The 72,089-nt window shown below is 41.8% G+C and overlaps 2 protein-coding genes across 7 annotated transcripts in view; both read left to right on the top strand.

Annotated features, from left to right (window-relative positions):
- The window catches only part of TMEM273 (transmembrane protein 273), a 20,619-nt gene extending 7,753 nt beyond the window's left edge, over positions 1-12,866 (top strand). For both annotated transcript variants that reach the window (XM_040563261.1, XM_040563260.1), the window contains 2 exons: positions 9,776-9,802; positions 10,459-12,866. In XM_040563261.1, the coding sequence (XP_040419195.1) occupies positions 9,776-9,802; positions 10,459-10,478 (47 nt within the window). In that variant the 3' untranslated portion in view covers positions 10,479-12,866. The remainder of the gene's footprint in view (positions 1-9,775; positions 9,803-10,458) is intronic.
- A 19,763-nt stretch (positions 12,867-32,629) lies between these two features.
- On the top strand, positions 32,630-66,443 carry VSTM4 (V-set and transmembrane domain containing 4). 5 transcript variants are annotated; one of them, XM_040563256.1, is made up of 8 exons: positions 32,630-32,784; positions 38,058-38,456; positions 44,571-44,639; positions 46,160-46,267; positions 49,387-49,420; positions 54,839-54,945; positions 55,778-55,839; positions 63,140-63,245. In XM_040563256.1, exons 1-8 carry the CDS (start codon positions 32,730-32,732, stop codon positions 63,179-63,181), a joined length of 876 nt encoding a protein of 291 aa, XP_040419190.1. In that variant the 5' UTR covers positions 32,630-32,729; the 3' UTR covers positions 63,182-63,245. The 5 variants fall into 5 exon arrangements, with proteins under 5 accessions (XP_040419190.1, XP_040419191.1, XP_040419189.1 ...); XM_040563257.1 differs by having other exon boundaries at positions 63,008-63,245; XM_040563255.1 differs by lacking the exon at positions 63,140-63,245 and adding an exon at positions 56,063-61,199.
- Positions 66,444-72,089: the final 5,646 nt, after the last annotated feature.

Below are 72,089 nucleotides of genomic sequence, written 5' to 3'. Positions count from 1 at the left end.
TCTTTCTTTACATATTATACTTACCCACAACTGTGATTTGAATGATAATATAATGTACATTTAGGTCTCTAGAGGACCATGACACCCAGTACATCTAGTGGAGCTGCATGGAAAAGGAAATTCCACGTAACAGGGGTTTGACATTTAAGAACTAGGAAAGAAATCCCAGCAAACTGAGATTCATTTTCAAAAGAAAATACTTCAAAAGCTTTTGATTCTGCCCTTTTATTTTGCACTATATTTAACAGCAAGCTCAAAAACAAACAAACAACAAAAAAAAAACCTTAGACTTGGATGAAAGCCAAAGGTCTCATTTCAGAGGTGCTGAAGTTAGATTCTCTTTGACATTGGTAGAATTTTTCCATGTTTTCTCTGCAACAGAGCTTTTACTATACTGATATATTTTCACAAGCCCTTTAGATTTCCAGAAAAAAAAATAGAGACAAAAAAGAGGAGTCTGGGGAAAAAAAAGAAAAAAAAAAAAAAGGAGACAAGAGAAAAAAAAAAGCCAGAAAGATATAAACCAGAGCAAATGGCTTCATCAAAAGTTTCCCAGTCACTGTGACTGGACCTCAGTTCCGAGAACTCCCTTCACCCAAAGGCCTTTCAAATCAAGGTCATGAGGTGACCATTCCCACTGGAAAGGATGTATTTTTACCCTCCACTCTCTTTCTCACTACCCAGAACCAGTAAGCTTCTGGCCATTTTAGGTTTTGAGCACCTTATGGGCTCACAGGCTCAAGAGGTAGTGTCAGACTGCTTAGGGGATGACTGCTCCTCATCTGAGGTCGTTCAATAGGGTGGAGATGTAGAGTGGGGGTAGACAATGTTTTGTTTCTCCCTAAGACATTTTATGTGAGTAAAAAAAAAAGAGATTACATGAATTAATCAGCATTCTCATGAACTGAAGGCAACAGCTGTTCTCAGTGACCTAAGAAAAGCCTTTTGGCCTCTTTCAGAGAGGTGGATAGAAGTGCTAATAGGCACGTCCTCATCAGTCATTCCTCACAGAGGCAACACAACATATGCAAACACTCAGTTTAACATGAAGGCAAGGACACTCTTTGCAGAAGGTATTGTAATGTTTTGCCTAACAGAGAAAGGTCCCAGCACGGAGCATCTGTTGTTTGCCCAAGGAGACGCTTCCACAGCCTCACACAGCTAACCGTCACAAAACCCGTTTCCTTTCTCATCACACACTGTGTTCAGTCTCTTCTCTTACAAGACACTCCTTCTTGCTTTCTGTGTATCAGCCTAAAATAAATTAAGACTATCATACAGCCAAAAGACAGAGCATAGAGCACCCAGTGAGCTGTTTCTGGTGCGTTAGGGACAGTAAAGACACAGCAACGAATGGGGAGGGAGAAAGAGCTAAACCAAAACAGAAATCTCAGAGACCAGAGTCAGGAGAAGAGGAGGAAGGGGACAAAGACAAGGAGAGACACGGAAGGCAGTGGATTTACTGCCTGGATCAAATACAGATGGCACTATCTGTAAGGTTCCCAGTTGCATGTTAAAATTGGGGTCTTAAGGCTGGAAGCATGACACAGTACACACAGCACACTTTGTCTTAGAAATGCTGACACCAACTAGTGAGAAAAGCTGTAATTCCACAATATCTGGGGGCAAAACTAGGTATCCTAAAGAAGACCTTTTTTCTGTGTAGTGGAAAACAACTAGAAATCCACCATCTCTTCTTAGTCCATTGTACTTTTCAACGCTACTGTGGCACTGAGTAGTTTATTAACAAATCTTTGTTCTTGTTCAATTCAAGGCATCTATGTACTACCTCTTAGTGGATTTTTAAGGGATTCTATAATACAGATGCTAATCTGAGGAAACAAAATAGTCGTTTACTGGTCTCAAGGAAACCATTGGTTTGTAGTATAAAATAGTCAATACATAATGTGATCCTCAGTAACTAACAAATACATAATTAATTCTTGTTTACCTACTGTAAGGATGGAGTAGTATGACTGATACGACAATGCTGCAAATAATGCAAACACATAAATTAGGCTCTAAAGAATTTACTGAGAGATTATATATGAGAAAGTTATCAAAATTACATATGAAAATCAGATATCCTTGTAATAGCATAAATTTTTAGGAAGGAAGTTGATATGGTGGCTTGTTCTATAAACAAATATATGCTATTCCACATCTCAGATGATGCAAACCCAACCTATTTGTTCTTTGCACTATCATTTTTAAATCCAAGCAACCTACTCGCAGAAATCAAAGGGAAATACAGTATACAAGATCCAATGTCCTATTTCATCTTTCCTCCTAACCTTTAGAGGTTGGCCTTTCCATAGGACTCTCATCCATGTTGGCATCTCTTCTTTGTAGGACCAGACTTTAACCAGAGAACGGTGGGAAATGACATGTTTCAGTTTCCAACATTCATCATTTAAATGGTTGAGGTTGATTGTATATCTCTGGAATGAGATGTATGGGAGGTAGATGTTCTTAACAACAAAAACAAACAAGCAAGCAAAAGTAACCCTCCAACAAAAACATCACAATCCCTCCAACCTGAAAACATCGATGTCCTGAAAACAGCATTGAAATATTACCTGATAAGTACTCATCATGATTAAGTGCTACAGTGTCACAAATACTAAGGAGTTTCCTCAAGAATATCCAAGCTATATGTTCATTTTTATCTGATTTATTTTTCCCCATAGGTCAAAGGGATAGCTTCCCATTTATTCAGGTCAGTGGAGAGACGTGATAATTAGATCTAACCTAATTTTCACTACTTGCTTCACTACCCTGGAGATTCTAATTCATGGCATTTTTAGGACAGTGGCTCATCCCAGAAACCCTTTTGATAATGCAAAGTCCTCTATCAGAAATTACTTAGTCCTAGATTTATTCCAATCAATCATAAAACCATCCTGAATCCCTCAGCTATACAGGCAACCTGAATCCCTCAATGATAATCAGGATATCACCCCTTTAGGACTGGAAAGGAAAGCTGGCATACCATCCACAATCAATTTAATTTTCTACTTCACCACTGATGATTATTAGTGTTTGTTCAGGGAAAAACAAAACAAACTCCACCACCTTAATCCACCTGATAGAGCACTTGCTGAATTCATAATAAGCTAAATTTTGTTTTAAATTTCACACTATTATTCCCATAAGTGCCTCAAGTCATTCAATTTTTCCCTCTAACTGGGATATACTGAGTGGGAGTCTTACAGCCACATACCAGTTGAAAGCCTCCACGCGGAGAATCTCCATTTATGCTAAAGCCCCCATTAGCTGAAACCTAACCTAACCAACACATTGCAAGATCACGTTTTCCACTGAAATAAACATCCTTCTACGTCCCCCTTGATGCTTTCCCAAATCCTTAAAACAGAAGTGTTTCTAGACCCAAATCATACTGTCAGCTCACTGTGAAATAATTAACATTCACCAGTCTATCCAGGTATATAACATTGTGATTTAAACAATCAGTTCATAATGGGATGCCCTTAAACTCAATGGGATATTTACTAACACTTGAGAAGAGAGAGAGCCTTGAGGCAAGCTGCTGTCAGCTAACAAAATAGTAATTTAGATGTCAACTGACTATTATTTAATGTCCTTTTTTTTAAATTAATAGCTCATGTCAGTTTCAAATGCCATCTTGGTGTAAGCTTGGTAAATTATAATGCCTAAAATTTCATGCAAGTTTAATGTATTAATAAAAATGTCTGGGCACATTTAATGCTGGCAATATTTTGAGTTAACTACAGTGTATGGCAGCCAGATTTATTTTGACAGAAGGAGACAAAGAAAGAGGCATACGTAGACAAGGAGAAGGATGGAGAGACAGAGAATGTATACTAAAAATGAAAAGGCATGCATTTTAAGCTTGCTGTAGTAGCAAAAACGAATCTGTTGCCTCAATACGTCCTGGGGAACAACACATACCAAAACTCCTCATGCAGTTCTCTGGGTTCTGCAGGCCCCCATGGAAGTCACTCAGCATAAGATCAAGTTTTAAACGCAACTCCCAAGGCATACTGATATGTGAGAGGACAGAAGGAGCTTGGGAGCTACACAGGCCCAGTGCCAAGTATAGTGCTGATTTTCTTTTGCTATCTGAAGTGATATCTAGATGTTCTCTTGAGTTTTATCACTGAATTTCTTCCAAGTGACTGACTTTTCTTTCCTTTCCTGGACTTGTCTTGTGAAACAAAAGGTAATCTTGTGAGTCAGAGCATTCTTTAAACAAATGGCAGAGGGCTTGGAACTAAACTAGGTACATCTCCTAAGCTCTTTTTGAATGAAAACAACTCAGCTGAGTGTTATAGCCCTTGCATTATTCTCAGCTAGTGGAGCTCTCCCAGTGGGTTGTAGCAGGCCATGCCTACTGACAGGGAAAGCCCTCTTCTTTCCTTATCCTGACCATGGAATATCTGTGCACTCCAGGCATGAGAAATTCACCTTTCTGGTCACATCAGATTTTTGTAACCAAGAGTCATGCAGTGAGCAAGATCTGGACGGTAATATACTTAAAGACAATAATTAAAACTAGCTCCATGAAAGGAAATTCTCCTTTTTTCCCACATCTTCATGAAACAGGATGTTCCTTCACCAGTAGCAGATTTCATAATGGCACATGACAGTGTATTCCCCATGTGCATGAGGGTTAACCACAGTTCCCATGGAAATCCAGGATGCTGGTGTGCAGCCCACAACCACTCGCATCTCCGGCCCAAAGGTGTTTCTATAGAAGACAATGTACAGAACATCGTATTTAATTTTAGCCACCTCAGTTTCACTTCAGTGAGTGGAGACTACAGTGACGGGCCTGCCATCCTTCACTAGACATTCCTGTTTAACAAGAGAAAGACAACTGAAGAGTGCAACAAGTGTTTCATACTAACTGTGTGTAACTCTCCAGGCTGCCAGCAATCTGCAAAGGGCCTTCAGCAGAGGTAACTCTTGAAGCCCCTGTGAAATGATAACCTTTGAGGCTGATACAGAGTTCAAAGTCATGGCTCATTGCTTCCATTTAAACACCCTCTCTGAAACTAAGGAGAAACAGTCATCTCATCTTGAAAGCCTCTGGTCTCCACACTGTCTAACTCTAAAAATATTGCTATGGATTAACAGGAGGTGAAACCATCCACTTGGAAAATATAAATATCAGAGATGGATGGCATGAAAAAATCTAGGTTTGGACAATTAAGTGCAAGTGTGAATGTTGAGGTGCAGTTTCTTACAGAAAGTGTATAGGTTGCAGAACCATCACCACCTGAGTTTGAGTCAAGAAGCTTTTTCCTACCATTTTGTCATGTTTGCACCTATACCCAGCTGCACAGACAGGCAGAAACTGCACACATAACAGAGCTGATCTAACCATTTCAGAGCTTTCAAGCAGGCTGAGAGTCAGAACAAAAAGCCTCCTATTAGGAGCGGAGAGCAGTTCTTAGTTTCCTTTTGATCTAAATAGTCCAGATTGGCCTATAATGCTGTGAACTGCGGAATGCATCTTCTGCCAGACAGGAAGCCAATCAAGTAGACATGAGTCATACCACAGATACTATTAGCTGCAAATCAAAGATACGCTAATCACTGGAGTCTGAGCTCACAAACTTAACTGGAGACCTTGCTCTGATGTTAGGGTACAGAAAGCCTCTGTGAGAAAGCCACAAGGAGGAGACCTTTGGAAGATGGGGTCAAAGTTCACAAATCAAAATTGTTAGGTAAATACACATTTAAGAGAAGAGACCTTGCCCTTGTCCAAATGTGTCATTGAAAGAGCAGTGCTCAAGGAAAAAGGATTAAGACCTAGAACAGAGGCTACACAAGACACTGGGCGCTGAAATGCATCGCAGCAACTCAGATAGTGCATCAGCTATTCACACGTAACACTATACATTCACTCCACAGCCAGGGAGGGATACTGTCTCGGTCGTTCTACTATCCATTGAAATTGTATCTGCTTAAGATGCAAACACATACCACTGCTGTACTATAGGCAAGTTCACAGGAAAAAGTACATGAAATAGCAAGATGCTAAAAATACATCTGCAAAGCAACTCTCTTTTATATAGTTACTGATCAGAGTAACTACGATGTCTTCTCCAGAGAAGATTTTTATACAAAGAGAAGATGAAACAGGGATGGGTACTGGTTGTTTTAAGCCACACTACAGCAACTTTTATTACTTTTCAGTGAAGTAATTTTCTCCTGTGGAAATATGTCAGCTTGGAGGTAGATATTTTCTTTACACTGATCTGACATTTGGAGGACGTTTCCCAGTAGTGAGGTATTTCACTTTTCAGCCTAGTGATGCCTGGTACAAGGCTAGCTCATTCGCAACATTTCATTCAAGCTGTGGCCTTTCTGCTAAGGCTCACATTAAGAAGTTATTATAGGATTTGTTCAGACGTCTTTGTAGATGCTACCAATCAGTGCTGCAGTTCCTCTCTAGAGGAGCTGAGACCACTTCAAAGTAGCTTTCTCATGCATGTTTGTAAACATCTTGTAACAACAGTAGTGACACGTCAGAGGGAAAGGAATTAGCCATAACCTTCATCTACCCCTGTTTTCTCTGAATTGCCAGTAATCCAGGCAGGCCTAACTTCCCTAGAGTCCCTGAGGTACCTGCATCTGTTTTATTTTCCTAAAACAAGCCCCTCTTTTCCTCTGCCAGGAATATTCCTTTTAAACTCTGATACCCAGTGTCTTTTTCTGGAGAAAATCAGTCATTCAGTAGAATCTTTGACACCTCTGGGGTCACCAGTTTGAATGTTTTCTCTCATCCCTCAGCGATATATGCCCTAAACTGTTGTTTCCCTTACCACTCATTTTTTCCTCCAGAAGCCTTTCATTGTCCCAACTAATACATTCTCCAAAGAACCCAATCATCAGGTCAATATATAGTTTTCATAAATAATTAGAGGTTTACAAATAAGGAAAAACAAAGCCAGCAAAGACACAAAAAAGCAACCTCAGCAAAAATGGCTGTCTCAACTTTCTTGCAAACATACATTTTCAGAAACAAACTGTAAATACCTGTTCTGTGTTAAGGCAATGGTCACCAATAAACAGGACAATAAATTGGCTTTTCTACCTTGTTCTGTCACTGTCCTGTCTAGCAGGACTTGTTCTGAACAACCTTGGGCAGGTTACTTTGGCTCAGGTTGCCCTTTCCATAAAATGAAATTAATCTTTATTATTGCACACTTCAAAAGCAAGGACACTAAGCCTTACACTGTGCTGAGAACACTGGGCTTTAAAAAGCAACGCTAAGCCAATCTATAGGTACTCTTCAGGCCCTCAATTCCTTTTAACACCATTTTTGAATGGCAGGTCTACTTCATATATAGATGCATAGACAGAGAGGCAGTGTTATATATACACATACACATAGCCCAGACTGTTTGGGTGAGATTAATTCATTAAGCCCCTTTCCAGGATACTGCACTGATGCCAGCTATGAGCCTGATGGGTAGAGCCACACTTCTGGCTATTTTTTGCTCCTTCCTGGCCACTTTCCACATTCTCTGGGAGAGCATCTGCCCCAGGACGCTTGTGCTCTCATCAGATCTGGGGGCTGCATTTGCAGTTGACCTTTTCACAGCTGCCAAATGGGGAGGAATCCCTATTCCTTCCTCCTCCTCTGCACAACTGTTTGAGGCTAGTCTTGAATAGCTCTAAGTCATTTGATTGTAAGAGTTGGTCCCAAACCTGCTGAGTCAGGAGAATGCTTTCCTGGCAATTCAGACACCTGTCGGAGGCAATTCCTTCCACAGCCATCGTGGTCTCTGCTGTCAAACTCGCTGGTGCCACTGAATCCAGCAAGAACTGAGTAACAGCAAGAACTGAGTAACCCACTCCGAAATTTGATTTACTACACAGGCATTGCAATGCTTGTACTGACACAGGAGAGGTGGAAGAGCAGGGTGGGAGCTGGGAACAGCTACAGTTTAGGTGGCAATGCTGCTTTTCAAGTCTTTGTGAACTCATTACTTTAAGTGAGCTTCCACTGCTCCCTGGAGGAGAGGAAAGTATGAGCTGTTCCCAAAGGATGGTCCCATTCCTAGAGTCAGTCCTGCTCTGCTCCCCAGTCGCTCCCAGTACAGCTGCATGCTCTGGTGAGGCAGCCACATATTTCCTTTCAGGGAACAGGCCTGGCCAAAAACTTCATGGCATAACAAAAATCATTTTCAGAGAGATCTGGCTGTTCAAGGATATCCAGCACAAGGGAAGTGGTGGGATTTTATGGGCAAGGTGCTGGAGAAGGCTGGACCATCCTTCTGTGGTGCAGCTGGCATTGTCGATTGTGGGGAGGCAGCCTAAGAGCATCAGCAAGAAAGCCATTCTCTTTAAGTGACTTACCAATTATATTGGGCTATATGGAGAGGAGCATCAGCCTCTCAAGCAGTGTATTCTCTGCTCTTTTTGTACGTGGAGAATTAGTTACTCAGGGTGAGGCAGTCAGTCTCTTAGGAACGGTGCTGGAAGACAAGGCCTGTCCCAGCAGTTCCCTGCCGCTTTCTCTCTCAAACACAGGCAGGGGATGGGATCAGGTGAGCATCCCCAAACCTAATCAGTTGCTGATTCACTCCAGTTAGCTCAGATCACTCTGCGCTGGCCTCATTCTGCATTAATCTGTTATTGATCTGTTGTCAAAGTCAGAACAAGAGGGGAAAATTGTTAGGTTTTTGTTTGTTTGTTTAAATGACTACAGTTCCAGACAGGCAGAAATTTGTGTAACTTAGTTCACATGCTTAAACCTGGGAGTTTCTTTTTGTGTGTGTGAAGAAACGTTGACAAGTTCAAAAGTACGGTGCACATTGGGTCTTCTGATTGTGTTTTCAGTTCCCTCATCTCTCTGAGAAGAGCTGACACAAACTGTTAGGAGCAAGCTGAAAAATACTGCTGCTGGACCCAAAAGAGCAGCGTCATTACCTGTAATTACTTTGTCTGTGAAGTGCCAGCCTGGTGGAGGCAAAAGAGGGCTGAGACAGCCACCAGAAGCCTCCGGTATGGCCGGTGGGCACCTCTCCTTTTGCCCCAGCCAGACCCCTTCTGTGGACGCCCTGGAAGATCCCCCAGGGCTGTGCGAAGCAGGTAGCAAGAAGGGAGTTCAACCATAAAAGCACCACAGGACGGTGTGGACGCACCCTAGCCCCAAACTGGGGAAAGGAACAAGGGGAAAAAGAACAGAGCTGGAAAAACACAGATTTTCCTCTGATTCCAGCCTATATATGCCCACCATATGCTCTCCAGTGGACTTTATGCCCAGTTCAAGCTAGAAAGATACCAATCAGCCCTTAACTATTTCTTATGGCCATGAACTGTTAGTGCAGTGAATTTCATGTTCACAGAAAAATTCAGCACATCTTTCCAAAAGACACGTGCAAAAAAGTTTCTCTCAGAGAGGGAAGAAGACTGAGACAAATTGCAAGAAGCCAGTCCCTGGCTGACAAATCTCCTGTGAGGTCTTTCTTTAGCAAAGTCATCAGAAAATGCTTAAGTAGTATTGAAGGTGGGGGACCTGAATACCATTTCCCAGTTGAGTCATGAGATCCAAGAGTATAAATAGCTGAGGGCTGCAAGGCAAGATGACATCTTATTTCCAAGCACTGACGCTAGATGGAGTAAAGCTGAATAACAGATTAAGAGCAGTGAAGGAAAGAGAAAGGAGGAAAAGTTCCTGCATTTCACCAGCTCCTAATGTGTTGATGCTTTGCATGATTATTTTGATTAATGCACTGAAAGTCACCATTAATAACTCTTTCTTTATACTTTGCAGGTCAAATATGGGATCCAGTCAGAACAGGTACATTGCTGGGTACATGTAGGTCTGGGGAATCCCCATCCACCTTGTTCCTATCCCCATCCACCTTGTTCCACCCTGCACGGCCTATGGCAAGTCTTTTAGCTGCCTCATCCTCCTGCATCCCAGTTGTGACAGCATGACTGTGCTGCAAAGCAGCTGCCCTGCACGAGCAGCTCCTCCAAGCAGTAAGCTCTTAGAGCTGCAGCCATTATCAGGGTCCAGGAGCTGCTCCACGTGTGAGAAGGGAGTCCCAGGAAGAAGCCCAAATAACAATGACCCAGCTTGTAATGCAGTGAGAAATTCTCTTAGCAGAACGCTGCCCTACAGCACATTGCTGCCTGCTGGGGGAATCCCAACTGGCAGCAAAGGGGACATCTGGAAGTCACCACCACAGCCCGAATCATACATTCATCCTGTTAGCTCACTGAGGAAAAAATGGGTATCTCCAAAGAGACAAACATCTAGGAAAGATAAACTAAATGGGAGGAACTTCATGAATGTAACTACAGCCCCTCCAATAATAATTTTATAGGAACCCTGTAATTTTTATCTGTGTAGCACCCATCTCAGCTTTTACAACAATGCTATGGATCTATTTAGATAAAAGCAATGCCAGAAAATTATTGTTAACCTGTGATGTTTTCTTTTCTTTCCAGAGATGACATCAATGTACTAGGAAAACCAAGTACAAATAATCAATAATCCTTTTGCAATTGACAACTACATGGTCTGAGGCTTAATAGAAGTCTCTTGTGGATGAGCAGGAATCTCACCAATAACAATTCCTTTCTTTGCTCTTTAATTGAAAGACTGAATGATTGATTGATTGATTACAGGAAGAGCTTGTAATGCATGCTAACTTCCACCACCTGTACCAAAATGCCTGCAGTCCCTAACAGCATGCACACATGAAGGAAACGTTTGAGGAAAATAAAAAAGATGAACTCTGCTCATTAATAGATCTTGTTTAGTTGGTGATAAATGCATGATTTATTTCCAAAATCAATTAAATTAAATAAATTAAATTAAATACAGGGTATTCAAAAAGCTAGCAATACATTTCAGCAGCAGAATTCATAGTCACACTCATATTTCAGGTTAGGTAAATAATGGTTGAAGTAACTTAAAAATTATTCATTTGAGTTTGAAGCCAACAAGGCTTCTCAAGGTTTTCAGGAAAAGTATGTTTTGTATTAATGTGAAAACATTTGATTCACTAAAGGTAAATCTTGTTTAGCTTTAGGATCAATACCTTTTCTTTAGCTTTAGGTGGTAATGTTAATTTCAGCCATTTTAAATGAATTGTGGTCAGTTATGAACTAATGTTTTCCATGTTTTATTTTTAGAACACTGAAATAAAAACAGTCGTATACCCCAAACAAAAGTTTCTGGACACCTGAAATGAAATATTTTGTTTCAGCTTCCTACAAACAAGCTAATCTGCTGTTTCCAAAATCCACCCAACCCTATTTTTTCAGTGTAAAACAATGCACTAAGTTCAATCAGTCTGTGAATAATTTTAGTCTCCTATCCCTCCATTCTTGTTCTAGCCTTGTATATGCTGTTGAATTTGTAGTCATCAAAAATGTTTGCCTAATTCTAGGTATAAGCTTCTTACAGTGCAAGTGACAAGAAGAGCTTTGTCTCAGAACATTTTTAAAGAAATTAAATAATTATAATTGTTTAAACCCAAATTATTTTGTAAAAACATCCCAAATTTTGCAAAAGCTGTGAGCCTGTGGTCGCAGTTAAGAAAATAATGCTCTGGATTCTATTCTGCTTGTTTTAAAGCAAGAATATTGTCATCACAAGGTGCAAGAAAAGCAGGCAGATATTTGTATTTCAAACCGGGCTTTACTTTCAGCTTGTAAAGACAGGCAGCAAATGTCAGCTGTGGGGGCTCTGCAAACACTTGGCTGGCAGCGACTCTGTGCTGGGCATCCTCTCCTCTCGGGAAACCCAGCAGGAATCAAAGGCTTGGGAGACTCAGGTAGATGGCACATGTGACATTAAATAATGTGATGGGATTTCACTGGCATAGCTGTTACATCACAGCATTACAGGATGACTCCAAACAGGATGTTACTTGATTTTATTGCAGCTTACAAATAATTACTAACCAGACCACAAAATAAATAAAGTGGATATGGCAAAACTTTTATCCAAGGCCTAAGTCTGTAGACATATGGATTTGTTAAACTCTCATCTAACATCCATTCCTGAAGCCAGTCTCTGCTAGCTTTTAAGCCAGTTAAACTTTTAAGCCAGTTTCTGTTCTCAGTCATGCCAGTCTCTGATCAGAATAAATGAAATTCTTTCCAGTTTTTCAGTACTGTAATACAGCAGAAGCTATTCAACTTGAAAAAAAAAAAAAAGAAAGAAAAAGAAAAAAGAAAAAGTTTTAAAAAAAGCAAGAAATAGAAAAAGTAAAAAAAAAAATAAAAATAAAAGAAAAAGAAAAAGTGAAGAGAAAAAGAGAAAGAAAAAGAAAGGCAAATATTAGACTTGAATCCTGAGTCCAACCTGGAAAGTCTGTGTCTTATTAACAAATGTGACTTGAAAGATTCCTGGATACCAGTGTCCCCTTTCCATTAATCAACTTTCAGACTGAGAGCTGCTACAATTAGCCCCACATTTTGAAGTTAGAGCTGATGCCCTGAGTCAGAGGCTGAGTCACACTGTCAGAGCAGAAATAACAGAATTATATTTTTATGAAGAATAAGCTACTGTGCTAAATTCTAACTGTAACTGAAAGGATTTGAATATAATTTTGTTCTGACCTTAGCAAACCAGGTAATTTCCCAAATGTGCAAAGGAAACCTTGTTATTTATTTGGATTGTAATTTTTCTGCACATTTTGAACAACAAAATGTAAGGCTTATTTCAGAGAAAAGTGATATATTGGAATAATTTCCCTGGATTCCCTAGGTGTCTGTTACCCAGTTCTGTAACACTCCAGTTCATTAGCGGCATTTGCAAACAGATAAACTAAAGCAGTAATGTGATACTTGCAAGTAATTGTGTATATGTACATGTGTAAGTGAATAAACCATCTTGTAAGGTATCTGTTAATTGATTTGCTTCCTTTAGTACCATTTTAATTAAGACTTGGAACAGAAGAGAGCATGTGGTCAGGGAGGGAAGCTATTACCTTCCCTTATTTGTGCGAATAAATGTTTCTTTTGCATCATTTCAGTACACTACAGGAAATAAAGATGAAAATAAACAAAATAAAACAACAATAAAAAAGAGTAAGTTGCAAGCAGTAGGGGAGAAAGGCCTGGAGAATTATGATTACTGATCTTGATCAGGCAAAGGCCCTGGGCTGGAAATTAAGAGTTCCTAAAACCTTTTGGGGTGTGCTTGGCTCCCTGAGTAGAGGAAAAGGATGGGCGACACAGAGACAAAAAGCTGGAGCAAGGGGTCCCAGCGCTGCTGCCTTTAGCAGCTGTCCCTGCTGCAAGGTGCCGTGGTGTCCACAGCCACCAGTGCCCCATGACGCCTGACTGTCCCACCCCACAGCTCCAGCAGCCAGGCTGGCTCTGCACAGACAGATCATGCTGCCATGACCGTTTTGCCACCCCACTTTGCCACACCCCTGTTTGGAATTAATCAGTGAAGGAAAACTAGATAAAAGGAGAGCATTTTGGAGGCATCCAGTCAAAAGACAAAATACATTGTTAGCTCTGTTAATGCTTGATCAAGGGTACAGCCCAGGCACTGCATGACCAGCATCCATGGGATCTCTGCTCTCGCCTGTTTGTCTGTCCAGCACAGGCTCCTCCTGCCCCTGCTGAGCACCCTGAGCTCTCCCAGAGCTCAGTGGCATCTCCTGAATGGGTAACAGCAGGAAGGTCTTCAGGGGCAGGGTTTGGACACATGTCCCAGTTATGTCATGCTGGGCCTGTGGTCTCCTCATGGCAGATGCACAGCAGCATAATGATGCTTTTGAATTGAGTTATTCAGAAGAGGAGATGGTCATAGACACAAGGAATGAGCTAAGAGGTACATACACAGCATGCATTTCTAAAGAGACAGCCATGCAGTGCTGCCTTTAGTTACAACGCATGTGCCACAGCAAGAGGGATCATCTAGGGTGAGTCCTGCTGTCAACTGCATCAGTGCAAACAGGGACGAACTGCAGGAGTCACACAGTTTGGTGCAGCTCGCTCACATGGTAATAAATCAGGCCAGACTCCACTGAGCTCTGTGGAGCTGCATGAGTAGAAAAGACATGCCTGGGGGAGGAGTCCTGACATAAATCTGCTCTGGGCGATGTAAGAGAAGAGCCTGATTCAGTCCTCCCAAACAGAAGAGAAGGCAAATTTCTTAATAGTCAAAAGCTGCAACCTGAGTTTGCTTGGTCTCTCTCATGCCTGTAAGTGAAAAATCAGATTGTTTTCATCAAGTATTATTTTTTCTGTTTGTTTTAACTACACCTAATCAAAAAAAAAAAAAAGAAAAAGATAATTAAAAATGCTTTGACTAACCAAACAAAACAATGGGAAAACAGAAGCAAAGGAAAGAACCTACCTAACAAACTTGATTAAAAAAAAAAAAAAAAAGAAAAAAAAAAAAGTGTTTATACTCACCTACAAACAGAAATAGAAATGAAGTGTGAATTAAAGAAAGGGCAAAGAAGTATAACACTCTACGATGGCATAGACCAGGTCTGAAATACCGAGTGTCTGTTAATGCCGAAGAAACAAAAAGGACCTATAGAGGCTCTAAACTTTTGAAAGCCACACTCAGTACATACAAGGAATATTAGGACAGCCAACCTAAAAGTTTGTCATCTCCAACAGCCTCTTTGCCACAGTGGCTAGTACAAATGTCTGCACCATGTCTAAGAGCACTGCAGACGTGCCACTAATTTCTTAGAAGATACCAGGGGCCTCCAGCACACTTCTGCTTAGCATCACTAAGTTTACTATCTTCTGATGTACTTTCCTTCCATAGACAGTAGTGGATTCTGGAGATACTGTATATTTACATGATAAAAAACCCACAGTGCCCTCCCTGTCACTACATCGATAAATTTGCATGGTCCCTATTCCCCGAGTATGAAAGCAATTCCCATACTCCTAAGAAGAAATGATCACACTTCATAGAGAGGGGAAATGAGACATGGAGGAGCCAAAGTGCTGTGCCAAAGGCCAATGCAGCCTCAGCAGAACAGAGCATACAGACAGCTTTTTCCAAGTCCAACGTGGGTGACCTAATTATTATTATGAGACCATCATTCTTCTCTCCTGCTGCCTCCAACAAAAATGCTGCTTTTGGAATGGTAAGGTGTTAAGTATTTCACCTTATTGAATATATATGGTCTTGATTCTCATATTTCAGGCTTTAGGCCCTACAAGCTCCCTATGCTTTCACTCACAGATCTATCAATTACTGACAGCAAAGTCAGTGAAACTGCACTGGGGTTGAACACTGCGTGGAACAAAAACGAGCCCAAATGCTTCACAGGCAAACTGAAGCAGTGCACAGGACCTGTCTTCTGCATTCGGTTAAAAAAATAGGGAAAATACGGTCCCTCCTATAAGCCATGCAATGCTCCCTGGAGGTCAGCGATGCTTCATTTGCATCCCTCCCACTGCTGCTAACGGCAGACTGTCCTCAGGCAGGGAATCCTTAAGGCGTTTCACTTTATAGATCAGATTCCACTCATTGCTAACAGAAATCTTTCTGAGTCAATAGGCAATTAAAATAATTACCTTTAATCATATTCTTCAATTACTCCACAGTACCAAGGGAAGACTTGCAGGACTGGGACCAGATGCAAAGATATTCTGTTGTGATTAAAACTGGCTGAGATGTGCCAATGGCTATAAAACGGTGACTATTCAGCCCTTTGGGGGACCCTCTGTACGTTTTAATCTGCCTCAGATTTAAGTCATTAGAGCAGCACAAGGGAATGAAGGGAAACCTGGGGAGAGTGCACAAGGGCTCCTGCAGGGAGCCCTCCAAAAGAGGTGCCACCTTGAAATGAATATAAAACACAAAACAGCTACTACGAAGAAAAGGCTGCTGCATATTCACAGGACAAGCAGTTCTACCAGCAATGGGCAAAGCAATTGTGAAGGCTGGGCAGGCTGGTTGGTGAATCCTTCCTCCACATGCCAGCCATCTCCAGCAGCTTGCTGCCTCTGGGACCTCGCTATCCCTACCCAGGCCTCTTTGTGGGAGACTACTGGTGTCTTTGTCCTGGGGATAGGGGCAGGTCGGCACAACAGTCAAGGGGCTTGACCAGGGGATGCCAGGGGAATTGGATTTTTTTTGATACGCAAACTGATGACAGAAAGGAGAAATAAATATAAAAGAGACCAGACTGATGCTGGGAAGGGGGAAAAAGTGATTGCACAGGAACAGACAGGATACGTGAACTTACAATCACCTCAAGACAATGCTTTAACAGATTCAGGAACAACAGAGAGTGCTGCCAATAGTCATTTTTTAACTCAGAGTTTTGCACTGGCTGATACTTTACTCAAGACACTAGGTCTTCAAAGTATGTGGCTGTGGCAACCCCCATTTTAACTTAAAATATACCTTGCTTTTGAGGCTGTAGAGAGTAGTTGGAAGCTCTGATCACTGCTGTATCACACACGCTCAGAAACCAGGAGATCAATAATAATAATTATTTAAAAAACAAAACAAAACAAAACAAAAACCTGTCAAGATTATTTGGGGCCTGATTGCAAACTTTTGAATTCTCAGGGTTACAAACACAAGCTCAGTAAATGGCAGGCCCATACCTGCTTGCTACCAGAGAGGCAGTCCCTTCCCAGTGACACATACCAAGCCTAACTAGTTACTATCATCTACCCCTGCTTCTCCTCTCAAAATTGCTCCAAGATGAGGTGAAAGAAAAGCCCAGTGCATATTGCTGGGAATTACAGGTGTACAGTAAATGAAATGTATACATTTGTTTGAATATAAATATTTCCTGTATGTCCATCTATGAGGCAGTCCCAACAATAATGTTTGCCCAGCCCCATTCTCTTTCCCCCCACTCTGCTGAGACCTCTCTTAAACTTACCCAAAAAGATCACTGCCTCAGTCCTGCATCCACCACCCAGAAATGATTCCCAAGGTCAGTTTCCCTGAATACTATCATCCATATATGAAAGCAGCATATTAATAAATAATTTATATCTAACTTGTAATTTGTAACATTTTCCAAATAATGTTTATGAGTCAAAAATTCAAATCTCCTGTTAAATTCAAATTTCCTGTTAAATACCATGATCTACACATGCAAGAAGGTGCAAATGGAAGCCCACTTGATATAACACTGACAAAACAAAAAAAAACCTTAATTCAGTTCTAGCACCTACCAGGCTTTTCAAGCAGGATGATAAAAGAAGACAACATTGTACATAGAGTTCAAATATTAAGATCAACATTTGACATCCTTGCCCTATGCTGTTCATGAATGGGACTGAAAGACTGTCAGATCACAGATGCTCATTAACTTTGGGGAAAGGCTTTAAATCCAGGTCTAAATGAGGAATATAACTTTTTGCACTAACAAAAAAATCTCTATAGGATCATAAATAAACCTGTGTGCCTTCCCCACTGGGATGAGCAGCACTTTGTTCCTACTGAAAAAATGCTTGTGAAGAACTGACTTGATGACTTCAGTATCCAAATGTCTGCCCGGACAGGCCAACCCAGGCCAGGCTGAGAGCCTGCAGCTCAGTGCACCAGTGCACATCCCACCTTGGCTCCTCTCTGCTCAGTGTTGAAGCCTGAGCCACAACAGCGCTGTGGCCCAACAACATGCACAAAAGCTGAGCAGTCTCAGAGCAGTGGTGAAGCCTTCTCCCATAGAAGTGTAGATTCATACAGTGCAGTCGCCAGCAGTCCCTTAGGCAGGTTTTGTTGAAGGGTTTAGACATGCTTCGCTTTCAGATCTTGTCACAGCTACAGCTGGTTTCAACTTTTCAACTGTTTGTTGAGAGCAAGATGACTGGACCTTCTGTGTGAGCCATAAATGACTTCCCACCATTACTAAGGAAAAATAAAAACCTCATCTCATGGCCTTGATTATTCATGAAGTAAAAAAAGGTCATTGGCCTGGAGGAATGTGGCTTTTCAGGCATCTTTTGCGGGGAGGTGATGCTATGGATCTGGAACAGAGAGGAACAAGGGGTGGCTGCTGCTGCTGCTGCATGGTTTGTCCCCAGCAGGACCAAGGAAACCACCTATGGGTCATGGTGAAGCCAGAAGTGGTACCAGGCTCAGACCAAGCAACAGCTGCTAGTTCTCTGCTCCCAAGCCTTCCTACTGACTTATTTATTATCTCCTCCTGTGTAATTTGTCATAATCTCTGACTCGTCAGGCCAATTAATCATGCTTCAGAAAAAATGAGATTTCTCACAAGGAGATTATCTGTCTCTGACAAACAAGGGATAATTCAATTAGCTTCCTTTTCTAAACATTTATTAACTGGTTTTGGTAAATTAGTCCTTTTTGTAATTTAACTATAATTTAGGAAGATTTAATATGTCATTAGGCACACCAAATTCTGTGTTAATATAACATTATGGCTGAGATTTTAATTGCCCCAGAGTCAAGAACTGTATACATAAATGGCCTGATTCCCACATGGAAGCAGCTGATAGGAAGTACACAGGGCTCTACAGAAATTCTCCTTTAAATCCCTTCTTCCGTGAGTTGAGCACATGCTTAAGGACTCCGGAGAACAGGATGTTTTCTCTGGCCAAAGAGAAAACTGGGTAAAAACTCAGCCAGAAAGAGAAATATTTGCATATTTGTTTGCAAAGCTTCTACATACTACAGAATTTCACATTATACGTGGATTTACCTCCCCTCACAGTTCCTATTTCCCATACTGCAGTTCCCTAGGAAAATCCTAGTATCTAGCCATAGTAGCTGATAGTGGCCTGTCAGCTGAGAATGTGTTTTCCATTTCAGTTTGGAGGAAAACCTAAAAAGGGGTTATGCTGGTGAGTCCTTTTGGACACTGCCAGTTGATACTAATGTTGTGGCATTAAAGAAGTTGATGCTACTTCATACTGAGGGTAAAAACTAGCCTCTTTCATAGAATCACAGAATATCCCAAGTTGGCAGGGACCCATAGGGATCATTGAGTCCAAATTCTGGCTCCACTCATGCTGGGGGAAATCATAAGCAAATCAAAGCAATTGAATTGCATGGATTTTAAAAGGCGTAACAGAAGCAGATCCAGTGTTAAAGCAATGTTAATTACTTTGTCATAGCAGGGTCATACAGACTTTGTCCAAACTTAAAGTGAAGAGTCAGCTGAGGCTGATGCATCCCTACACATTGCTGGCTGCAGCCTGACTCTAGCATGGATTGGGAGCATCATAACCGGGTACCGGAGCAGCTGAACTCAGGGTATTTCCTGGTACGCTCACTGGTAATCTGCCCATGGCAGATCCTTCTAGACGTCATGTTTGAAAGCAAGGACCCACTATGAAATGCTGGGATTTCTAGAGTCTGTTCTTTCAGAGAATTATGGAGCTCCAGCCAAGGCAGCCTCCTCCCACCAACTTTTGACTAGTTTGGCCAGTTCCTAGCAAAACATTCCTGTAACTTCCATGAAGTCAAGCAGGGAGAAAAAAGCTCTTCTTAGTCCTCTATACAGAGTGGATCTTGTGTCTAAGATGACACAAAACCCTGTTTGGAGCTTTTTCCAAGGCTGGTGTGTTCTCTAGATCACTCTTTACAAATTACTCGACACCTAAGAATAGATACAGCTTTATTTAGCTAAAGCATCAATGAAGCACAGAAACAAATCTTTTGGGAACCAGAGCCATTGGTTCTGCTGCCCTGCGTACACTTGACATACACATCTCCCAGCACACACAGTAGGAAAATGGCCACAATTTAAGACAAGGCAGTTCAGCCTGTCAGGCTGGCCTAGCCAATGCATGCCAATTCTGTGGTAAACCACATATAAGAAGAGATTTTTTATCGCAGGCAGCTGCCTTTTTGACTCCCCAGCTGGATGACTGGTACTCATTTACAACCGAGGTGACCAAGAAAAGCCTCGGAGCAGCATGATCTGATTCTCTACCTGTCTGGAAAACACTCATCGCTAGCATAAGGGAACGTACACCTCTGGCAAAGAGCCAGATGTTGTAACCACTCTGCCATCACAGCCTCATTTAGGGAAAATAAAACCTTTCCTTAATTTTATTTTATGGTTAGGATACTCCAGGAGTTATTAGATGTCATGCTGTTCACTAGTTTAAAGCCATAAATTTGTATTTGAAATAAATTGTGTAAAACTGAGGCTTTTTCATGAGTTATTTCAAGTGGTAATAGGAGGCATGATTCTGCACTCAGCTATACCAACAAAAACTGGGAGCAACTTGATGGAATTACTGCAGGAAAGAGCAGCACGGACAGAAGGAGAGCACAGCCCATGTATTTTTTAATTTAAAGAATTCCTATATTTAACTACAACCCCAAACTCAATAATTATTACCACTGAGGGATCTATTAGGCAAGGATTGCTCTGGAGAAAGCCCAGCTGACCTCAGCGGGAATTTTGCCTGAATAAACTTCCCATTGGAGCATGCAATACTACTCATATGCTCACACTCATGAGCATTAGCAGAACCCAGACCTGTATCTGAAAAGTATTTCATTAACTCTCAAAGGTGTCATTAGCAGCAGGGGTGAAGCTTTAAAACTCTTGGGACAGATTCCCTCTGTCCCTTTGTGGCCTGTGCAGTGTTCATTAACACTCTGCAAGCAGCTGAAGGAATGCAGGGCCATGTCCTGCAGGGTGCATTAAGTCCCCTTAATTTGTCTCCTCATCAGTGCCATTGTAGGGCGTGGAAAAGAGGGGTAGAAAGGTAAGTGCCATGGGAAAAAAGGAGTGTTCACAGCACGTGTGGAGCTGTGCTGGTATGAGATGTGCAGAAGGAAATGTTCAGCTTGACAGAGGTTCATGCAGAGCAATGCTGACAAGTTCGGACATCACGTTTACAATCTGTCAGACTGCCAGACTTGGCACTATCTCAGGACGAAGTACAGTAACGGCAAAGAATCAAATTAGAAAACTATTCTGCAGGAATACAGAAAGGAGTGAGTAAACTCTCTTCCAGTGAAAAAAACAAAACAAAACTTGGAGAAGACCTTCACAGTCTATACGGCTACAAACAATGCGTGCTATCAGAAGGATACTGGGCAGAACATCAATTTATTCCTGATTGAAGTTGGATCTGAACTGGAGGTTTTTAATAGTTTTCAATTAAGATAGCCAAGATGCTCACAACAGAAATGGATTGCAGAAACTTACGGAGACATATGGAACATACAACCAAGATTTTTTAATGCAGGGGAACAACATGGATAAAATGCAAAAAGTTTTTGCAACTGGCCTAAGACTTGAAAGTCTTTTTTTCTGGAGCGGGGAGGAAGGGAATTGACTAACCAAGTCCCTGATAAGAGAGCAGTTCTCCGTCAGCATTTAAGACACACAGACACATAGTCAGAGAGACTAACGAAAGATCCAGAAATAAACTCTGGCAAAACGTCTGGAATCTGCCAAGCAAAGGAAGTCACCCAGACTCGACTGAAGCTTACAGAGTGCAGGCTGCTCTGATACAGCGACCATGACAGGACATTAAAAACACCGTAAGTAAAGAAATCAACAGGGCCCGTCTGTGGAGCTCCAAGTCCAACACATCAGTACGTGACTCAGCACACAAGCCATAACCATGCTCAAAGCTTAAAAAGATGCGAAAACCATAATTCTTGATGAGTTTGCAAGCAAAGTCTGGCAAGTTCAGTAATGGCAACACCAACACTGATACTTCTGCGGAAGTCTGGACAGCATGGCTACAAACTGTGATTTTGCTGCCAGCTGTGGGATGCTTACTAATTTTGTCTCTGATGCACAAGGCAATATGCCAGAAATGGTTGTATTTGCACTACAGTAACAATAAAATAAGTCAAAGTCAAGGCCCCAGTAAAGAACCATATGAATTAGATGTATTGACAGTTAACAAGATAGAAATGATGGTTTTCTGAGGCTTGGTGAAGAAGGAAAATCTTTTTGATGATCTTAATGTGGCAAGTGTGATCAAGACAGAACATTCATTAGAAAAGAAGTAAATCAAAACAACTAAGGAAGACTTTATGTGCTGAGCAGAGCTGAAAGAACACGATTGCTTCAAGGCACAGGCCCCCATGAAAGCTACTACCAGCTTCTCTGGGAACACAGGGCAGAAGGACCAGCCCAGTTGCTGAACATCTGTCTGGTTGCTGCAGAGGGGAAAACACACACACAACTCCTGGAAAGCCAGAAAGCCCCTAACAACACATGCTGGTGTAACAGAAATCACAGTATGGCTCAGGGTATTATTATTTGTACATCTAAATGTTAAATGTGCTTTTGCACATTTTATTAATCCTCAGAATGTGCAGCATTTAAAAATGGAAATATCATAGCTAGAAAGAACTACAGATGTTAGTAATTAGTGGCACATTACTCACATTTCATCGTAAAACATATGGGTATTATTTTAATTATAATGACTAATAGAACATATGCCTTTTATATATAATGTTTTCAGTGACTCAGTGCTTTAAGTATGGTTTTAATTTCATTTACTTTCCTAAGCTCAGTGTTGGAGAAGGAAAGTATAGTTGTTACATGCTAACTGATCAAAAAAAAACAACAAACCAGAGAAAGTCTCTGTGTATTATTGGAAACCTGTGTTTTGATGGTACGTGTTTGCAACTGGTAAGTGGAATGTTATGATCTCCAGCTTCACTAAAATTACTTCTTCTTAATGATAATATTTCCTTACCCTGGGGCTATACCACATACAATTATGGAACATTTTGGAGCTTTCATTGTGTGCCGTGACTTTTAAAAGATAGCATCCCACTTCCCTTTTTTTCCCCCTACAATCTCTTTCTTTAGAGCAATGTTCAAATGTACTCCTTTTTGAAAATTACTTGCATATGCCATAGCCCGTATTATGGTTATTTAGTGGTGGTCATTTTACAGTCCAGCTAGCTTTTTTTTTCACTCAAATTGTTGGCTGCCTTTGCACGGACAGTCAGAGAGGAGTCTATATAAAAATAACAAAATAAAATAAAATAAATAAAATAAAATAAAATAATAAAATATAAAATAGAACTTCAAGAGCAGAATTACTGGCAGACATTCAACTGCTACTAATAACCTACATGTGCCACCCAGGTAGAATTTAGGTACTTTCACCCACATTTCCTCTTTAATATTTGAGGTTTCCTAGGTTCAGATACTGACTTCCATAAAAGATTGGCATGATGTCTGTTGTGAATCCCAGCGAAGGCGCCAAGTCCTGCCTGTTTCCATTTGTGTCTGCATGGCCACGCAGGCACACACACACTTTTGAGCACCTCCATTAGCTCCGTGAAGTCAACCCCAAGCACGGGACACCCAGATTACCCCCTCCAGCAATAACCTTCCCGGCTGGAAGGCCTTTGCTCAATGTCCGTTGCAGACAACAAACATTCCAATAAAATTGCTGCTCCAAGTAAAAACGTTGATTTTGAAATATAATCCCACAGACCCTTCAAATGCTACAGAGAGGTATTGACTATGCTTACCAAGTAATCCTTCCTCTGACCAAGGGAATATTAATTTGGAGAGCCTGAAGTGCTTGACCTGAAAGTGATAGGTTGAACTTGGCAGCACAAGTTTCAACCTCTGATACCCTCCCTCTTCCATTTTCTCCTGCCAGATCCCCAAAATAAAAAGAGGATGAAGTATTGTCATGGGCCTTCTTCTCAAGGATATAGCAAAGCACTGTGGTGGCAAATCAGTAAATGGCACCCATCTGTCCCAGTTGCTGTCCCGAAACTCCCAAAAGGAGGAGAAGCCCCATCCTGCTGCAACCCCTAACAGGCAGCAGAGATGCAAAGCCATGGATAACTGGCCTAACTTATTGTGCCTACACAAGTTACTACACGTGCCTAGCTTATCCTAACAGGGTAAGCTGGCACATGTCAGCTCTGCTGCTGCTCTCAGCACTGCTGTTGTAACCTTTGCTGGCCATTTCCCAAGGTTTTTCATTTCTGAACTTTTTGTAATTTCACGTTTAAAGCTGTATCACCTCTGTCACTGCACTCAGCCATTGCTTATGGTACTTTCCATCAGCAATCTCCATCATAACCCTCGACTCCTACTATTAATAACTTTTGACAGACTTTAACCATCAGTGCAAAAATGTTCTATGCATGGGCTCTCCACCAGGAGTTGTTTTCTTTTTTTCTTTTTTTCTTTTTTCTTTAAAAAGAACTGAGCAAATATTAGTCATCTGTTTGAAAAACGGGGAGCTTTGCCAACATCTGACTTTAAATCAGCACAATAAACTTCTAATCTTCATAGGTGAAAAAAAAAATCATTTGTGAAATCATAGGTGGAAAAATTCATTTCCAGGGAACAATCTGGAGTTCAGAGCTTTCTTAACCAAGTCGTAGAGAAACATTCATATAGGTTTTCTGTCATTTAGAAAGTGCAGAGGAAAGCCCCTTTTTGTACTTGCTCAGAGGAATTTCGCGGATGCTCACTTGTAATTCTGCCCACGTTCCTGCTGCCCTGCACAGCTATTGTTCCACGTAGCCATGGAGCCCGCAAACCAGGCAGGACACAGCCAAAAGGGAGCTGGCTGTTGCTTCCCCACATCAAAATCACTACATCGACTGGGTTGGGATCTCCCCTCATCCACCAAACGGTGCAGGTAATGTGGTGCCTGTCTAAGGCCCACTGCTGAGGCAGTTGTCCTCTCCCTGCTTCAGGAGGTATGCGAGGAACTTTTGCCTATTGCTTTGTCATATATGGAGAGGAATGCAGAAAAAAAAAAAGATTAGTTTCTTTTAAGAGAGCAGAAATACAAGCTAACTTAGTGATATGGCAGCCCTGCATCTTATCCATGTGGCTCCAACACTGCTAAGAAAAACGTCTATGTTTGGTTAAGGGATGTATCCAAGCATACGGTATGTACGGTATGCAAGATGTGGCTTCTCTCATATTCTCTGCAAAGAATCATTTAACAAATAGCACCTGAACTTCTGTACTTTGAAAAAGAACATATAAAGCAATTCTTTCGCTGCTTATTTTTACCTTTAAGGGAAAGAGGGTGAAGAACACACAACATTCAGCAACTGACAACTATGTGAAGAAGATGCCTTTAACTTGCTACAGGACTAACTTTTATTTCACTTAAAGGCAGGTAGTATACATCCATATCTACAACATGCAAGAGACTATATCTTAAAATTTTCAATACTTGAAGGACTTGAAAGTCAATTATTTTGTTTATTCAAAGCTGTGCCAAAAATTCTTCAGAGAGATCATCCTAGAAACACAAGTGAGGTAACTATTTGAGCAGTTCATAGACCTGCTGGATATTTGGATGGATATTTATTATTTCTCTGCTCAGCGGGAAACATAACAACTCATCTCATCCACAACTCCTCCTGAAGCTCAGAGGTCCATGTTTGACCACTACTCAACCCTAGATAGCATGCAAAATTTGACTGGAGCTTGTGGCTTGAACTGTCTCTGGTAAAACTCTTTACTGGGAGATTTCTTTAAGAAACAGTAGGTTTTTACTTCTGTTTAAAAGTGTAGAGCATCAGTTCTAAAGTTAGCGGCTGCCAAAGTGCAGCAACACCATTCCTGACAACAGAGCAAAAGGAGAGCACATCTTCCAGGGACATTCCTGAGGTTAGGGAAAGATTCCCTGCTTTTCTGACAACAAGCTCTGTGCTGTGGGTACGTGTGTGGGTACTTTGTTTCCAGCCTGGAATGTTTTTAAAAATGCAAAACAGAAAGATGCAGGATTTATTATCCAAATTTAATAAAAGCAGAAGCACAAGAAAGTCTTGGGGAACATGGTAGAAAATAGAGATAAGAGAGCAAGATGCTATCTATGCCTGAATAGGGCAAAGTAGGTCAGAAGCATTGTTATTCCTTGGGACGTGAAAAGCTTAAATAACTTTTCTATGAAATGTTCAAGGATTTAGTATTTCTACTATGGGAGAAAAAATACAGAGAGCACAAAACAATAACAATGAAGAAAAGGCTAGAAGAGCTCTTCAGATCTCATTTAGTCCAACATCCTTCTGAAAAGCTGGTTGGCTATTCTTAAACAACTTATGACAGATATTTGTGCAATCTATACCTAAAACCTCCCATAAGGAGGGCCTCTAAGCTCCCTATTCCAGCCCTTGATTAACCTTGTGGTTAGAAAGCATTTTCTGTTATCTTATTTTGCTTTCTGCAATTTAGATCTGTAGTTTCTCATTCTACCGTCAGTGGACATGGATAGTTGTTTATTCCCTCTTTTTGCAAGAGCCCCAGAATACTTGAAGATTTATTACACCTCCTAATCCTCAGCTATCCCAGCTTTGCAGTGTTTCCTCACAGGCCATGTTTGCTAGAGCTGTGACCTTCCTTGCCGGGCTCTCCAGTTGGTGCATATGTTTTTTTCCAGTTTGTAGTTGCTTTCCAGCTGTGACCTTCAGGTCTTTCCGAGGTGAGTTAGCAACTTCTGAAGTGCCAACAGTAGTTTGGTTCCACTAGCTAGACAACAGAGTTAATAAGAGCTTCACAGACAATTTTCCAGACTTCTTGGAAAAGGCAGATTCTGAATGTGTCATAGCTCTGTAGGTAGGGGGAATAATAGCTAATGCATATAGTGCATAGGAGGAAAAAAAAAGTATCAGAAGCAATACTTGAGAAGTTTTGGTTCATATCACAACTATTCTTCACCTTAATTCCCCTTCATCCAAAACCTGCATTTCACAACCATTCATTTCCCTGCTGGACACTACCTCCATCTTCCTCCTCAATGTACGGTGGCGTATGGCCTGGTCAGAAACAGCAGGCACAGGCAAGGGGAGCATTTCTTGTGATACTTCTGGCCTGAGCAGAAGCAGGCTGGAGAAGGAATTCATGTGAAGGCCTTTGTTCTTAAGACCCATCCAGGATAAATTTTCTGATTATTGCAATTTGCTGCGCAGAAGTTTGAAAGTTTAAGACAATAAATCCAAACATAACCAGACAAATGGTGGACACGTACATTGAACCTTCTGATAGGAGTTTGCTGTTTTTGTCAGTGTGACTTTTCATATGAACCACAAAGCACCAGTTGACAGCAATGGCTGTTTGAGAATCCCCATGTGGGTTCAGTGACTCTTTCATGATCTGCTTCACCCCAGGAAGCTTTCCCTCCGCAATGCTTTATTCCTGTCAGGGCCACAGCCAGTATCACCCTGAGCCACCCTGAGCAGGGAGGAGGGGTACGCTGGCAAACTTCATCTTGCTTGATGTTAGCACAACATCTTGCCGAGAAAGCAAGTGCTGTAAATCATATGAAGCTGGAAGAGTCCCCTAGGAACACGGTATTGTTTGCTTGCCCTGCTCATACTACTCTTCTCTAAGCATTTGCTAACAGCCACAGCCAGGAAGAGGGCACTGAGCTGGAAGGATCACTGTGCTGTCCCAAGAGAGCAATTCTGACACTCTTCCATGTGACAAAGAGGCACAGGATGTCTCTTAGAGTGATGATCCAGAGACAAGTTATGAACACAAAGCTTTAAATACACTGCCAGCACAGGCCGTGCAGAAAGCATACCCCAGATCCCATGAGGCAGGAGACCTCACAGGTAAGCCATGTTGCTGCAGGCTTCAGGAGGGTGTTGTGCTGCCCCAGGCTCAGTCACAACACTTCCTGGGGAGGCAGATCAGCAGAAATGGGCCAGCACAGTGCAATGACAGGGCAGCTCTCACTGGCCATGCAGTGCTGGAGTCTGTACCCCCTCAAAGCCAGGCAGGCTGGGATGAGCAGGCTCCCAGCGAGCAGCTCAGGGCAAAGCAGTCAGGAATGTTTTAGCTGGGACATGCACCTAATGAGAATATGGAGCCAGAACATATTACTGTACTGAAAAGGCTTTGAAATCCATCTTAGCGTGACATTTGCTCACCTACTGCCAGAAATAAGGACAGCTAAAAGCTACATTTTAATATATTTGGAGAACAGAGCTGGAAATATAACAGACTTTTTAACAAGCCTTAAATGACGCTCTTATCTACAGTTATATGAAGCTGAGGCTATGCCTTTGCGCATGATGATGCACAGTAAGACACAATAAGACTTAAACAGATTTCAACATCTTGCACACATCTAAGGAAGCAGAAAATACAAAGGATGTCTCACATTACAGAGGCTCTTAACACTTGCGAAACATCCCAAAGTCTCATGTTTGGGGGGATAAGTAGTGCCCTGCAAATTGGAATGACCAAACTTGAAGCAGGAGCTAAGAAAAACATAATAAATCCCCTCGCCTCTTATGCAGTCCCAAACATAATCATAAAAGTAGTAACAAAAGGAAGTTCCCTGGAGACTAAATAATGTGCTCTCATTGGAATGGAAAGAAAATGGAAAAAATGCTTATTGCAGCATCAAATTTTAAGGATGGGATTTCACCTGTCCAGGAAACATCCCACAAAAAAATCAGATCCTACCCAGGTACATCAGTATCATTCATAACTCTGAAAAAAAAAAAAAAAAAAAAAAAAAGGAAAAGACACAGGAGCTCTTACAGTAGTGCCTGTCCTGTTGTTGAAGAGCTGGTTCCCATATGCCAGTCCACAAAGTAGCTAGGGGAAAATACAGGAGTAGAATTTTTAATCCCAAACCACATTATTCAGCAGCTCTGGACTGTTACAATTCAAAGCTAATTTTGCCCATCAAAGGGATGGGAAAGTCTGGATACAGATCCAAACTCCATCCATGCTTGGCAACACTGAATCAGTCTGGATTTTATCCATCTCTAATCACTGAACATTCATTTACAGTTAAGATTGCACGGGCCATGGGAGCTACCTGCTGCTGGATCCTTAGCAGACCTGGCTATAATTGTCTCCGCTGTAAGGTTCAGGCAGGCAGGCAGCATCCTTGCAGGAGTCGTGGTAGGGTTAGAGGCTGCAGCTGCCCCGATCAGTCCAGGTACAGAGAAGTCCAGAGAGACAGAGTTTATCACTAGCAAACTTCATCCATCACTCAGCAGAAGCACAACTCGCCTTAGCAATCGCGTATGAAAGCCAGGAGTCAGCCCACCCCAGTCCATCTGCACTGACATTTCTCCCAGTGCTACAGCACAGCTGAAACAACCCCGGGTTGTGGCAGATGTTACTACGTCCCTGTATGCACTGAAGTACACGCACACAGCTGGTCTGGCCCCCTGAGGCGTGTGATTCCTTGAACACAACCCCAGGGAGCAGGGGCTCCAGGCTCTGTGGGAAAAGGCAGCTGAGCTGTGTCAGCTGCACCGAAGTGCTGAGCAGGCACTTTCCAGCTCCGAGCAGACCCGTTCTGACAGGAAACCAGGACACGTAGGTGCTGCCAAAGCTGAGGAAGCCATATCCTGCGGGGCAGAGGCTCAGCTCGCCTGCGTCAGCACACGTCCAGCAGAGCGAGGGGAGGTGCATGGGCTTACAGCCCTGCGGGTGAGAGAGAAGGGGAATTGTACTGCACGCTCATGGGCCTCTGGGATTTCTGGTGTGCAGACCAACTGTGACCCTACCACGTGGGAGGCATGGACAAGCTGGAATAAACATTTTGCAAAAGCAGGAGCATCTCAGCTGTTACAAATGGGTTGAAGGGGTGAAAGGTTTTAAGAGTGAAAGAATGCAAACCATATCATTGCAACCTTTCATCCAGGTTGCCAAAATATTTCCAGTCCCATCAGCAGCCCTTCCCAATCCAGGACAAATAAGTTTACGGATCACCCAGCTGCAGTCCAGGAGTTGGGACCCATTTGCATAAAATCATCCAAGAAGCCTGCAGTACATCTGAGAAGATGAGAGGCAACAGTTTGTGTTTATCCACTGCTCAGTAGCCTGACTAGTGCTGTCTGGCCCACGAGTATATCCCAAAACATTGGTAAAGATAGGTTACATGCTGCATTGCCTAGCAAATGCGGCTGGAGATCCAGCTTAGTGGCAAGAGAGAGGCCCAAGCACAGGAGCTCATGCGTCCTGTTCCTAGCGGTGCAACAGAGAGCTCTCCTTTGGTAAAGAACACACAAGGTCAGCATCACCTGAGCTCATTTGTATCATGACAAGTACAAAAGAATTTCAGCCTAAACCACTTCTAAAAGTACTTTCTGAAATTTAAAAGAAACATTCCTGTAAGAATAAAGAGCGCTTCTCATGCTCTTACGTTAACAAAGGTGTTTCAGTGGAGGAGAAACCAACTAAATGATTCTATGCAAAACAGCAAACCCACAACACAGGGAAATGTCAAAGGCACAGAGATCACAAGCTGCAGAACACAAACAACATGTGGCAGTAAGCTGGCAGGCACACAAGGCTGGAGAAGCCCAGGTGGGCCTCTGACGTCTTCTATCTATTTTCTGTCATGGGCAAATACCTCTTAGGAAGCCTTCTCCCCAGCTGATTGATCCAGCTCTGCCCCAGAGCTCATTAGAGTTCCTGATGCAATTGAAGGAACTGTTAGTGCCACCAGTAACCGGAGTGGTTGCAAAGACACAACTATTGATACCGATTCTCATAGTGCACCGTTAAGCTATCCAGGGCCCAGACACTCACATGAGAGCTTAGGCAGTCCTTATTGATCAGTATTTTGTATGCACCCTTAAAAGATTAGTAGACTGAAGGAATCTATGCGAGACATGGCATGCAGAAAATGCTTTGGAAAAGAGTAGGCAAAATCAGTCATCCCTGCTTCACCTTTCAATCAGCAGACCCAAGATTCCCTGAGCTAGAGCTTCAATCAGGACCATCAAATTAAATAATTGCTGGTGCACCTTTTTGTGTGTGTGTGAATTTGTCTGCTTCTTTATGAATTAGCTTCTCTCTTTGATAGGATGTTCCCTTCCTGAGTTAAAAGAGTAGATTTGAATCTACAGATCTTAATTAGCTCCCCAGGCAGTACATCTTTTAACAACTCTGTCTGTTTCCTCAGGTCTGCTGATCTGTGCATAATGCAGACCTGGCATTCTCTTGTGAGGAGTGTTTGCTGAACAGACGCAAAAGCCTGTCCCTGAAGTAAAGGAATTGCCCAATGGTCCGAACAAGCCATGCAGCCATCAAGTCATGTTCCTGCACCTTCTGCTTCCATCCATGTCTATTAAAGGCAGGGTTCAGTCTCAAAAGGATCAGATGAAGCACATGCTAATTTTTCTGTGATGCGTAAAAGCAGACATGTATTATCCTGCCTCAGGGATTACTAGAAGAGGGGTGGAGTAGCTATATTGGTACTAATTGCACTATCCATGAAAGCAGGAATGCCAATGTGTTTGTATCATCCACACTTCACACAAGATGAATACTGAAATCAGGCATAATCCATCATACCTGCTGGTAGAAGGATTAAGTCCCCCTCTCTGGAGATTTGTGGGCTTTAAAATGATAAATATCATCAAAAGGAGCAAAGGGGAAGGGCAGAGGTAGACTGCTGAGTACCATGTTCCCCAAAAGACCTTATGCCATGGAGATTGAATGCAGAAGCCATCACAAGATGAAAGTGCTGGATTAAGATAATTAATGAAGTGGTGACTATGGTCCGTTTTATGAGGCTGAACCCTGCCATTAATAGACATAGAAGCGATGCAGCACTGCAGTACTTCATCTTCTGCCTTCTCAGGGGGCAGATTCTGGACAGACCTTCACTACAAAACCAGTTCGGTTAACTCCTGCCCTCTGATACCATTCAAGGTGGTGACCAGCAACCTTCAGCAAACACTGTTCTCACTGGTTTTAGATTTTTACAAGCATAAGGCATTCCCATAACCTTATCCACTGTGACTGCCATCCTCGCTGAAGTTAAGGGTGGGTTATCAGACTGCACGCAGAAGATGCTGAGGCAGGGACACATCACTTTCCACCACCACTACTGCCACATTGCCTGGCACAGAGACACCAAGCAACTGGAGGTGGTGATGGCAGTAGCAATGTAAAGGAGCCCCATGGTGTATTTGGTCAGTGGCCTTGGAGTACTTCACAAAAGGGTTAAACCAACTGGTCCTTTCTGGCTCTAGGATGTTGTATCATTTGGCAAAATAAGAATGGTACCCTTGGAGTGATGCACCTTAAGCAGGTCTATCTATTAATTCAGGACTTTTTATGGCAGAGGGCGAATGTCCATGGTTGGTAGTTGTGCTGCTACAGCAGAGCAAAACCCTGCCACCACCAGAGCACTGTGTGATGTCCCAGCACAGGCACCCAAACAGCCTAAGGCATCCAACCCCGTGCCTGCTCAAGGGCCACTCTTGCCTGCCAGACCACCTCACCCCCAAGCTGCCACCAGCAGAGCCCACAGAAAGGGAGATGGCTGTTATCTGGAATCGCTTGGAAACAGGGCTCCTGCTTCAGCTGAAGAATGGGCTATGGGCAACGGGTGTGAGGACCTGCAAATGTCAAACACTTCCAGGGAAGCAGAGAGGGTGCATAACAGTCTGCCCAGTCCCGACACCCTGTCCAGCCTCCCTGGGCTGCTGGGCTCTCGTGCTGGCTCACAAAAAGGATTTCCATGCTTGGAGAGGGGAGCTTCCTGCTTCGCCTCTGCTCAGATCCCCGTCCTTTGGGCAGGGTGTGTGCGCACGGGGGACTGCAGTGATGGCAGATGGAGCGGCCCCCAGCCCTACCTAGCCCTAGTGCCACCAGGAGAAAAGAAAGGGGAAGAAGGCGAGAAAAAGAGGAGGGGAGTCGAAGCGGAGGCAGGACGGTGGGAAGCGCAGAGAAATGGGGAGGGAAGGGAGAAAGCGGAAAAAAAGGAGGAGAAAGGGGAGGAGATGAAAGGCGAGGGAGAAGGGAGAACGGGGCGGGGAGGAGACAGTCGGCTCGGCACGGAGGGACGGGACGGGACGGCCCGGCCCCGGCGCCCCGCGGGCCATGCGGCTGCTGGCCGCGGCTCTGGCCGCCCTGCTGGCCTCGGCCCCGGCCCCAGGTAAGCGGCACCGAGGGCACCCGGGGCCGGGGGGGCGGTGGTGGGGAACCGGGAGAGCGGGGCTCGGCGGGCAGGAGCAAGGCACAGGGATGTGTGCGGTGAGGGGGGGAACCGGCCGCCGGCAGCCCCAGCCCCGCCGACCCCGTTCGGGGGTGCCCGGCCCGCTGCGCCCCCCCCATCCCCCCCCCCCGGGGCCGTGGGTGCGGGAGGAAACCCCGCTGCCCACGCAGGAGCCGCTGGAAGCGTTCCCTCGGGAGTTTTAGTCCCACAGGTGCCTGGATCCCCTAGGCAGCCGGTGGGCATGGGGCCCCCAGGTCGCTTGGTGCTAAGAGCAGCCCCTGCTCCTGCCTGCTTCTCTTTGAAAATGAAAAGCGCATCGGGCAGCGCTGTGTTGTGTCCCGCAGCTGCAGCAGTGGACGAGTCCGGCTCTGAACTTCAAGGCGCTAGGAGGGTTAGGAGGGTGGGGAAGCCCAGCTCCTTAGAGGGTAACAAGAGTTGGATTTGCACCTCTGCCTCAGCAGCGCAGGAGGTGGCAGAGGTTTGGTGTAAGTTCATCTTCAGTCACTGCAGGAGCTTTCCAAGGGAAGGAGCCTCTGACTTGCAAAAGTTGCAGACATCCGTTCAACCGAAAGCAGCTGGTTGCTTTTGGTGATCTTTCTAGCCAGCTCCTAATTATTTTCATTTAAACAAAGAGCTTTGCTTCTTCCTGGCTCATCTGCTCTTCTTACTTCTTAATTGAAGAGAAATCAAAATAAAGCGGGCTTTGACAGTAACATGATTTCACAGAACAAACTACAATGCAGACAGAAGCCACCCCGTCTGCTTCTGCTCCCGCAAATCCAAGATGAGATGGCAACTACTGAGATGGCAAGTGCTCTCATGGCATGCCTCTTCAGTCCCTTGGCTATCAGCAGGGGCTGGGGAAAAAGTTCTCCTAGCCCTAAAGGGTGGCTTGTAGACACTGTCCTTCAGTCTCCATGGAAGCAGGCAGAGGAACCTGTAAATAATGCTAAACCCAGATGCTTGCAGCAGTTACAGGAGCAACCCTACTGGTGTGGGATCTCCACCGCAGCAGCTGGGCCTCTTCACAAGAACACAGCCCCACTGGAATTTCCCCCCAGACCTAAGAACCCAGCAGCAACTGTTGGTCTTTTGCTGCTGCTCCAGCACAATCATTGGGGCAGGCCCTGGCATGGACAGGTTTCTGGCTGCTGAAACTGTGGTTCCTTACTCCTGACAGTGCCATAAAAGTGTTTTGGTATGTAATATGGCAGACAAAAGGTCCAAACCTAGCTAATACTTGGGATTGAATTTGTGTGTAGGCACAAGTAGGCTATTTTCGGATTAGGATTTTTCAAATCGGGGTGTAGTTTTAGGACTACCCTTCTGTGACTCCCAAAAGCCCGGTAAGACATGCAGGTGGAAGGGACCAAAGAAACAAGCAGCTAAAGGCCGGGGATGGGGGCAACTAAATCAGCTGGTTGCAGATGGGAGAGACATGTTTGATGATTAAGCACACTCCAAAGGAATCCTCAAGCCTTTGACTCACTCTCCTCCCTTTTTCTATAAATAGTTTCCCTTTTCAAGCAGAAGCAAGACTAAAGTCTTGTGGTGAGCTCCACCTGAGCAGCAACATTGTGCTATACTGGGAAGCCAGGAAAAGAAAACAAGTGATTCCTCACTTGGAGCAGCAATCTGAAGCCTAGAAACTCAGTGCTGTGCTGGCACATAAGCCTGATCTCAAGTTGTGGAGGAGTCTCCTGTCTTGGCACAGAGCCCACTACAAGGATAAACCTCGTGTTGGGGCTGGTCCAGCGGCCGCTAAAGACAAGGGAAACATTTCCACTAGCGCCTGGAGGCCCTCACTCAGGCTTGTCCTTCCCACATGGGAGGTAGATGACCTCTCCTCCAGCTATTCGCCACTGCTCCTGCTCCAGTGGCAGTGGGAGGATAAAGTCAAATGGACACCATTTTCTTGTTTCATGTAAAGCATCACCTCACCCTGCCCAACATAAGATGAAGTGAGGTCACAGTCACCAGAAAATTTCCAAAGCTTTTCCCTCTGATGCACTTGTACAGCTGCCCCAGTTCGAGGTGTAGAAGATAGGACACATTTCCACTGCTCCGACAAACCTTCAGGCAACTGGCCCTCTGAAGTAAATGAGCTTTCCTACACAAAGGATGCAAAATTTGATATTTCCTTACAGAAAGGCACATCCCCCAAGGAAAAGTAGAAGCCCTAGGTATAAAATACCGATTTTTGTATGAGTGTAAGCAGCTAGATGGGAACCAGAGACTCCACATACAATGCCTCTTTATCTTCTCGCAGAGGCTTCCATCAGCACCATATCTGAATTCCTCAGTATTTTCTCTGGGGTACTTTTTGGCAATGTGTTCTGCCTAGTTTCGAATTAAGCAATGATTCTTTTGCTTTTTATTTTGGGATAGTATTCCACAATTAATCCTAGCCAGCTTTTTCAAACAAGAAGTTCACATGTCAGGAAAATGACATAATTGTTTTTCTTTACAGCTTTTCATGATATGCTCATAATTTCAGTAGAGAAAGCTCATGTTTTTCATTTACCCAAACCACATTTTTATAATCAATTTCTTAAAAGTTTTATAGCATAAATAATTATGAGAACTCCCAAAAGTGCTGAAATTCCTAAATTTATTTCTTATTTTCTGAGCCTTCAAAATTTTAATCTCCTTTTGATGGCGGAGGCAGCCACTTTGTCTTCACATCTGCCTGTAAAACACTGAGGCCCTGTAACTCCAGCATGTAGTAAATGAAGTTTCATGCCTGGAAATCTTTGGTGGTATTCAGACTTAATTTTAAATTTCAACATCCTGTTCTACTTGTGTGCTTTCTATGATCCAAAATAATCTCTTGCTTTGGCACTCACATGAAGTGCACACACACACAAACATAATGCACACACAAACATAATGCACAGATAATTATATCAATAACCTAGACCATTCTTAACTGTGTTTTCATGAATAAATCTTTTCATCACACTACTTTTTTTCATTCACAAAACGTCTACTTGTACAAAATGTCTACTTCGTGGTGTCTACTTGGAAAAAATCATACCAATCAGTAAAACTTTCTATTAAAATAACACAAAGTAATTATACTATTTATTTTCAGAGGGTTCTTCTCTCAAACAACTGCAATGTAACTTTTTAAATTCAGTGGGATTTACTTTAAGTAAGTTGATACATTTCGTCACTCCATTTCACAGCTTCACTGAGGCCACAGAAGCAGCATCTCTGCCTTCAGTACTCCTTCAGAAATAGATGGAAATACTTTACTTGCTTATTTTGAGATAAATATATGTTTGTGTTTCAGGAGCTGATGTCAGACAAGAGTCTGCCAAAATGCTCATCCCTTTTGTTAAAATGTTCCTAGCTGATGTGCTAGAAAAGTGTCCAGAAATGAAAAAAATCCTTCTCCCAGAGTTGTAATTCTCATTGGTATTTGAGTACAGTATACTCACATAACAGGAAGCTCAATATTCACATTTTAGAGGACATTTCATGCTTTGCACAGCATTTTGCAGGGAGTGCTTTCTCACTGTTAAAATATGCTTCTTCTCTCTAGTGGATGCCATCAGACCAGTAGATTACACACTACAAGTAACTTAGGAAACACGTTGCCACAATATACCAAAAAATAGATCAGGTCAAAAATAGATCAGTCTGTGATATGACTACCAAGGACATAATATACATTGGGAAGGAAATAAAATGGGTGTTGATTCCCATGCCTCAGAAAATCTGTTAAGCATAAATCAGCAAGGTCAGGAAAGAAAAATCTTGCACTAATGAACAGCTATGGACTTCTTTCAACCTTCACTTATACTGACTATTGTTAGAAATAAAACAGAGAGACAACTAGTCTAAACTAGGTTCATGATGAAGAACAGGAAAAAAAAGAGTCAGAAATTAGTAGAAAAACGAAATAACCATTTGCCCCAATATAACCGCATATCACACTTTGTCATGCAAGTAGTCAGAAGGACTGATCTGACAGATTTAATCCAGATGATCATTTGATTATGACGAGGAGAATATTACTTAAAACAGAGGACACAGGGAACTGTAAAGTGAGGAGTTACTCATATCTGAGGAGTTACAGGCATGTAGGGAGGTTAGTAGTCCTTTAGTGACTCATCTAGGGGACAGTAGCATGTAAGGTTTGCACAAATTATGTCCAAAAGAAAGAAACAGAAGCATACACATTGAAATTACGTGACTTTATCAAGTCAGCATACGATTGTGGTAGCATGTGGAAAAACTGAGGACCAAGTAACAAAAGCGGAGCAGAACTTAGTAAAGCTAAGTCATGCACTTGGGGATTAGTAAGAATTTCTCTGATGAACTAGGAACTGAACCACAAATGACAAAGGAGGGAAAACACTCAAGCGTATCTAAATATAAACTGATATATAATCCCATATGAAACTATGATGAAAAAGGACAATGGAATTCTGGATACACAAAGTATTTCTAATCAAACCTGGAATGTACATTGACTATTTCACAGGACATTGGAGAGCTGCTTTTCAGAGCCTGTCTATAATTCCAGGCACCCATAATAAAAATAACAAAAACATTACAATCAAAACAAAAATTTAAGGAGGAAGCAATGCACAGAAGGGTTACCAAGGTGAATAGGGAAGTGGAAATACTACTTTACCAGAGGAGACTAACAAAGCTTGGCTTCTTTCGCTCAACAAAGTGCTGATTTGAGAGGCCAGATAATTGCTTTCTATATGGAGTCAGGAAGTAAACGCCATTTAAACTTAAAGGGTAAAGTTGGCACAGGAGCAAATGGGCACAAACTGGTTATTGAAAAAAGTTAGCTTGGAAATTGTAAGAAGGATGCAAGTCACTGGAAGATGCAAGTCAGCTGGTCAGGGAACAGCTTTCCAAAAGATATTCCGGGCTCTTACTCCAAGCCAGTTCTAGACAAGGCTTGTTCAAGGTGATGAAAGATTATGTGATATTGGGCCTGTGACAGCAAAGTGTCTACCTGAGCCCTATCTTATTTATTAGAGAACACAAGAATACTGGAGCAGATTGACTGAATGCCATCCTTAACTTTCACAGAGAGACAGAATATGTCAGGTTCTAGAAGCTCATTGAGTTGCTGCACACGGAACTCATGCTGTTGGTTTACCTGCTGTGGATCTGTATGCTGGGACAGATTATGGTGCTGTTGTGCTGGCAGGGAGGATTCTCACCATCTTTTCTTTCCTTTGCAGATATTTGTGAGGCTTTAAACGTGACAGTCTCTCCAGGACCGACAGTGCGATACTCCGAGGGAGATAATGCTACCCTTTACTGCCACATTTCTCAAAAGAGAAAGACAGACAATTTGCTGGCTGTGCGGTGGGTCTTTGCTGTATCACCTACCCAGGAGTATCTGATGATCAAAATGACTAAGTTTGGGTCTGTCCAGTATTATGGAAATTATACTCATCATTTCCACAAGCAAAGACTTCGTCTTCTTAAGGAGAAACATGGAACTCTGTACAAATTCCTTATCCTAAGCCTCCAGCAAACAGACCAAGGACACTATATATGCAAAGTGCAGGAAATTGGCAAACACAGGAATAAGTGGACAGCATGGTCAAATGGCACAGCAGCTACTGAAATTCGAGGTGAGAAATCACTGATTTCAGTTCTATCATTTTTCTTGTCCTATGATCTTTCTGTCAAGTTCATCCGTAAGATATTTGAAGTTAGGTTATTTTTTTAAATGTTATCTGTGGATATTAGAAGAAAATATAATACCCTGCTTCTTTACTTACACATTACAATTTAAACATTATTCAGCCCATAATAAAATGTAAACAAGCGAGATTAGTATATTTGTAGAAGATGGTCTATTTCCTTTGCCTTTCACCAGAATAGCAGCAATTAAGGTTCTGTTACATTCAGCTACGGGTCTCTACAACTTTGCCAGTGGGAACAAAGAAATGTCATTATTATTTAAATGCAAAGAGACAGACAGAGAGAGAAATTAACTTATTTTCTAAAGAATATGAAGTGGGTCAGCCAGAAATAGAAGATATTTTAGATCTGTGTTTTGCCTCTCTCTTGGTGTTTTCATTTCTTTTAGTTCTAATCCAGAAGCAGTTTACAAGTCGCATTTCTAGTATCACTCCTGTACTTTTGTTTATACAATTTGTAGCCAGAAAGCAGAGCTAGAAAAGCAGCGAACAGCCTGACTTCAGATAAAGAAATGACCAGCAACAAGTGAGGGTTTTGAACCGTACATCTCAACTGGAAAACAGGCCTTCTCTTTGGGGTGGCTCAGCTCAAACCTAACACCACCACATCCACGCGTGGTGAAACTGGATTTAGAGAACAGACTCCTTTGAAGAGCTGGCTGAGCTCAGCAGTTGTGCTGTCAGGGCTAGCTGACAAACAAGCCCCCTGCATGTGGTTTTACATACAGAAAAATTGATTTCCCACAGAGCCAGCTCTGAAGATAATGCCAAAAATCAAGGGGGACTGCTTGGTCCATAGGTCTGGAAATTCCAGAGGGTTATCTAGCAATCACAGAAAAACTTGTAAGAGGAAATTGTACTTCATGAAGTTTCTGCCATTGTTGTTGATGCTAAATTTACTGTTGTGTTTAGATTGCAAAGGTTATTCCCGTAGCTGGGAAATCCCAATCCCATTTATCTAATTTTTGTTTTGGGGAAAATGGCTCTAGCTCTTTCTAAACCAATTTTGCACTAAGGGGACTCCACTGACTACAAGCTTTTTCCAGATAGATTCAAACACATTTATGTAGACTTAATTCAAAGCACATTCCCTTAGTGCCACCTTCATTAGCATCATTCAGGTTTCTGTATCACTTTTGGATTATACACACACCAGGGGACAATGTAACAGTAAAAAATAATCTTTGAGTGCATGATCCTCCTCTGGAAAGCTCTCAGGTGTCACTACAAGAGCAAAGGTGGAAAAACAATAATAATGAGATAAACAGCAATTTCACTTTGACCAGCTATGCTTAAATCTGCCTTGAGAAATTATGACATTAATATAATACAATTAGCTGATTATTACTAGCAATGATGAAAGACACTAACAATCCAAAGCTGAATCTCTGGTTGTTTTGGTAACAAAGGACATGGGTCAATTTTAAACAACCATAAGAAAATCTTTGGTCTTACTGGTTATGTAAAATTTGTCTGTCTCTGAAGAAAAGCTCCAAGCTCAAAGCTGGTAACTGTTGTTCTTGCTCTGCCCTGTGGCCAGTGACCTTCCACATTGCAGTCAATGACTGGGGCTCCTGGACATGCCACAGGAGGAGGTGGCCAGCACTAAGGTTATTGTGGAGAGAGGACACGCTAGGATACAGGACACAGAATTCATTAGCTTCACAGTTCAAAGAACAGTTTCATGTTTGGTTTTTGTTGTTGCTTTCACTCTGTTGTTTTTAAATGGGGAGGAGTAAACTTACCATGGCCCAACATCCCCTGAACTCAGCCATCTCGCATCTCTGGAGATCATTAAATTTTACAAGCACTGACCCCATGTTGGGTGGCTGGAGCCGAGGCACAGTGGTTAGTCTCACAACCACACAGGGATCTGTGCTGAAATGAAACTTTATGGTATGCGTGATTTAGCCCTGCAGACTTCAGGCATTAGCTTGCTTCACGCTCAGGCAGTTATTCTTCCCTGCTGTTCCTGCTCTTGGCTAAGAACGGGGACTCCTCCTCCTCTCCCTCTCCTCTGCCTCCTTCACCCCTCCAGATTTGGCTAAAAGGAACTGGGAAGAAGGAGGCCTGATCCCCCACAGCGCTGCCTCAGCCACCTCTGGGCAGGGGCAAAGCTGACAAATGGTGCAGGGGACAGAAGCCAGGGCTTGAGTCTCAACCTACAAAAACATGGTGGTTCAAATGCTGTGCTGGAGGGGAAGAGGAGGAGAGTCTGAGTGTAACAATGAGGAGGCTTCCCCTGGTGGTTGGAAGGGATTGGCAGGGCTGAAGCTTGCAGACCTACAGGTAGAGCGAGGAGGTCAGCACACAATCCCAGAGTCTTAGACTACACCTTCATCCCCATCCCAGGCTGTCCCTCACATCAGAGAGCTTAGAACACTGCTTCAAACCCGGAAATCCTCTCTTCATGTTTTCCAATGCTCTGGGGAAAAAATGCTGAGGATTACTCGAGGGAGGAAAGCTAGAGAGATCTAGGTCTGATGCAGAGAGACAGTGAAGGAGAAGAGTATCATTTCAGCTGAGGGAACTATGCTGCCCCATTGCCTATGAGCATCCGCAGCAGACCAGTAGCTATCTTCAAGGGTGGCACACTGAAGGATAACAACTAGTGCATTTCTTGCACAAAGAACTTGCAAAATAAACCAGAACATAAACACAAGAAGTGCAGAACAAGTACTTCAGGAAAATGAAGGAAAAAAAAAAGGAAGAAGAAAAAAGAGAGGAAATCAGATGTAGGATCATTTTAGGATTTTCCTGTGATAGTGTAATTTCATAAGTCAAGTCAGTAGTTTAAAGTGTTTTCACATTCAGTGAAGGATAGAATTTCCTAAATGCCTGTACTGAAACATATGGATTTATCTGGAGTGTTTGTTAGGGGAACAACATATTGCAGGTAAATGGCAACAGAAGAAAAAGCAATATAAAATATTGATGGACCACCTGTCAAAACTCTTCTCACAGATGTCACTCTGCATGTTGCATTGTTGCACAGGCAATTGAAAACTATAACACAGAAATGTCTCCTTGCTCTTCCTAGCCAAAATCTGGGGTTCAGATTAATTTAGTTATTGTGAAGAAGAAAAATGAGAACTTATCAGTCTGTTCCTTAAATGCTAATTTAGCTCTTATTTTTCTGATTTTTAGTACTATTTATAAATACATGATCAGGGTGAGGATTTGCAGCTCATGAATTCATCCTTCTCAAACTGTCTGGCCATCTGTATCGCTTCTCTCTGCTTCCAGTGTAACCCAAAGCAGGGCAGGAAACTTGAGATAAGGAAGGAGGGCAGGACACCTGTAGAGTACACACACTGACAACACTCCATGGGGATCTCAGGCAGACACCCCAGAAGGAATATCTATTCTAATTCCAAATCCAGGTTAAAAGATTGTGTAATCACAGAACCATAGAACGGCTTGGTTGGAAGGGACCTTAAAGATCATCTGCTTCCAACCCCTCTGCCAAGGGCAGGGACTAAGATACTAAGAGACACTTGAAAAGTCAGATATCTTTAAATGTCATAGCCACTGTTTTAGTGTTAAAAGCCCCTTTACTGGAAAATAACTGCCTTAGCTAGCATCAGGTAGAACACTGTGATTGGACAGGCCTTGCTACACACGGGAGGGAAGGCAACGATTTTCAGAGTGGTGATAAAGTCTCCAGTTTCCCCCGTGGTAACACTTGGGCTTTTCAAGGAAATTTTCTTCCAAACACATTTTGTATTTTATATTATGATCAGTTACACTTTTTATTGCAAAGGGATTTGGTTTTATTGCAGTTAGATCCTGGAAAAAAAAAAAAAAGGAGCAATACAAATTGCCTGTAGCACATGGATACTTAACAGTACTGTTTGTGCTTTATCAAATAAGGTAGCAGTGCTCAAACACATCACAGTTGCTGTCTTTTCTAACATTTTGTTCCAGTTAATGTGTCTGCAATTATGCACAAATTCAAAGTGGTATCTTTATGCTAAAGCACCAGATAAATTTCTTACAAGCTTGCACATCAGGTGGATGCAGAAATAGGAATTATTTTTGTTAACACAGGAAGAGAAGGTCAGTGCGTAAGACAGAAAACAGCGGGGGAAATGCAGAAGGAAGAGTCATTCTGCACCTTCAAAATCTAACTTGCACCGTAAGCAGAAAAAAACAGAGGCAGTTCAGTATGTAGCCTTTGTCAACCACAAAGCATAGCACTATTTCAATCAAAAGAACTTGATAGATTAAGCCTGGGTCTGTAGTATCTAACACTATTAACTTTTGTTCGGATTTTGTTATCTGCTAGCAAGTTTGCTAGTGTGAATTTGTGTAGTCCGTAAAGAGGTTGCAAATGCATTTTTTTTTTGCAACACCATTTTTTTTTTTTTTTACAGATAGACATATTGGAATTGTGGAAAATCAAAAAAAAAAGAGTTACAGGCTATAGCTCCTTGATGTTTAATAATGGCAATTAAAAGATTAGTTACACATCTGGCTTCTCCTCTAGGGCTGAATAAATTTTTCAGAAATGGAGCCTCATCTGATGGGGATGGAGAGTCCTACATTTGTGAATTCACTTGTCAACTACAGCAACTTTGTGGTCTTTTAGAAAGCTCAGCTGAAATTTGAGATGCTGCAGTTTGCCCCTTTAGGTGTAATGAATACAAGACAGCAAACATTCACAGGAAGGATATTGTTAAATCCTGGTAGTAAATCCATGTCCTCACATTGTCAAGAAGTGTCTCCTACTTCAGCCATACAACATATTCACTCTGAGCTAAGGTGGATCTCTTTCCCCTCCCTGCATCTTCTCCTGAAAAGTATATGTTCTTTCATGGGTTTGTCTGGTCAATATTAGCCTAAAACCAAGTTAATCATCTTCATTATAGTACTGAATACGCCAGAAAACAGTTTGAGAAAAAAAAAAAGACATCGTAAAGATGGTTCTCCCACTGCCTTCCTATCAGAAAACTCAAAAAAGTGAGTGGTCTTCTACAAACAATGTGCCACACCTCCAAACCACCATTTACAGATGGGTAATCCCTCCATCCCAGATACTGCACATGGCTTAGGAAGAACAGTACATGTTCTAAATGGTTTATGATCCAAGAGAAGAGATTATATGTAGGAGGACAAACAGAGAAAATTAGACAGTCCAGCTAAAATCCTACTGGCATGGACAACAAGTAGAGATGATCACAACGTCTTGTTGAGAAGTTTGTGTATCAGAGTTTCCTACAGAAAAGATTCTGAATTCTATTAAGTATTAGTAGCCTGTGCTGTTTCCTAACAGTAAAAATGTTGCAAGATAAAGGAATGCAAGAACTTTTTCCCCCCCCAAAAATAAACAAAAGCCCTTTTTTCAGGGAATGTATTCTAAAATACTTGCCAAAAAGCTACTCATGTGATGCTTTCACCCAACAAATGAGTAGACCTGTGAAAAAATGTTCAGGATAAGCTTCCCATCACAACTAAACAGCAGATTTCATTACTTCTGAAAGTATTTCCATATCCACGGAGTTAGGCCCACACATCACATCCCTACAGGACAGGCCTTAATTTCCTTTTTAATGGGGTACTTTTCTGTAATGATTTGCCACACGAACCCTCTTGGAGGCAACCTGGAAGACATCACCAGACTCCTTTTCCATTGTAATGACAGCTAGCATAAGAAATCATGGATTAACATAAGTGAGATCATCTAATCTGATGTCATCAAAATATGTCAGCATGCTTAAACAATCTGACTGGGAGAGCAGAGAGGGTTTTGAACAGTGGGTGATCCAGCAGTCAGAGCATTTGGATTCTAGTACCAGGTTGTACAGTTGTTATGAAACAACCAGATGAGATTTGATGGAAGACATTTTTAGTAATGCCATTTTATAACTGAAGTGTCTCATTGAAATAAAACTCTTAGTTAAAGTAAGATCTTGATGCGCTGATGTGTAAGGCAGAACTACATTTACTCCGAGAGATCCCAACACTTTCTTCTGCGTATTTTCAATTCTTGTTATGTCCTCTTTGTTGTTTTTTTTCAGTGATTGTTGTTTTTTTTTTCAGTGATTTCATCAAAAACTTCCGATGATCCCACTTTCAAGAAAAACCATGAAGCTTGGAAGTTTTTTGAAGGTAAGACACATCTAACTGCTACTGGTTGCATACAAGATGCTAGTTTGGCCAAACTCTACAGTACAACTCAAGTGCCCCCCAACAGGCCCAGTTTTGCACGTTCCTGTACAAACTCAGGCCTCGCCTCAGAAGGCATCCCACGGACTACAGGGGGTGCTGGCAAAAAGAGAACGGAAGGCTTCAGCTCCGCTTTCTTATACGTTTGTTATGGCCAATGGGAAAGTGGCCTACACCTGGCTGATCATGCAATGCAAATACAAACCCTCATCCAGGAGGGTGCTGAGCATGAGGTACCAAGCACTGTGCACTCCCACTGGCCTTAGAAACTGCTCACAAACCATGCTCTGCACTGCGGGAGCAGCTTAAAGCCCCCTGGAGTTTCAAGGCAAGCAGTACTTTCTGTGTGTATTAGGGCACATCTGTTCCAAGAGACTGAAATCCAGAACTTGCACGCAGCTGGGATTCCATCCTCCTCCCACCCCAACCCAGGGCACCAGCAAAGCACCAGCCCAACATTTGCAGCCACTGTGCTGCACTGCCTGACAGGCGGCACTGCTTGCTCAATTCTGCGGAGAGCCTTGCTGCTCAAACCACAATTTACAAACTATATTGTTGTACTGTGTACGGGCAGATGTTGTAAACGAAGCACAGAACTGTAGGTCAGGGGTCTGGTTCCAGCAACGCTATTTCCTAGAAGAACACTTGACCTCTGAGGCTTGGTTTCCTCTCTGTAAAGCGGGAAAGAAGCCAATATACATCCCTAAGGACATTTCAAGGCATTAATGGGTAGAGCATCCTTGAAGTGCTCTATTTAGAGTTCTAGTAAAAGCAGAAATAAGTCATCAAAGACTTGTCCTTCTGAACAAAATACTCTGTCTTGATCTGCTGTGGTAGAAGTACTGGCCCCTCCAGCAGGAATGTGTTATGGGACCTGACTGAAAGCCACAAAGAGAGACTGAGGCTGTAGTTTGAAAAATAAAGAAAATGTATGGATGAAAATTTCAAGCCAATGCTGCCACCAAAAAAAAAAAACCAACAAAACCTAAACAGCAATCACAGGCTTCCTTCCTTCTTCCTCAGCCACTCAGCATTCCCCCAACTCTCCCTACTGCCACTTTTAAAAGTTGTTTTCATGTCTTTATTTTTAAACCAGTACAGCTGTTTGAACTGGGAAATAATCCAACTGAAGTTCTTCTGATTTTGTTAGCCACACCAAAAACACACACAAACAAACCCAAACAAACAAAAAACCCCACCAACCAAATAAACCAAACCAGCCTTCCCTCCCTCCCAAAAGCAAGCCCTCATAATACACCTATTAGTGCTTATAGAGACTTCACCCAAATTTTAAACTGAGCAGGATGCCATATGAAAATTTCAAGAATGTTAATTATTTCTGAACTGTTACCTAATTCTTTTGGGTCACACTCTATTTAGGTCTTGCTGAAATAATATTTTCTATCTTCTAAGCATGAAGCATACAGCAGCAACATTGAGCATCACCTGTGCTTGCCTTTCAGATTTGTATGTGTACGCAGTGTTTGTGTGCTCAATAGGAATCATCAGTGTCCTCCTTTTCACACTCGTCATTCTCTGTCAGTCGCTTCTGAACAAGAGGAGATCCACAGGTGAGTGAAATGTCATTCTTACTGGCTGCAAGACCTTTACCAAAGAGGGAAAAGGGGGACAAGGAGAATGGAGAAAATGCATGAAATAAAAATATTTCCTTGCTTTTATTTTAAATTAAAAAAAAAAAAAGGAAAGACTGCTTTATTTCTGCCAGAAAAAAATGGAATTTTCCTCCACGGAGTAACTAGGACAAAGGCCTTTTGCTCCCCTTGAATAGCTATTTCACTTTAAATTTGCATTGTACTTTTTCAGAACCCTTCAACTTTTCTTAAACATAAATTGCAGGTTGTTAGGACTTTCTTCAAAGACTACCAAGTGCTATATCATTAAATTGCATTCTGACCAGATCTAGCCAACATTTTGCAGGAGTGACATTTCTGCAGACATGTTTAGAGGGGCTTCAAAGCAATTTTCTTGTGTTCCATTTTCTTATCCCTTCCTTACTAAGCTGTCAGTATTCTTGGGAAAGCGGGGCTGTTATTAGCACTCTCTCATTTGTAGCGTACTTTGAACCTAAAGCATCATTTTGTCATTCAGATGCGTATATTCACTATAGTCTTTCAAGACCAAGGATTACCGTTTCATCCTTCTCTTTCTCTTCCTCAGAGAGGGTTTTTCAACGGGGCTAAACCTGCATGAAAGCAGCCCTGTTGTAACCAAAAGTGCTATTTCATCTGTGGAGTAACCAGTGCAGGCTCTACTTTCATTTCAGTTTAAGAATGGTATTTTTTGGAGACCTCACACTGTGAGAATTAAAATACCAGCATGTTTAGCAGCCACCATGCTTGAGGAGAGCATAAGGACCATCTCTGAACAGAAGCTTTGAAAAAGAGTTTGGTTAGTGATTTGTCCTGTGAATGACAGGAGAGAATCATGACTTGTTGCCTCTTCAGCACTACACACATACCACAAAGGAATGCATGACTCAGATACACAGGAAAGAAGACACATAAGCCAAAACATAGATGTGCACAGAAGTCCTTGCCTGACCACAACAGTATTTCAAGCTGTGGCTCTGTTTTCCCGGTAGTGCCCTCAGTAGAGTAACTCCAGTTCTATCTGAACCCAAGAACTGTGCTTGCCCAGAGGAAGAAATAAGATCAATGTTATTCTTCCTACCCTGGTAAGTGATGACAAATGCTTTGTGCCAAGGGTACCCACACTTAAGTGTGTTGGTCATGGTGAGTCACCCTGAAGCCACAAGCACTAGACACTCTCTAGCAGACATTGGGCTAGGTTTTGCTTCTGTTTGTATTTATTTGTAGTAGCAAAAGTGAATGACCAGCTTAGAGAAAAGCTCTCCTCACATCAAATCAACAAGTTAATTATAAAAAGAATATAGAATAAGCATATACAACAGATAATAATTTATTCTGAGCTAAACCCTTTCTTCACTACTCTAATATCTGAATAATTGTAGTCTTAAATTTTTATTTAGATTTTGTACACTATCCAGTAAACGCCGTCAGCATTAAACTTATGGTTTCAATTGAAATGTAACAAAATAAAGCTTAATAGACAGGCACTCGGTATTCAACAGGTTATACCTATCTATAGGCCTTTCACCCACCTGGTCAGAGCATTCTCCCAAAGCAACGTTAATCAGCTCAGCATTCAGTTAAGCAGCAGGGAATTAAAACAGCAGTGCTTTCTCATTCAGACTGTTAGAGTAAGGCACTTCTCCTCAAAAAGCGTTATCTTACCTTCTTTCCATCCGTGGTACTCTGTACTTCCATCCTGGGCTGGAGTAGGCAGATCCGAGTGTTCAGATGAAAGGAGCCTTCAGCAAAATCCTGAAGCCTGTCATTGAGGAAGGGAGCAGGGCACAGCATAGCAACCTCCAAGAGCTTCACCCTGAGCCTTCAGGCCAGCTCCAGGCACAGCCTTTTTCCACCTTCGGTGTGGTGATTGCCACACCATCTTCCTCAGAGGCCCCCCAAGAGAAGCCTGACCCTCACGGAACAGGGTTGTCAGGGGCCCAAGACAAACAAAACCATCTCCATACCTCACCTGCTGGGTAAATTCCCATCAGAAAAATTACCATTTCCAGTCACCCCACCCATCATGGGAACACACCTGAAGCAAAGCATGGAAACACCAACAGCTCCGTCCACTCTCCCACCATCCCCTCTCCAGCTTCCTCTCGCTTCCTCAGCCCTAACAGCTTATTTATTTAAGTCCAAAATACAGCCCGTGAGGAGCTGTTCAGCTTCCTTGGAATGGAAAATTTAGGTAAGACCAAATGTGAAAGTTTTCCTGCACAGAGGGGCATAATTTTTAAGTGCACCATTGTCTGGTTTTCAAAACCTTTTAAAGAATGGAGAAAATAAAGATGCAGGGGGTTACCTATGTTACATTACACTTCACACCATGGCCCAGGGTTGCTCCCTCTTTTCTTTTAAGAAAATAAATTGGCCATAATTTAACTAGAAGAGCCAAAGCCTCTTCTTCTGCCTGCATCCTCCACGCGGCGCAGCTTGGGCAGAGCTAAGCCACAGAAGAGCATCTTAATAACCCTGGCTCCTGAAAGGCTGCAGGAGCGAAGCTGCCCTTGCTCGGGCTACTGATTCAAAGCAGTATGAAGTGGGAGGATTTACACAGCTCACACACACGCAGTCAGAGATGGCACTGGCCAGACTGGACCTCCAGTCTGATCCCAGGAGGCAACCCCTAAATGCCTGAGGCTTCAGACTAGCCTACATTAGGAACAGCAGCAGCTCCTGTGGCTGCATGGTTTATTTCAGGCTTCTGGAAATAAACAGAGGCACCACAAGGGAAATAAAAGTCCTCAGAGTAAAATCACTGGCCTGCTGTGCTTCTCCTTAGCAAGGTGTCTCTTGTCTGGGCTGACCGGGGCTGACCACTGGAATGTGAGCTGCCCAGCACTTCCACAGCAGATTTTTGCTGTTTGATACATTTCCCTCTCCCAAGCGTAGCTGTCTTTGAAACCAACTACATTTTAATTCAAAAAATACGGTGATCGTTAGCAGCTCTCCCAGTGTGACAACCTGGCTCCTCCACAGTCCCAGGAGCGTAGGTCTACCTGCAGTGTCCATTTGTAATCCATAAACTGTACCAGTGTGAAGCCACATTTTTTCTTTCTTTCTTTCTTTAACAGTGAAGCATTACCTGGTGAAATGCCCCCAGAACAGGTAGGGATTACAATTCTCTTTACTATAACCCAAGGCACCAGTTCTGTTTTGGTTTTGCTGTGTATATTGAAGATGATGAGTAATGTTTTCCAAAATGCCTGCATGAGATAGAGTCCCAGGTCCATGACTCATGGATGTGCTTGAAAGCCAACATCTTCCGTGCATGACAGGGGAGATCCACCTGTGCTGTCTTGCTGTAGGTCCTGCTTCAGTGACAAGCCTTTCCTTGAGGCTCTGAATTGCTTTCTGGAGAATCCTGTTGGGTTTCCCAACACCTCACCACATGGTAATGACATAAGCCATCCAACTACATAAAGCACACAATGTTACCCAATAATTCCTGCACCCAGAACTGGGAGTGGGGCTCAGAAACATATTTTTCGGCCCACAGTCTAATCCTAGTTGAAGACTCTGGGTGATGGGAAAAACTCTACTTCTGCTGCAGTCATTAATCACTGTCCCTTTAAATACCACTGACTGCCAAAAGTTTTTGATTGCATGGTAGTATAAAACTGATGTCCAGTGTATGAGCTTCTTGAGATATAAACTGTGCTGGAATGGCAGTAAAAGAAAGATGACAAAAGTATTTTACAAACAAAAAAGATTAAAGAGGGATGCCTCATAATGCAAAAGAACATCTGTTTCCCAGTTTTCAGTGACATAAAACATGTTTCTGGCCTTGTAGTTTAAATCCAGTATTGCTTGGTATCACAGATACTATTTCTCATAGTATCTTTTTAGCACCAATTCAGTGCCAAGTATAGCATGTCCTAGATCCTAAACTAGTGTAATTTTTGGTGCATTCTCATGGGATAATCACTGTATTCATTCTAACCAATGCTCAGATGTAAGCAAAGTCAAAATAAAGCTACAGAGAGTTCAGGCGAGGTCAGTACAAACTGAAACTTTCATGTTATTCTTGAAAGATCTTTGTTTTGTGACCCTGACCAGCCATTGCACCACACCAAAAGTTTACAGAGACAGCTCAGCAGTTTTCATTTTTCCCTGAATGTTTTTTCTTTTTCCTTCTTTATTAGCTACTAAGACAAACTTAGAACTAAGGAAAAAAAAGTGGGGGAGGAAAATCAAAGGAAATCAAGATTGTTAGATAACACAAAGATAGGAGAAAATGAGACTGATTGAAAAGATGACAGTCAAAACTGGTGAAAAAATTGAACATGGCAGTCAGATAAAAGACTCATTATACTATACAGAATCTGCCTGTCTGGGCATACGTGATGTGGTAGTGATACTACTAAAAATGCTAAGCTGGGAGCTGAATAGCAGGGAGGAAACAAGCCAACATGATTTCTTCACCTTAAAATGGAATCTTAGGAAGTGAAAGAAGTGCATGACTCTATATGGATAAAAAATGTGGCTTAATGTATTTTAGTCTGACAAGGTATGCTAGTGAAAACCCTGATCCTACAAATGCATGTCAGAAATGCACTGACTTCAGGGCTTTAAAATAAGTACCTATGAATGTGTTACCAGTATTATGCTTTCTGCTATGTTTCACAATTACTACCTTTTATCTTCTACCCTCTACTGAAAACACAAACCATTAATTCCTTTGAACTCGTTAGGACTATCTCTATTCTGCTTAACTTCAAGTATTGGTATTAAACATGTTATGATCCACGTCTGATGCAAAACATTTGTTTCTATTCTTGTGCTTCAAGGCATCACAAATCTGAATGGCAAGTAAACCTTGTATTCTGGCTTATCCAGATGTGCTACTGCTAATAGGTAAACCCACTGAAAGGAAGGAGATGCAGTTGCATAAGCTGGCACCGGGCACTGGTCACTTCTAGCTGAATGCCAGCAGTGCGCCAGCAGTGCTATGGTCACACAATGACAGAATTCAGAAGCTTGGAGACAGTTTGAAGTGTTAGAGGATATGAGAGGTATGTGATGGCTTCATCCACCTACACTGCAAAACCCGAGAAACTCCATCAGTGTTGCCAGATCAAACCAGAATCTAAAAAGCTTGACCAGATCTCATTTGTGCACTTGGCACAAGGGCTGCATTTCAAACTATCTTCCTTTACCTGCCCATTCCTTTAGAAGTATTTGTTAGCTTGTCTTGGAACTTAATTCAAAATGTTCATGCCCCAAACCCAGTGTCTAAATGCCCATTAGGTCAATGTGATGAACAAATTTGCATGAGATTCTTGCCAGTCAAAATGGCTCAGCCTTGCTCAGCTCCAACTCCCTCAGTGATATTTCAAACTGAGAGCAGAATCAAGTTTCCAAATTACATTAATAGTCTGGTGTCTGGGAACCATCAGCACTCCCACTGCAGTAATACCTAAGCATCTTAAAATATTTCATGTCTTGACATCATAATGATGTTTTTACTTAATTGGAAACTGAAGCACAAATTGCTAAGTGATTTGCCCCGGGTCTCACAAAATGGCCTTAGAAAAGAAAATGCCTGAGTAGAACAACGTGAAACAAATGTTTGGGTTTTGGTTCACTGCTTGACCAACAACAAATAAAGGGGAAAATGAGTTAACCAAACCCGTTTCTAAAAATAAATAACTAAATAAAAAGTACAGCCATTATGGGTTTTCCAAACCACTTAGTTTTCTTTTCTGGGTTTTCTTTCCTTTAAATATCTTCCTTTTTATTATCTACCTTATTATTAGATCGTTTTGTCAGTTTTCAGATCCAGAAACCCACAGGAGCTGTAGCTTTGAAAACAGGACTTTTTTTTTTTCTTTTTTTCTTTTCCTGTCTTTTATTTGTTTGTTTTGGCCTGAACACTCCAGTCTTTCAGTGACTGCTCTTCTGGAGACAAATAATTTGAAGTGAAAAAGCACTCACTTCGCAAAGCTGTCTGTCCCAATGCCTTGGTCCCACACCACCACTCTAACGGTGCAGGAACAAGTTCTGCCAGACTGAACCAGAACCAGGCATCCAGCCCACCCCAGGCACCTTCTTACACAGCTCCCCATTTGGAAAATATCAACACAGTTCCAAAGCCACTCGCACTTTTGTCACCCCAACCCACAGACCCTTGACAAGAGGGAATAGCTGACCTAGACAACCACAGGAAGAGTCCCACATCGTTGACTCTGGTAAGGATAGTAATGCCCAAATTGTAGCACTTTGCCCGCTCTTGGACAGTATGTTCCTGAAAGAGCCACTACGTCCAGGGAAAATTGCCTTGGTTGTGAGACACCTTCCACAGGCTTCCTTTTCCCCAAACTCCTGTCTTTTTCTCGCTCTCTCAAAACTCTCCAGATCCTTCAAGGAAGGCACAATGTGACACTGTTAGAAAAGAAGCCAGGAGGCTGGAGGAGGAGTTGCAGATAAAAAGTAACTTTCTTCTTCAACCCAGAACAAGACAAGCTCACAAAGAGACAGTGTTTCAGAGCCAAGGAGTTATTTCTGAGCCTCCTTGTTTGGTTTGAGGAGCTCAGTTTGGAGACAGCAAGTACAGTTATTTTATCTCCCAGAATCAGTTAACCCTGTATAGGCCTGGCACTTAAAAGTAAAGCATAAGCCACAAATACAGTGTTCTGTAGCTTCACTTATTCAGTGGCAAAGCAGTGCAAAAAACTAATGCAATGAACTAACACTAAGCCTTTTAACATATTGCACCTAAAGTAACAATATCAGAACAATAATATCTTTAAGCTACACATCTGTCTTAATGACCAAAAAACATTTTTTAAAAAATCACCTCCTCCCCCCTTTTCTCTGTCAGTTTGCTGTGTTTGAGTGATGGAGCTAGGCAGGACAGTTTCATTTCCTGCTGGTTTTAAACAATTTAACATTTTGATTTTAACATAGAAACAAATGGTTGTTGTGGGAGAGTTTCACAATTGTGCAGACACTTTAAAATCACTTTAATGCAACCCTCAGTTTACATAATTGATGTGATTTATTTATAAATCATGAAAATATTTTACCTCTTAAACACTTTTTTAAAAGTTTGGCAGCAAACCTATGTCTTCAGCTGAATACAAGGAACAGAATTTAGCATAATCAGCAAACCAGAGTTTTTTTTAATCTACTCACGTGTAAATCCAGAGTGATTTCACCAATGCTAGTGGCATTCATTTAGATGTACAGCTGTGTAAAATGATTACGGCTCCTATTTTGTTATTCTTGTGTAGGCAATAGCTGAGACATCTTAACTTTCATTGAGACTTTGGCCCAATTTGAATATCTAATTCTATTAATAAAAAGAGAATGTTTCTTGATACAAAATAACCTAGAGAGGAACAGCATCTTGGGACAAATGATTTAAAATTCAGAGAACTCACTGTCACCAGTGTTATTACCACAAAGCCCCCAGCTGGGTCCCACTGCATGGTGCAGCTCACCAGGATGATCCCCCCACAGCCACCCTGTGCCCTTCCTAGGGCTGGCCTACATCAGGTGCACCCAACAACTGCTGCTTGCCACCCCCCTTCCTCCATCATTTATACACTGTCCTCCCACCCCAGCTGTGGAATAAGATTCCTTTCACTCCCAGTTAAGCCAATACAATTTTATTTCACGTTAGTTGCAAGCGAGGAGCACCTGCACAGTCAGTTGGCACAGCTGACACACGGTGACAAGATCAAGTCTCTGCAGCCTGGCTGCATATCTGAGCCTCTAAATGTTCAGAGCAGGTTATACTGCCTCAGACTTGGAACATGCTAAGGGTAAAACAAAATGAAACAAAGCATAACAAAACAGCTGCTACAGGATGATGAGCTATAATAGTCCAGACAAAGAAGCCCTCTTTTAGGACCCTGTTTATAATACAACTGTTGTACGCTTCCCTCACATCTACCACTGCTTTCTCAGCATGGACGTACTGGAGCATGCAAATTGCCAGAGTTAAGAGACTGCAGCACATATTATACACACTGAACCTCCTGTAAAAAGCTGCCTTTTTCAAACATAGCTTTGTGAGTCATCTGAAGGACCAGCTACCTCAAGGCACGCTGCACACTCTCCTGTCCTGCTGACCACTCAGCCCGGCTTAGCCCCTAAGATTTTGCTTTGCCTGTGTGATCTTATTCCAGCCTGCCCATGGCCCTGGCCCTAGCCAACAAAAGGGTACAGGCATGACCTGGGGACAGCAGCAGGATCACGCGTGTTTTTAAGGAATAGCTGCAATGAACTGAGTCTTATGTAAACCCGGCTTTAAGGGCACTTTGCTTTTTCTATGTCAGGAAAGATCAGGCTCCTGAGTTTCTCAGCCAGGCTGAACGGTTGAAGAAATGCAGGATCCAGAGCATTTGCAGCCCCCTGTAAGAGGTTTTCCAGCATAGCCCCAGGTCAAAATCCAAGTTGTTGGGCAGGGGCTTTCTCAAGTGGAAGGTGATGTGTCTGCTTGCATGAACTCATTGGGACAAGGCATCTTTCCCTGCATTGCCTTCACCTGTCCCTCACACCCGGGTCTCTGCATTGCAGCTCTGGGGAGACCGTTACCAGCGTGACAAGCATGTCCCCTCTGCAGCCCAAGAAGGTAAAGAAGAAGAAAGAGAAAGTGGAGCAGCCGCCCGCCATCCCAGCAAAAGGTATGAAAACAGAGAGGCAGGGGTATTTCAAACCCCAGGCACAGCCACAGAGGAGAGCAGTGTGCGGGATGTCAGGCCTTGGCACTCTGCACCCACCCTGCCTGTGGGCAACGCGTCCGTGGGGGAAGACGTGGCCAGTGCCTGCTGCTGGGACCAGGCCCGCACCCCCGCGGCCTTAGGTATGGAAGGGTTGTCACCCAATCTAGGCCAGAGGCCTCAGCTCCCTGTAGCAGAGGGGAGAGCAGACCTCTGCCACAACATTCACACTCAAACTGGGGATCAGTTAGGCAAGATGAACTCTCACTTTGGTGAGGGAAGCCAGCATATTGCTCTCTTAAAAAGTGGGGTGCACTTGAGAGGTCAAGCAAGATGAGGAGATAAAGATCAACATTTTGGGAATCTCATTTTCAAAGAGGATTTCGGGTTGCCTCTGGGGTCAATCACACAAAGTCTTGGGTGTGCTTTCTGAGCACTGCCATCAGTGCTAACCCACTGGCAGAGGGGAAGGAAAGGAGCCAAAAGTTTTCTGTGCATCAGATCACAAGTGACCAGTCCTCAAGAGGTGTCTTTGCTCTCTGGCTTCTGCACAAAACAGCATGATTTGTATATCAGATTCTTTAATCTTATGATTTTTTCCGATTCATAAGCCCTATGCTTCATTGTAAAGCAAGTTATCTGAAATACAGTTAAGCTTTTATAAAAGTGTAACTACATGTATTTATTTACTCCTAATCTGCTATAAATCTGTAATTTATAAATTGCTAATGCATATGCTAAAAATGACAGTGAATTATAATAACATGAAATGACCCCTTAACATTTATTTCCACAGCTCCAATAGCCAATAATTTTCCTAAGCCCAAGCTCTTGAAACCTCAAAGAAAATTGATCCTGGTAAGTAATTTTCTATAACATTTTCTCCATACTGTTCTCTCAATATAATTGCCATAATGTTGCCAGAACTCCAGGTTCAGAAGCTATAAATTGGCATAAAAATTACACAAGTGTTTTTTTTTTACTGTTGTTGTTTTTTTATAAAGTAATATTTCTTAAAGTGATAAATTGTCTTGGCCCTTTTCATTTGGAGCATTAGGTTACAGTGGATTATGTTTTCCAGCTTTCTTGCAGTCATTGTGTCTACAAATTTAGCCCGCTCTTAAACGAAACCTGCTATTGATTCTCACATGCTGCTGGGAGCTGGCGCTTTGGAAAAAAAACATCCGTTACTGGCAGAAGCACAACCACACCATCACACTGCCTTTGAGACATTTCAAGTCAAAAACAGGGCCCTGATTCCGCCCCACAGTGGTGTAAATCAGCAATAGCTGAAGTTGCAGGAATGAATATATGTATAGAGCTTGTATGAAAGAAAAGAAAAACTCAGATGTGGTTTCTGTTGGATATGAGTTTCTGTTAAAAAACAAAACAAACCCCCAAACCTGCGGGTATTTGCCAGACAGATCAGACAGATGGGCAGATTTTTCTCCGCTTTAGTAACAAAGCAGTACCTGGCCAAGACATCTGGGGTAACAGAGACAGTTTTACCAACTAACCTCAGCTGCCCTATAACGAGGCTGGCTTGCAGGGCTCCCTGTGCAGTCAATAGGCAGAGGTGAGTCAGAGCAGGAGCCTGATGAGATGCTCCACGTTGCCTTTCGGGGGATCCTTTCTCCCTTTGCTGGCAATGCAGAGCCCAGGGTGACTAACTCCCTAACTTTGGCACCTGAGTGAAGGCGACTGTCTAAAGTTAGGTGGTGTGAATAACACAAATGCCTCTGTGATGGCTTCACTTTCAGATGAGGACTGGAACTGGGAACCTTCCCACCAATTGTCAGCAAATGTTCTCTGCTCTTTTAACATGGTCAGGGTACAGCCCAGGGTGCTTGGGCACAGTGCCAGGTGGCTCCAGCTCAGCTTAAATCTCGTGTGATGCTGCTTCTTGGGCACACTGCCCACCTCTCCTCCCTGGTCATACAGGGGTTGTGCCTCAGCCAGCCTCCATTTGTACCGGTAAGGTATCAGTAAAGGAAGAGGTAGAGTTTTAAAAGCCCATGAAAAAAACAAACAAAACTGTGTTAGCCACTGTGTCCCAGCACATGGCTATGCCAGAGATCCGCTAACCTTCGGCCCTCCTAGGAAAAGCTCTCATCGCTTAAAGCACTCAGACTCTGCCTGCAGGTCAGTAAAGCAATCAACAACACTGAACTTGACGTAAATCTGTTTCCAGATGCTTTTTCGTTCTGGAATAAATCCAGGGATGGGGGCCACAAATAGCTATTTACTCTTCCCTTCCCACCATGGAACCCCAGACAAGGTTCAAGCTCTTTGGAGGAGAGCAGCAATAAACCCTTCTCAAACCCTGAGATCTGCTTTGGTTTCCCTAGCGTGACTGAGCACCTGTGTGCCACCAGCAGCCTCAGCTGCCTTGCTGTCAGACTCGAGTCTGGCAGCTGCTTCCATACGTGGCTCTTTTCCCTTTCACATGTTACCTCGGAGTGCACCTGAAGAAACATCACAGCCTGCAGAAAACACACAATCTATGGATGAGAGTTAGCTTTTAGTTGAAAAATAATTCAACAAATGTTGTCCAAGAGATTTTCAAGACACAAACTCACCTAGCGGTACTTAAAAGGCAGAAAACTAAACCCAAGGCAGTCCATAAGGCACATTCAGAAGCTGAGCAGGACACTCCCCAGAGCTGTTTCCCATTTCTCTTGCCTCTCTCCACAACCCATTTGTTTAAACCCCCATGTTTTAGTATTCTCAGGGAAAAAAAAAAATCATTCTTTTCTCTTAAAAAAAATTCTTTTTAATTCTAAGAAACCTAAACTAACTGAGTAAAAAAAATCAACAAGAGAAATGGTAATCACAGAATTCAAACACAAATGGAACAGGTTGGTTTCAGCACGCCTCCATTTCTTAATTCACAAAAATTTCTCAGATTTAAAATTTTCAATCTGCTTTGGGGCAAGAAAAATGTTATCGCCACCCTGCCAACTTTCTGCAGGATAAGAGATTTTTTTCCTTTCAACTGCAATTATTTCAGAGTTGCTGTCTGCACTAGTTTTTTTTTTTTACAGATTTTACATAGTTGCTAGGTAATAGCCCTTGGAAAGCCAGACTCAAATTGCTGAGTATCTGGACTTCTTCTGCAGCTTCCCATTGCAATCCAAAGAAGATACCACACTAGGAGAATATTCTAGAAAACCTAAGCAAACAAGTTTGAGTATAAGGGAACATTACAAAATAATTCCAGTGTTTTGGGAAAATTTTTGTAATAACCTAAATACCAGCAAAATTATTTCCAGAGGACATGTGCTTCTGGTTTCCTGAAAGATGTTTATAATAGCTAGAGAATTTCTTTTGTTGTTAACATGCTAGAGTGGATTGCAGTATAATTTTACAAGAATACAATAACCTGGATAAAATGGACATAATCTCAATGAAAATTAAAAAAAGAGAAAGCCTAATATCATGTTCAGTTGCACAGCCTTGAGTAAAGTCTTTTAAAAACTCCGCTTATGTCATATTGCTTTTGCTTTAGCCAGAACAAGAATTCTATGCTCCCCTTGTTGCAAAAATATTCCCCATCAGTGTCATTCTCTATTAGCATCAATGAGAAATGTGTACAGATCAAAGGAAATAGAGATGCTGAAATGCAAAAAGGGATGGTTTTTATAGCATGTAAGAAGCACAGAGAGTCATTAGGAAGACGAAAATTCTAGGGGCTCACAAATCTGTCTCTCTAAGGGCTGTTCCACTAGAGCCTTAAGTACTTAGCCCTTTGAGTTGGTAGAGACAAATCTTATACTTCCTCAAACGAATTTTCTGGTAAGCCTTTCATTGCCTCCTAGAGATTTGTTGTCATAGCCCAAGAGTTTTAGGTGCAGAACATCTAAATGAAAAGGTTTCAGTGTCTTCATGAAGGTTTGCATCACCAAACTTTTAGAAGATCTTGTGTGGAGCTAGTGGAAATAATTTGATTTCAAGTTAGACCAAATTCTGCAATCTTTACATATGCAAATTTTTTGTTGACTTCATCATCTTCACATTAAACTTTAAGGGAAAGACTACCTGCACAGATAAGACAGGATACAGGGAATCTTCCTGATTCTGCCTCTGACTTATGCGGCTTCTGCCAAGTCAGAAATCATCCCACTTTGAAATCAGATAAATGCATCCCATATTATAAATGATCCCCTTGGGTCTAGTTCTTTGAACATGTTGTAAACGTAAAGCACACAGTACATACAATTTGGCTTCGGCAGCTCCTGCATTGACGAATCTCCTTACCAGAGCGTATCTGGCTTCTCCTGTTACCCAGCACAGAATACGCATTGGTCCTGTGTGACTTCTGGATCAGAGGTTTTCCAGAGACCATATTGGAGCTATTTCTGAGAAGCATCCACTACCCACAGCTCATGCAACACAGACAGCACTGTTTGTCTCAGCATGGTTTGGATCACTGGAGGCCTGGTGCTACATGATTGTTGAGATTTTCTTTTGATGATGATTATGTAAAAGCTACTTGAGAAACAGGAAGGGCTTATGGTTATCTAAGATTGAGGGAAATTTCTGGAAGTCATTTTGGTGACAGCTCAGAGATCTGGATTCCCAGCTTTTACAGATGTATCAGAAATAAAACACTCAGATTTTTTTTTTTTTTTTTTTTCCTCTCTCTCTCTTCCCCACCCACCCCAGTTCTGAAAAATCCCATCCTTATTTATCATTATAGGCTAAGTGCTGACAATGTGCTGAATGCCAGCCAGTGCATGTCAGGACAGTCCCTGCACTGGAAGCGCTTACTCAGCAGAAAAGCGTGTGAAAGCCTGGGATCTGCAAGCATTCAACCAAAGCACAGCTGTCCTGCTTCTGCTGTGTCTGTGAGGCAGAAGCGTGTTGTTTTGAGCAGGAGCTTGACGGGTGTTTGACACTTGTGGAACTGAGAAAGACATGATTTGGTCTCTTCTGCGTGTATTCAGCAAAATTAAGCTTACTTCACATTTAGCTCATTGTTCCACATCAGTGTATACTCCCGAATCAAGCAATGAAGAAGGGTGCTCCTAGAGCTGCCCAGAAGCTGAAGTTTCCTTCATCTGAAAAATTGTTTTGACTTTTAGGTTTCAGGAGTACCAATAAGCAAGCAGACCCACTGTATATCAGAACCAGTGACTTGGAGTCCTTTTGGGGAAGGGTCTAGATGTGCAAGTGAATGATCTCTTTTCATCTTACAATTAAGTACTACATCATTCAAGCCAGTCTTATACCTATTCACCAAGCTAGCTAGCCAGGAAAGGTAGGCTAGTCAGCTTTTTGCATGACTAGTAGAATTCCTGAATAGTCTTAACGTGCAGGTACCACTGTCCCTTTCCTTAAGAAAAACAAAGAAAGTGAAATACTGTTCAGTAACATCATATATTTCAGATCTGAGAACAATCGGGTCTCCTTTTTGCCTGCATGATTTTAAATTAAAAGCTATGCCACCCTCTGTTAGAAGAGTTGTTTTCTCCACAACATGTAACAATCTGTGATTTAAGTCCTCAATTTCTCAAGGCATTATTGATCTCCACAGACTTCAAGTAACATTTTACATATGATATACAAAGAAGAATTGAAGTTTTTTTTCTTGACTCCCTGCGATTCTTGAATATTTTCATCCAGTCCACATAATTCTTTTCTCTGTCAGATAAATAATCCTTTTTTATCAGTCTTTCATTAGGATGTGAGAAGTCCATAGGAACATTTCTTCATGAATATCATTTAAATGTTCAAGTTGAAACTCAGAATACAACATATTCAAAACATCTGATTTATGCCTGCTTTCACATTCAGATCCTGCATTGCTATCTTCAGCCCCAAGAAGGAACAGTTTGTGTAAATACAGAAAAGCTCTTGCTTGAATTGAGCCAAGGATTGTGTATTTACAAAGTCCCACAGCAGATGATTTTTGTGCGACAACACCTTTGGAGTAAAAAATGTGTCCTTGAACCTTTCTGAAGGATAAAGAGAAATAATCCTGATTTCCAGCAATGTTGGTTTGGTTCAGAATCTAGGAGTAATTCTGCAGCTGTAAAAGGAATACAGCATTAACAAAGGGACTATTCTGCAAAAGCTGTTAAAACAGGCTGGACAAACTTCTGCCAGGTACATTTAATTCTGTTAATGAAGAAAGATGGACTGACTAACTCCATATAAACACTTCCAGCCCTATATTTATGGGATTCTGTTTCTTTAAAATAAATGATTCAATGGGATTTAGTGAATCACCTTTGTCTTTGTCCCCGATGTTTTTATCGTGACTTCTGTGGGATTTAAAAGCAAAATTTAGATGCAGTGCTGAAAGAGGGTTCAAAAATTGACACAGACATTGTTTCCAGTGATGAAGCCTCTTCTAGGGATTAAAAACCAGACATCTTAGTGGAAAGAAACTATCCTTCTTTTTAACTGATAGTGCCACCAAAAATCATACTTCCTACTCCACAATTTTCCAATGTCATATTTCTCAGCCTTGGCACGGAGAGCACAATGGCTCTCTTGATATTCCAGAGCTCTTACTAGCCAGCAGTTGCATTTCTGAGGAATAATTCATCTTGCAGATCTAGCTTCAGTTTTTCGCAAAAGTCTGCAGAAGTCATTTTGAAGTCCCTCTCTTCCAAAGCTAGCCCCTGTTCCTTAGGCAGCACATAGTTCTCTCCCATCAGGGTATTCCCACAGAGAGCAGCAACAGTCTGCCCCATGCCTGAGCCCACCCTGTTGGCCTGCAGAGTTCTGCCTGGGCACGGTCTGATTCTGTGTGCTCAGGCGCTCCCGAGCTGTGCCATCGGGACAGTATCAGCGCTTTCCCTGGGGAGCGGTGTACAGAGTGTGAATACAAAACACAGTGTCTCAGATATGAAATGGAAAAGGCCCAAACTCTGAGTTTGGACTATGCAAAAGAAGAGAGAGGAAAAATGGTAGTTGCAGCATGTTGTTGCTAAGAGAGACCTACATCGTGTCACTGCAGCCTGGAGAAAGGCACAATTGCTAGAGACTGTGCCAAATAAACCTCACCACCACCTCTTGACTCCATACTCTTCCAGTTTGCGTTTCTTGCAGCGTGCACCCAACAGCAGTGTGGCTAGGCCATAGGTGACAATTTCCCCTGTACTGGCACTCAGAGCAGCAAACATGCGTAATTGGCAAGGCTTGACCTAATCCTTTCACCCACAAGCACGGGACCTGGCAGTGAGGTAGGTTTCGTTTTAATGTTTCTACAGGAATTCTGCAGGAATTGTTAAATTCTTGACTGGAACTTTCTTGAAATATGCCTGTTAAACCCCAAAAACATAAAAGGTGACAAGTCAATTTGGTCTATAAGCGTAGTTTTCTTACTCTCATCCCTAATTAAAGTCATTCTGCATCATATCCCAAACAACTCCATCACATGCAATCATATAGACACTGAATTCCAAGGCAAATATCTGCAGTAGTAGTCAATTAAGTATTAAGACCGAAGTGAATAGGCAAGCGAGCCCTTGTCTGCTTAATTTTGATAGTAAGCTAGAATCAGGGGATTATTATTTTTTTTAAATTAGAAACTCACATTCATTTTGTCATTTTCACAATAACTGTTGAGGTCATGGAAGAGCAAGACTACAGCAATCCATGAGTGAAAGCTGGCAGCAGTTGTTTTTCCAGACAAGTTAAAATTATGAGGTTATTATTTGCTTGTTTTATCTATACCTATTTACAAATTTGGATAAAAGTGGTTTTAGTTAAAACTTAAAAACTTTCAGTCTGACAGTTCTCACAGTAAACATCCTTGATGCTGCCAAGAAACAACCCAGCTAAGCCAAGGAAGAGCAAAATTGACATTCCTGGTAATTATGACATAAAAATCAGAGTAATTTTCATTAAAATCTCAACCCTTCCAGGTCTTTTCTAACACATTTATATACTGGACAAACCCAATAAAAACAAAACTGAGTATGCACACATTTAAGTTTCTTTTAGATATTCACGTGATAGACTTTGCAGATTGTTTTTTGAGAAAATGTTCCTATAACTGAATTATTTCACATAGTTGCCCAAGGGAAGCCCTGTGACTGGAATAAACTAAAATTAAACTGGAAGAGATCTGGAAGAAGATCATTTTGCATTTGCCAGAAGATACACTGGAAAATGATGACTCTTCCTAATTTATATTTCTTCAAAGGGTATGATCCCAAGACAAGACGAAAACAGATGCACAAGATAAAAGTCTACATCTAGAAATGTCACTTTGGAAAAGAACTCTATTTGAATAAATCATTTCAATATAATTTAAGAACAATGATGTAATTTTTCAGGAAACGACATTGTAGCCATAGAAATCCCAATGACCCCGTAGATGAAGAGCTGGGATGGAAAGAAAGAGGCAAACAGCCAGTCATTTGCTGTCTCTTCCTCTTCTGTCCTAGTATCAGTCCCACCTCTAAGATCAGTTATTAAAGTCACCCTGTTGTTCTAAAAAGGAGGTGGTGGCAGGATTCCAGGCTGACATTGCCAAAATGGTATCCAATCCAAATGAGAGATGAAATCATAGAATTAGTTTTCTTTCCCTGCCTGTTCAAAAAAATTGTTTTTGGACAAACAAACCATCAAAATTAAATTAAACATATGGTTGATAAATGAAGTACAGAAAAGCGCATGAAAAAACAACCCTGGCTACCATACGTACTTTATAGTAGTGTTGGCTTCCATGCACTGTTATTACACATCCTTCGCTGAAAACTGTATACCCTTCACAATTTTGAACCTCCTGTGTGTTTCCTCATATTTTCAATCAAATTATTACATACTAGAAATATGCATAAGGGAAATTATTCTACACATTTTATGGTGTGCTGTTGCTTGTAGCAGTAATTGAAGTACCTTTTCCACTTATGAAAGTACTAATTTTATTTGGTTTTATTGCTTTTCTAGATGCAATTATTTATTTAGTGTGTTTTGGTTTTATTAAATTATGTTTACTATAGGAACATCATAAAAATGTATGAAAACAACACATCAGCCACTACTGCCCAATGACCTGTTTTTGGGGAATCTAGTGTTATTTTTCATATCCAAACATAAATAGAATAAAGTAAGAATAAAGAGATAATCTACACTGGAAAACAATGCAATTTTGAGTTAACACAATAAAACACCTGGCCAATATGATTTCATAAATCTTAGTTCTAAAATTTACATGAGCTGGGCGTTGAGGTGGCTATTTTAGGACGTGACATTTCTAAATGGAAACATAATATGAAATGCAATTAAACAGCAAAGAAGAAAGCATATACAGATTTAGCATGCCCTGAGCAACTGATTTCTACAGAACAATGAAAATAGTTCTACTTCAAAAGGTGTACTGGGTCAGTCCTAGGAAATGTGGAGTTTTACTCTGGCAGTGATCAATAGCTTGTTTGGAAAGTTTTATCAGATATGTTTTAGGATACTTTTTGTGTGCATCATATCATGATGTTCAGGGGCTGAGATGACTTCTACTAAAGTCAGTAGTAAAACTCCTGTTACCTTCAAATAGAGGCTAGATCTGCTATCCCACACTGAGAATAAAATCTTCAGTATTTGCTGGTTTTATTGCAATGTCCAGCATCAACTTAGATTCTACATTTAGCTGGCATACTTCCTACTGGAAAGATAGGTAGATATAGCTTTGAAGTCTTAAAAGGAATCTTTAACATATCAAAAAAGGCAAAACCAAATGCCTAGATACTTTCAGGCTATAAAGAAGAGAGATGTAAAAAAATTAATTAATCAGAGCAGCTGACAGATTTTCTCTAACTTTTTATTTTAACTCTAAGACAGGATAGTATGGATTTCTATATGTGTTTTAGTTCACTCCCAATATTTGAACAAAGAAATGTGACTTTCTTTCTGTGTTACATATGAGATCAGGTTGCAGTCTACAGGAAGTCCTTTTACATCATAACAGCAGAGAAATGCACAAAAACAGGAAGTTTTGTGTGGTTAACAGTGGAGCATGTAGAAGTGAATGAGGACCAGAAGCTGAGAGCAAATAGGACTACCCATGCAAGGTGGGGAAGACAATGTGAAGAAGTGCATATATTACAGTCCTGCAGACAAAGAGCCCTGCAGATGGTCTTTACTCATGTACAATCAGCTGACTTCAGTGATACCCTTGCAGCAGCAGCTGCACAAAGTATTTCAGGATCAGATCTACATAGAAGAAATAAGATTAAATTTATGCTGGAAATTGTAAGCTGATCCACCCAGAGGGAAACAATCTGAAATGTAGAGAGTGAGCAACCGTCAAGGCAAAATGAAAGGATTCCAGAAAAGTGCAAAAGACAGGAAGCAGGGGAGCACAGGGACTGATTTCAGAGGATATCAGATGTTTATCTTTTTAGCCAGAAGACAATATAATAATTATTCAAGCACATTTCAAGGAAACAGGAATCATTTATGTTAAGGGAATAAATAGCGGTAAATAAAACTTAAGGAAACTTGCCATTGGAAAATACTTTTTTTTTTTTTCATTATAAGGCTTAAATACCGTATGGAAACCTTGGTTTATGAACTTTGAGTTAGTTTTCAATTTAACAACTGGCAAAGCCTTTCTTGGTCTTAGAAATGCAAACTTTTCTATAAGGTAGAATTTTGTGACTGCAACAAACTGCATGGCTGATTTTTTGTATATATATTTTTAAATAGTCCATTTTAGTCTTAAATTTGAGGACAACAGAGCCACAGCAATTTACAAAAGTGAAGAAATCCCCCTGGAATGACAGTAACAACTCAACCCATTTTTTTGCCACCTTATGCAGAACATTAACACGCTTTTTCTGTTAAGAAACATAATGAGAGGTACTGTGACTGTCAGTGATTAAAGATGTAACTGGCAAGCAAATCCGTCACATATATTTCAAATTGTGGAATTTGTGAATAATTAAAATTAAATTGGGAAATGTAAGATAAAAGTGACCAAATGTTGCTAATAGACATCTTTCAAATGTGCACTATTTGAACTGTCAAATTAAAGCAATCAATGTTTAAGAAACGAGGAGAAATTGGACATGAAGCTAAAAATCCTATCTCCTATTTCCTTAAATGTTTCCTTTTTAAAAAATATTTTTATTTCATCATATTTGAACTAACTTTGGTGCAGAGTAAGCTTATTATGAGCAGAGTAGAACTAGCATGTGTGAGAGAAGAAATACACCCCATTCTATAGAATATTTGAAGTGACTTTTACATTCAACGATAATGACATTGTAACTGTAATTTGTTGTTTGTTTCCTAGCCAAAAATTGCAGAGGAGAATTTAACATACGCTGAACTTGAACTTATGAAGCCAATTCAGGAAGCCAAAGGCATTCCCAGTACGACAGTCTACGCACAGATACTCTTTGAGGAGAACAAGCTGTAACAGTTCATGCCTGTATAAATGTCCTTTGTCTGTGTTCTATTTAATTCTTGCTGTGCTGTTTATTTATAAAGATCATACAAATGTCCATATTTTTTTATTGCCGTTCACGTGCTTCTATTATTCTATGAGACTTTTATACAAAATGTAGTTGAAAGTAATCATAGAAAAAGCAGCTGGTCTACAAGTGACACCCAGAGACACCCCACCCCTGTGTTTGCCCTTCCTCTCCCCATTTAAAAGGGGACTAAGTTCCACCTGGGGCATTTTCAATGTTAATCATTATTCCTTCTTTGACACTAATGCAACAAGTCCAGCTGCAAACATGGACACCTGAGCAAGCCTCAGAAGGACTAGTGGCAGGATCCATGCACATCAGCCTGCATCTCAAGATGAGGACCATTCATCAGGAAATTCATCAAATTGCTGCTGTTTATTCCATAAAAAATAATAATTCAGTAAAGCTGCGACTTTTTTTTTTCACAGTGAAAGGAAAGCTAGAATTACTTTTTCAGCCTTTTGTCCCCCCAAAATAGTTATCAAAAGGTTTGGTTTCTATATTTTCTTTCTAAATGATATTGCATTTAACAATTTACATTACCTTTAGTAAAGCCCTTCTTCAGTGCTTAAAATCAAACACCAAAATAATCCAAAGGAAACATTCCTAGTTAAACCATATCAATTTGAGGAAGAATATTTATAGCTTGGGAACATTTTCCAGGATTTGATGGTTTTTTTTTTAGTTCTGGTTGGGGATAGGAAAAACTTGATAGCAAGAGACTTCCACAGAACTGGGACGCTTTTTGGCCTTGCTCTAGACTGGTGCTCCTAAACCTGCAAAAGAGTCCTCCTGTGGCCTACCTTAGTGAGCTGCTATGATGTGAAGTGACATGGAGGAAAAATCACAGAGCATCTCCTTTAGTATGGAGCAGACTCTGTAACACCCTGCTCACTTATCTTGGAGTTGTTTCTTTCGGAAGGCCAGGGCTTGGGAGATAGGGAACTGAGTCTACTGTGAGAGCACAAGATACTCTTCCTCTTGCTTCCCCTCTTGTTAACTGAGAAGGGATTTTTCCTTTTCCTATGATACACATTCATGAAAATGGGATGTTCTCTGGCATCCCAGGCACATCAGCCATGAAGGATAGCTGGATTGGTATTTTCAAGCTCCTAAATTTGCAATGCCCAATTTCCACTCAAGGTCAGGGATTGGACATCCAACGCCTTTCAGCCCTCAGGAAGCTTTAGCCCTTGAGTAACCACAGAGTTAATGCAGGAAAGAGAAAAGCATGGGCTCTTTATCTTACTATCAGCTCCTCAAGATCTGATGTTCGGCATGTGCCGAGCCCCTTGACAGGCCACAGATTCAGCAGCGTAAGTGTGGATTTTGGAATAGTGCTTGCAGCCCTTGCATTTTGAAAATCTTAATCAAGGTGATCCAAGTAGCTTCCTCCTTCACAGGTCAAGCTATTTAGCGATACAGCAACTTCATTCCAGGGCTCAGAGCACAGCTAGGAACCCTTATAGTAGCGCTCATGATGCTACTCTCAATTAGCATGTGAGAGCAGAGGGCAGCAGTAGCAATGCAGGAAGGGGGACACATGACAAAGGGACAGAGCACACCCCTGCCTTTTGGAGGGTTCCCCCAGAGTAAGCAAATCTCTGTCAACTGCTTTTTAATTTTTCTTGAACGGAGGTGCAGATTACGTGGCATATATAAAAAGTTACTTTGCAGTCAGGGTGGGTAGATATAAAATGTAGTCATTTGCTTCCATGCTAGTTAAAAACCTCTTCTATAAAAGAAGAATTTAAGAAAGGCTTGGCAGGCTGGCCATTATGTATAGTAGTAATTCCATCCCTACCTCCTCATCAAGCAGTTCTTTCCAAACTCAAGCCAGTTTTTATCAACAGGTTTGTTGCTAGTAATTATTTGCATTTTAAATATTTGGGTTTGTTTCACCTTCTCATTACCCCAGGAATTTAATCACCCAAGAAAATGGCATAATGTCTTTCCTTATTCTCTGATGAGCTCTCACCGGCAAGAGGAATCAACTCATTGACCAAAAAATTGGTGCTAAAAAGTCATCAAACATTCAGGGACCAGACAGAGTTTGACTGAATATTCAGAGAAAACAGCATCTGTTAGGTAGACAGCTATAAGGAAGAACTTAGAAAGGTATAGAACTTATTAGGAATTCCTTTGGAATTAAAAATACAACCCTAACACCTTAATAATTTGATCACTTAGTTGTAAAAACTTTTTAAAGTTTGGTAATATGAACATTGCTTTTACATACAACTGGCCATTATGCCCATTGTTCAGAAAAGTCCTCTATTGTATGTTTATAGCCAGTATTTTAATGAACACCATTCTTTGTGTATTAATATTTTATATATTCTTGTTTATGCTTCATATCTAATTCCCCATAATAATAGTTAATTGAGCTAAATAAATTACTTTTTTTGCTGAGATAAGTTCTCTCAGTCTTTGTAGGATTTATTGCTTGCTAGAGAATGATACGAAGACATGTTTTCATCTCATACTTGACATTTAGACAATCCAAGGAGATGGTAATTGACTTTTTCATTCTGCAGAAAATCCCAAGGTTTTAAAAAGTTTTCCATTTGTGACTGACTTCAGATGACAACAGAATCCAGAAAGGCAACAGACTTTCCAAGTGAAAGGAGGGTCATATTGTGGAGAAAGTAAAACATCATCCTGTCCCTTAAAATTAATTGTACACCTTTAAGTTTAAAAACAACTCACTTGAAAGAATACAGAGAAGAAAGTTTCACCAAGTGTAACGGGCTTTAATGGAAGAAATGTAGAATGAGTTGGGTTTAGCTCCTTTTAGCAGGAAACACAAGGCAGAATTCACTCTGGCCTAACTCCCTCTGGCTATAGCAGAATAGCAGCAGAGCTGAATGTGGTCCACTGCTCTTTTATGACAGGAGCTTCCACGAAGACTCTAAATACCATATTTAGTAACAATTGGAGTCTGCTGAGTCACACAATTTTGGTTACTCCTTCTGTTTTCATTGGTAAACATGGCCCAGTGCTGAAATTTTAACAAATACAGCTCTATTAGCTTCACACAGACTTAGTGTCAGATTGTTAAACGTTAATGTACTGCACCCTATAGCTTTAAACAAAATTAGAGATGTTTACAGCTTTGGTTAAATGCACCTTGTTCCTCCACATTAAATTTTATTGCCAGAATTCTCCATCAGCAAATAGGAGTAAATCATATTAGTGTCGCAGGCTGTGTGGGGGTTGATTCTGCAGCCCAGGGAAGGGGTGTTTTTACTCTTTATTACAACTTTCTAATTGGTAGGTGTGGCTGGAATGTTATATCTGTAATTACAAGCAAATTATTTGGTTTAGAATAACTGTAACTTAATTGTGGGGTTCTCTTCATTAAGAAGTTCAATCAACTTGTGTCCTTAGCTAGGGTTTGGCCATAGGAGGACTCAACTAGATGAGGTCTTATTTGTTATTTGATACGCAGATCAAATTATTTTTTTTAATTTTGTTTTGTTTTGTTTTGCTTTGTGTTGTTTTGTTTTGGTTAGTTGGTTGTTTTTTGTGTATGTGCGTTTGTTTTTTAGGACTTCTCCAAAACACCTCTGGTGAGCAATATCAGGATGCAAAGATCTTTTGGGGCTTCAGTCTAACTTGCCAGGGTGAACACATAAGAAATCCTAAATTCTAGCAGATAGCAATTGTTCTTTGGAGTTTCTTGCACATCTGAAATATTCTTATTTGGTATGCTTTGTTCAACACTTAGTATGTCTCCATTTTATTTACCTTGGTTGTGAGGTAAAGCAGATAGAAAGACTGCATGTCAGTTGAAGAACTGAAGACACCAAGTTTGTATTATTTCCCTCAGAAAAAAAAAAAAAAAAAGAGAGAGAAAAGTAAAGTAAAGATGGAACTGAATTTGAGGTGTCAGCTAGTCCATCACTTGTTCTCAAGCTTGGACCAACTCAGCCTGACTTAACTTGACTCAGTGTGGTAGAGGCTGCTCTAACCTGTTCTCTGAAACTTAAAGTGATAGGGTTCCATATTCTCCTCATGAACTGTTTCCACAGCCCTAATCATTCAAAATGTTTCCTAGCATATAAGCTATATCTTCTTGCCTTTCTGCAGTAGACACACAGAACTTCTCCCTTTCCTTTTACGAGCCTTCCTCATATTTGAAGACTGCTAAGTCTAGTGTAAGGAAGGTTGAAAAAAGAATTCTCTCAACTCTGTCAACCTCAATTCTGTCAGGCTTTCTTCATATAAAGAACAAATAATTCCTGACACTACTTTTCTGGAAATGAGTAACCAAATTATTCCAGAGGAAATGCTTATTAACACACCATGCCCTGGAAATTCAGGCAATGGGTAGGTCAGGTTCTGAGGTTGCTTCTAAATCCCATTTGGAGCACCAGCCACAAAGGAAAAAGCCTGCTGAGACACCCGCACAAAACATGCCATAGCTCCAAAACAACCCCTCTCTCTGGCTACCTCAGCCCCTTTCAGTAAATTTGGCAGCTATTGCATACTCCAGTATTTCTGCTAAGAGGCTAAATTTTGAAGCAATGTGCTCTGACTAAATAACAATAGGTAGGCCGAGAGTCCTGCCGCCATTTTATGTTAACTCTGGCGTTCCTCACCAGCACTGCAGGGAAGTTTGCAAAATCCTCAGAGTCTTTTCAGTCTTTGACAGCCCCAGTCAGAAATGAAGCCCTTGTAAAGCCTCCAGCTGGTATCTGCTAGGTATTTCATTTCAGTAGCTAGCAGCTAGTCACTGCAGTCACATTTCTCCCCGATGTGCAGAGCCTGGGGCTCTCCTGCACCTACCACCAGGGAAGCTGGAGGTGTGGAAGCTCAGCTGCGTTCTGGGCCTGGATAGAGAAAAACCCTGGGGAAAGGCACTTCTCACCTCCCTGCATGCCTGCTCTGTGTGGCCCTCTTCAACACAAGCTGTTGAGTTCAACTCAAACTTTCCTTCTTGGATTTTGTTTGAGTTGTTAAGCCAAGTTAAAATCCAGCAGTAATATTTCACAATAAGGAAGTGAATGAGAACACGACAGCACATCATGGCTCTGTACATTGAGAACCTCACATGAGAAGACAACCTTTGAGGGCTTTTGCCTTCCTCTGAATGGCATTTGGGCACAGTTGACAGCAGATACAGTACATAGCTCCGAATTTTTCCTTAAGAAATTAAACATCGATACTTTTGGATTATCCTCAGGAAAAATAAGGCCTCCAGGAAATTCTCTGACTGCTAACAGTTTTCTCTTGACACTGGAGGGAAGCACAGCACAAGAACCAGGACACCACAGGAAAAAGGAGGAGAGGGGAGGGGAGGGGAGGGGAGGGGAGGGGAGGGGAGGGGGATGGGAAACAGTTATCAATTTCAAACATGGTAACTGGCCATGTGTCCTCCCCCTACCATAAAAGCAGACAAGGAGCCAGGAGCTGGTGAATACCGCTCAGAGGTGCTACACCACTTCCTCCACGTCCAATTCTCCTCTCCAAGTGTAGGAACTAGAAGGGAAATTGCACAGCACTGTCTGTGAAGAGGTTTTTCAGGCAGTCAGTTAAGCAGCTTTACAATCCTCATTCCACTGTACTAGTCCCGTGGCAGAGAGGCAAATGGAGAATCCTGGCCTAAGTACTCAGAGCAGAGAGGATGAACAAAGTTGTTAGCCAGCTGTTATTACTCTATAAGGCACCTCT

Source organism: Cygnus olor, chromosome 7, assembly GCF_009769625.2.
Source record: "Cygnus olor isolate bCygOlo1 chromosome 7, bCygOlo1.pri.v2, whole genome shotgun sequence".
NCBI classification, from domain to species: Eukaryota; Metazoa; Chordata; class Aves; order Anseriformes; family Anatidae; genus Cygnus; species Cygnus olor.
This window is presented reverse-complemented; position numbering and strand designations above follow the sequence as displayed.

What these genes read in the sequence shown, in the direction of transcription:
- VSTM4 (XM_040563254.1), top strand. Translation starts at nt 32,730, where the DNA reads ATGCGGCTGCTGGCCGCGGCTCTGGCCGCCCTGCTGGCCTCGGCCCCG. An exon ending in AGCTTGGAAGTTTTTTGAAG is followed by an intron (nt 44,640 to 46,159) that starts GTAAGACACATC and finishes CTTGCCTTTCAG; the next exon opens with ATTTGTATGTGTACGCAGTG. An exon ending in GAACAAGAGGAGATCCACAG is followed by an intron (nt 46,268 to 49,386) that starts GTGAGTGAAATG and finishes TTTCTTTAACAG; the next exon opens with TGAAGCATTACCTGGTGAAA.